General features: G+C 34.6%; 3 protein-coding genes and 2 non-coding genes across 5 annotated transcripts in view; 3 read left to right on the forward strand and 2 right to left on the reverse strand.

Annotated features, from left to right (window-relative positions):
* LOC142611083 (T-complex protein 1 subunit zeta 1) overlaps positions 1-3,821 on the forward strand; it is a 7,997-nt gene extending 4,176 nt beyond the window's left edge. Inside the window, exons 8-15 of the mRNA XM_075783109.1 lie at positions 374-488; positions 594-680; positions 950-1,154; positions 1,343-1,437; positions 2,530-2,598; positions 2,695-2,802; positions 2,920-3,038; positions 3,434-3,821. Coding sequence (XP_075639224.1) covers positions 374-488; positions 594-680; positions 950-1,154; positions 1,343-1,437; positions 2,530-2,598; positions 2,695-2,802; positions 2,920-3,038; positions 3,434-3,509 — 874 coding nt within the window. The 3' untranslated portion in view covers positions 3,510-3,821. The remainder of the gene's footprint in view (positions 1-373; positions 489-593; positions 681-949; positions 1,155-1,342; positions 1,438-2,529; positions 2,599-2,694; positions 2,803-2,919; positions 3,039-3,433) is intronic.
* A 26,314-nt stretch (positions 3,822-30,135) lies between these two features.
* On the forward strand, positions 30,136-30,250 carry LOC142611478 (small nucleolar RNA U19). The gene has a single exon (XR_012840061.1). It is a non-coding gene; the product is annotated as a small nucleolar RNA U19 (small nucleolar RNA).
* Positions 30,251-30,372: 122 nt separating this feature from the next.
* On the forward strand, positions 30,373-30,519 carry LOC142611485 (small nucleolar RNA snoR138). The gene has a single exon (XR_012840067.1). It is a non-coding gene; the product is annotated as a small nucleolar RNA snoR138 (small nucleolar RNA).
* A 7,651-nt stretch (positions 30,520-38,170) lies between these two features.
* Positions 38,171-39,788, reverse strand: LOC142610369 (uncharacterized). The gene is made up of 2 exons (XM_075782173.1): positions 38,753-39,788; positions 38,171-38,515 (listed from the first exon to the last, which is right to left on the reverse strand). Exons 1-2 carry the CDS (start codon positions 39,518-39,520, stop codon positions 38,399-38,401), a joined length of 885 nt encoding a protein of 294 aa, XP_075638288.1. The 5' UTR covers positions 39,521-39,788; the 3' UTR covers positions 38,171-38,398.
* Positions 39,789-41,979: 2,191 nt separating this feature from the next.
* LOC142610220 (5'-adenylylsulfate reductase-like 5) lies at positions 41,980-59,835 on the reverse strand. The gene is made up of 4 exons (XM_075781977.1): positions 59,421-59,835; positions 45,760-45,941; positions 43,063-43,187; positions 41,980-42,728 (listed from the first exon to the last, which is right to left on the reverse strand). Exons 1-4 carry the CDS (start codon positions 59,586-59,588, stop codon positions 42,310-42,312), a joined length of 894 nt encoding a protein of 297 aa, XP_075638092.1. The 5' UTR covers positions 59,589-59,835; the 3' UTR covers positions 41,980-42,309.
* Positions 59,836-60,948: the final 1,113 nt, after the last annotated feature.

A 60,948-nucleotide genomic window follows, 5' to 3' on the forward strand; every position in this document is an offset into this window, starting at 1 on the left:
TGAGTAGAAATGGGAGTCTTGTTTGTTATATTTTTCCTTCATAATAATAGGCAAAAATGCAATTTACAGCTGCTAACTTTGCCCAAAAACCATTTTAGTTTTTTAAGTTTGAAGTTGGTCATTTTACTTTGTACTTTTAAGTTTAAAGTTGGTCGTAGAAAATGTTTTTAGCCCTTTAGTCCTTAAAAGGACTAAAATGATTTATGGGCAAAGTTAGTGGGTGTAAATTGCATTTTTGCCAAAATAATACAACTGTATAGAAGCATTTATCCTGATCATATATATATGCATATGCATTAGATCCAAGGTTAGCATTGTGTGATCTTATCAATATTGTTTGAGAACATAGTTTAATTAATACTTTTCCTCTCAGTGAAGTAAATGCAGGTTTTTTCTACTCAAATGCAGAGCAGAGAGAGGCAATGGTTGCAGCTGAAAGGCGACAGGTGGACGAAAGAGTTAATAAAATCATTGAACTGAAAAATAAGGTAGCTACTTCTAGTTGCGTCCTTGTTTAGATTGTAAGCATATTAGTGTAGATGTGCAGAATTTATGGTTTTTGATATATTGCTAATTCTTATGGTTGCATGCAGGTTTGTTCTGGTAATGACAATAACTTTGTTGTCATTAATCAAAAGGGAATTGATCCCCCATCACTGGATCTTCTTGCGAGGGCAGGGGTAAGCTGTGCACCATTGTTGTCTTGTTTCTCACTTATTGATTTATAAACTTTGTGTTTAGCATTCTGGTCACTTATTTGATGATTACTGTTCAGTATATAATCATGCTGTAAACTTCTGTTTCACATGCCTGGTACAATATTTGTTTATGAGGATTACACGAGCAGCTGTATTGCATTGTAAATTTCTCGTAAGCTTATTAGTTATACTATAATTTGTTGCATTTTGCTTTAACTTGTTTCCAGTTTTCTAATTCACTGCTTTTCTAGATTATTGCCCTTCGGAGAGCAAAGAGGAGAAATATGGAACGATTGGTTTTAGCCTGTGGAGGAGAGGCTGTGAATTCTGTAGATGATTTAACTCCTGATTCCCTTGGTTGGGCTGGACTAGTCTATGAGCATATCCTAGGGGAAGAGAAGTATACCTTTGTTGAAAATGTGAAGAACCCTTATTCTTGTACAATCTTAATCAAAGGTACTTGAACCATTTTCATAGCTTCACCTAACTTTTAAAAAGTAGACATTATTATCATTATTCAACCACTTGACCATAAGGCTATTGCAATAACTTTTTTTGGCAATGCTTTTATGGAATGTGTTATATTATGACCACGGGTAAACTCAGTTGTGATTTAATCCTTATTGCCATCATTGATGCTGCAGGGCCTAATGACCATACAATCGCCCAGATAAAAGATGCTGTTCGTGATGGTTTGAGGGCAGTCAAAAATACTATTGAAGATGAATCTGTTGTCTTAGTGAGTTTCCTCTATAGAAGTTTCTTGGAATTTGCATGAAGATATTGAACCTTCTGTCATACCAATTTAATAAATATTGTCATGTTAATTTCCTCGATAATATTTATAATCCTGGACGCAAATAACTCTTGCATGTGTAAATTACCCAAAAAAAATGGTATCATTCTACAGTTTGCAATGGTCTGATCCCTCTTGAAGTAAATGCTGAACATTTAAAAAAATATGCATGCTGGTATAGTTTACGATTTTTTTTTTAAATAAAAAAAGTGATAGGTGAGAAAAGTTTGAAATTTGACAGATTAGTCTTCCATGATATGGTAGACCCCATTGGTATGATGGATGCTATATTAGTGTGACCCAATTCCACTTCCTGTCTTAACATTATCAAATCTGAAGTTGTTTAGACTAGCTTTCTTACAAAGCTTCTACCGTGAGTTTTATCAGAATGATTGCAACAAGGGGACTGATTTGTTTTTTTTAGATGGGGAAACATACAGTGGGATTATAGGATTTTGTTTACATGACTAAGGTTTGATTAAACACCTGATGGAAGGAATTTTTTCAGTTGTTCAGATGCACTTATCTGCCAATTGAATTCTTACTACAATTTGTTCACTGGGAATATGAGTTGGCCAGGTTACAACAAGATTGAGTCTTTCTTGGTTAGACATACTTAGTAGGAGTCTGTTCCTTCATGTTCTGCCACCCTGCACTGGAAACTTGCTGGTTATTCTTTGGATACTGTATTGGTGTTTCATATTCCCATCCTAGAGATATGAACAAATAAATTGAGAGATCAAATCTTCAACAAAAAGGAAAAATAGAGAGATCAGGGAAAAGAAATAGGATGCATTAGCAACTAATACAATGGCTTTTTTTTATTTTTTTATTGCTGAGTTATACAAAGACCAAATTAGTTGTTCATTAGCTCCTGTATGTACTCTTAACTTAAATTATTGTTTTGAATTTTGAATATGATTGGCTGTTGTAAGACTAAACTTTAGACCACGCTCACATCTTTGCTAGTTGTAATAATGGCTTGCTTTACTGGTGTATATTTTGGATGATGAAGTATGCTTGTCTTGTGTTCAGGGTGCTGGAGCTTTTGAAGTTGCTGCCAGACAATATCTAATTAATGAAGTAAAGAAGACTGTTCAAGGGGTAACAAAATGTCTCCCAAAATTTTCCCTGCACATAATTTTTTTATAAGCATTAGTTATCTCTCTGATCATTTTTGGTGTTTACAAACTTGATCAGCGTGCTCAACTTGGTGTTGAAGCTTTTGCCAATGCTCTTCTTGTGGTGCCCAAGACACTTGCTGAGAACTCTGGGCTTGACACTCAAGATGTGATCATTGCTCTTACGGTATACTTTCTTTAAAACTTATATCCATTTTTTTCTGTATTCTTTCTGTTACTAAAAATGGGGCAAAATGAGAAGAATAAACATGTTTGAACTTTGTTACGCCAACTGGATGATCAGGGAGCGCATGATCAAGGGAATGTTGTGGGATTAAACCAGCACACAGGAGAGCCTATTGACCCCCAAATGGAGGGAATTTTCGATAACTACTCTGTTAAGCGCCAGATCATAAACTCAGGGTAAGTTGGAAGTTGTACTTGAATTATAATACTTTTTAACTCTTTTGCCCGTTCTGTAATATTTTATTTAGTCTGCTTTTGGTATTAAATTTGATCGAGGGAATTATCTAAAAATCCTTCAGTTGGATGAATTTGAATCTCTCTCTCTCTCTCTCTCTACACTTTTTCCCCCCTGAATTAGATAAATTCCGTCATGCTTCTAGTTTCATGTGCCATATTACCTTGTGAATGGTGGCTTTCTCCAGTACCTTCATAAGAGCTCATATTTCCAAGGAAACATATGGAGATTTTCTTTCCCAAGTTTTCTTTAAATTTCATTGTCAATTTCTAACCTTTCTTTTATGTTTTCTGCTTTTACATAAATGAGCAAATGTGATGCGCTATTCTTCTTGCAGGCCTGTAATTGCATCCCAGTTGCTATTGGTGGATGAAGTAATTCGTGCTGGGCGAAATATGCGTAAACCAAATTAGCTCGTGATCTGCTTGAGGATGCATGTTTGTCGTGTGGAGGTTTTCTTCAATGAGTGAAAAATCTTGAACTAACTTCATGTAAAAGGGGTCTCGTGTTTTGAGGATCATTATCTAGGGAATCTTCATATGCATCTGATGGGGAATTTTGTTTAGTGTGTATTTTGTTATAAATCTTTATTTCTCTAGTTTCAGTTTTTAATGAGTGGCCTGTCATGAGGAATGTCTTGTGGCCATTCACATCTTTAGAACTTTTCATCTAACTTGGCACTTTGGGGGAAAAAAGTTAAAACGACATTCATGATTTCAACTTCATTGTGGCTGTTGATGCGAATATGTGAATTCATGAGTAACCCATTAAAAATTGTCTCAATTATTTGATACGGTAGTAATATAATATTCGAAACATTAGTCAAAGGGACGAGAGTATTTTAAAATTTGGGGGATAATACCAATTTGATTTATATGACAAATTCGAACGAGGGTATATCGGGTTTCTGCTGGTGCATGTGCTGAGCGTCATGGTAAAAAATGATCGTGGGAAGGCATTCATGATGAATGGATAGGGAAAGATGAAGCAAAAATAAAATGGAACTCTTCAGTATGTAATATATGGTGATGACCATTTTTCTAAGGTCCGTACAAGGCTAAAGCCCGATCATTTAGGGATTTAGCCTTAAATGATCCAAACTCAGCATAGCTTAATGGGGAAATTGGATGAGTCTGGTATGAACGCCGAAGAGAAGGCCTATTTTATTTTGAGCTTACCCAAGGCTTAGAAAATGTATTTTGCCAAGTGGGTTGGGAACACTAGCAAAATCCATAACCCTATGTGCCACAAACATAGAAGAGAGTATACTGATTGCCTTAAACCTTGAGAAAGCATCTTGACTTCATTAAATGCAAACTAATAAGGTCCCTTAAATTTAGCAGTTTTTTAAGGGGTTGTTTATCCTAAGAGGGCACTAGTAAAGTTGGTTTAATTAAACAGATTGCCCAAAATCAGTACAAAATCCTTTGGTGGGCTTGACAACAGGGCTGAATGTTTCATCATAATTCAAGCCTACTGTTGTAAATACCCCTTTGCCACCAACCTAGCCTTATATCTTGCAATTGAACCATCACTTGTTTCTTCAACTTATACACCTCATTTGCAAGTGACAAGCAATTTTAAATGTGGGAGGTTCTTTGAAAGTGAAATCAATTGTAGCTCGAAGCTTTGGCCTAGAGACCATGGGATGAGCATTAACAGTTGAAGAGGCAAGTTTAATGAGGGATTTGCAGATGAGAGTAACATCTAGAAAGATTGTGAAGAACGAGAGCAAGAGGAAAACCAAGGATCCAAATCAGAAAGGGAGGAATGAGAGGTAGTTTTGACAAGGGTAAATAGGTCTTAATTGAATCTAGCATAATAGGTTATGTAAATTTTCTGATTTGAAGGGTCATAGCATATGTAGCCTTTGTTAAGGGTGGATAGCCTAAGAAAATACATTCTGCAGACCTGGGTTGGAGGGTGTCTGCCTTGAATCCCTTGATAGGCAAAGTTCATCTTGTAGTAACAATCAATGGCAATGTGGCCAATTTTACCACAGATTTGACAGGTGGGTCGTTGGTTTGGGTTTCCAGTTGGCCTCGGTTGATTGGGATTCAAGCTTTGATTTGGATTGAAGCCACTATACTAATTAGAGCTCAAGCTTTGATTCTGATTTGGATTGTAACCACCATATCCACTGAAATTAGTTATACCACCAAGACCTCTATGTGGTCCTCCTCTTCCTTTACCTCGAAGGAAACCTTCAGATTGAGAATTGAAAGCCATAGCCAAGGTGTTTTGACTAAAAAAATCATGATCCAAATTTCTTCTTTATGGCTCTTTCTTCTGTATTCTTCTGTATTTGAGCAAAGTATTCAATTCTTTAATGGAAAGAATGTCACTTCTAGTTATTAGGGCTGAATTGAAGGCATCAAATTCCGAAGACAGACCATCACAAGTGCTATATGAAGCAATTCCTCATCCATCTAAACACTAATTGCACTTAGCTTGTCATGAATCTGCTTAATTCTTTGACAATACACATCAATCCTATTGTTCACTTTCTTGATAGCAATCAATTCATTTTGAAGGTTCATGATGTGAGAGACCTTGAAATGGAAGAGAATCTCTTTCAAAACCTTCCAAACGCTTTTTTCCAAATTTCTTCCCCACAGTAAGAATGAGAATCGAAGGTGATAAAGTGGAATTGATGAGTGTGAAAAGTGCTTGTTCACAACTCTTCCAATTAACAAACTCATGATAAACCTCTATAGTAGGATTACCAGAGGAGTCCTTAAGAAATTGATTAGGTGCAGTAATTGAATCATCAATGTCACCAATCATTGAATAGGTTTTTAGAATTATCTCGAACTGATGTTTCCACACCACGTAGTTGGTGTAGTCCAGTTTCAGTCATCATACTGGACATGCTGGAAGGTAGTAACAGAGACAAATTGATTGATGGATTTGCATCTATGGAAACTGTGGATGAAGAACTCGATGAACTAGAGGTTGAAGAATATTTAGAATTTGTATTGATTAGTGAAAATGAGATTTACAAATCTTGATTAACTGAATAAGAACATTAGCATCAGACGATCTAAAAAAAATGCTATTTTGATATATCAAAAAATTATTTTATTTATTTTAATATACCACTTTACAATACACCAGACATTATATGTTCTATTCTTTTATCATTTTATTTAAATATTCTTTATTTTTTTAATTCTTTTTATGTTTTCTTTTTTGTTGTTCCCAAAGTTCAGTGAAGAGATTAAGGAGATAGTATGTTTGAATATTATTAATTAATCCAAGTCCCCAACGTCAAGAAGAGTGAGAAAATTTTGAATAAAAAAATAACCAAATATTTATATAACATACATTCGTACAACTCTAGCATTGGCATCAGGTGTGCCAAATACTAAAAAATGTTAAACTGCATTTGGCAAAAAAAATACTTATCATATATGCCAAAATCCTTTTTTTTCCTTGCAACATGCTACTTTAAAATTTTACTAAGAGCATTAGCATCAGCTGTTGCAAAAGTATGTCATTTTAACACTTTTAGCACATTATTTTACAACACCCTTTACATCACATGTTTTATATTTATGCTCTATTTATTTATTTATCTTTCTTCCTCTCCGTCAATGGTCTATCTTCTCTGAACATCTTCTGTCCCTCTTCCTCTCCCTCTCTTTGATCCACCATCTCATACCCTTTCACAATCATAATTAAAAAACCCATTTCAAAACCAATCTCATCTCCAGCCAACCAACAAAATCATCCAAGACGTTCAAAAAAAAAATGTTATTTTGATATATCAAAAAATTACTTTATTTATTTTAACACACCACTTTACAATATATCATACATTATATGTTCTAATCTTTTACCATTTTATTTAAATATTCTTTTTTTAATTCTTTTTATGTTTTCTTTTTTGTTGTTCCCAAAGTTTCGGTGAAGAGATTTAGGAGAGAGAATGTTTGAATATTATTAATTAATCCAAGTCCCCAACGGTCAAGAAGAGTGAGAAAATTGTGAATAAAAAAATAACCAAATATTTATACAACATCCATTCGTACAATTCTAGCATTGGCATCAAGTGTGCCAAATACTAAAAAATGCTCAATTGCATTTGGCACAAAAAACACTCATCATATATGCCAAAATCCTTTTCCTTGTTTTTTTTTTTTTTTTCTTGCAACACATTAAAATTTTACTACAAGCATTAGCATCAGTTGTTGCAAAAATATGTCATTTTAACACTTTAGCACATCATTTTACAACACACTGTACATCACATGTTTTATTTTTATGATCTATTTATTTATTTATCTTTCTTCCTCTCCGTCAATGGTCTATCTTCTCTTAACATCTTTCTTCCCTCTTCCTCTCCCTCTCTTTGATCCACCATCTCATACTCATTCACAATCACAATTAGAAACCCATTTCAAAACCAATCTCATCTCCAGCCAACCAACAGAATCATCCAAGAAATCAAATGCAAATGTTGTCATCTTTCTCCTCACTCCTCCACGTTCCCATCACGCTGATCTCATCTCCACCACTAACCACAGGGATCTCAATCTCTACTAGCAGACCACGTCGATCTCCACGGCAAGGTCTGAGATACTCAGGAAAAGATAATGATGAACATGAACTGTGGACGCTCCCAAAAGTTTCCCCTTTTACAGGTTTGGGTCATTGCACATTGGGACCTTGGCGACGTGATTCTTGTGTGCTTGTGTAACTAGAGTGGGATGTGTGAGTGTGAGTCCCTTTTTCTTATTTTATTTTAGGAGTCACCACCAACCCTTGATTTTGTATTAGGTGTGATTGGTCACCTAGGTTTAATTTATTTTAAGTTACCTAATTAATTAAACTAAATTTTAATAGTTTGTTAATTAAGGTAAACCAAAAGTCTTTGAACCAAAGATCTTGGACTTGGAAGTTTGGTTATATGTGGGAAAGGTGTTAGGCATCTATCCGAATATAGTATTTCATTTTAATTTATTTCAATTGTTAATTTTTTATGAAAAAATAGAATACTTGGCATTTTGATTTTTTTAAAAGGTTTTTACGAACAATACACACACACACACACACACACACACACACAAATACATGTGAGTAAATATTTACGTATAGCTAACATGTGAATATTAACTCCAACAAAATATATACAATCAAGGCATGTGAGATATATGTAAGTAGCATGTGAGAGAGAGCATACAAATATACTATACAATAACATGTGAGTATTTATTTATTATATAGTTTGCATGTGAATATACACAACAAAGAAAAAGAGAGGGTTGGAAGAGTAGCACCTTGTTATCATCCCCAATTTTCTCATTTTTAATTATACAAAAACATGATAAAAAGAAACTTATTAGTGCCAATAAATTATAGGAACAATGTAAGCTTATAAGGTGTTCAAAGACTCAACAGAATGAGCCTGGTACACAAATCCACAAACTACAACTATTCTAGGAAAAGGCTAAGAAATAAAAATGTTACAACATTAGCTTATTATTTTGGAAATGCCGATTTTTCTTAGAAAATATTTTATTGTGAGATGTTAAGAATTACATTTTTTTTTACATGGTAAAAGTGTTTTATGAAAACTTTTTTTTTTTTAGAGAGAATTTTATCTTATGGCGTTCACTCCTGTTCTTGAAAACTTGTATTTTTTAAAGGAAGCAACCCTTTTTAAAAAAAAAAAAAACATTTTTGAAAATACTTTGGAGAACATTTTGTAAAAAGCTTTGAAAACTTTTTTTTTTTTAAGTTTTGGATTTCTTCACACAAAAAAAAATAACAAAAAGAGTTTGGTTTATATTTTTTGAGAAAAGAGATTTTTGGGTTTTAAAAACAATTTTCGGGAAAAAAAAAAAAAAGGAAAGATTTTTGGTTTTAAAAAGAAGGTTTTGAAAACATTTTTTATTTTTATAAAGAAAACAGATTTGAAAACCTGTTTTTTTACTTATTAAAAAACAGTTTTGAATTTTTTTTTTTATTAAGAAAACAGATTTTATAAAACAGTTTTTTACATATAAAAAAATTTTGAAAAAAAAAAAAAAACAGATTTTTTTTTTTGGTTTAAAAGAAATTTCGGGTTCCCCCCTAAAAGAGATTTTTCATTTAAGAGCACCTGAAAACATTTTTGAAAAGAAGCGTTTTTGAAAGCACTTTGAAAAAACATTTTTGAAAAACGTAGAAAAGGTTTTGAGAACAAAAGACGTTTTAAAAGGATCCTTTTTTGAAAAAAGGCTTTATCTTTAGAGAAAAGAGGTAGGGAAAGATTTAGAAAAAGCATTTTCTTAGAATAGGATGAAGGGGAAATGTTTTACCCAAGCATGTTCATTTTATGGCACATTATTAATGAGATATGTAAAGGAGCAAAAAATAAATAAATAAAGTGCAAAAATAAATTGCAAGGAAAATAAAGAGCTTGGAATTTAAATGACATAAAAGTAAAGAGCTTGGAATATTGTAAAAATTGATTAAAAACATTTTTTTTTTTTTACTCTCTTAAATAGATTTTAATCTCTTTCAAGTCTTATGGATCCTTCAACATAAAGAAATGAGAGTTCTAAGCCATTGCAATTCTTATGTGACACACCCATATTGTGCTCTAAATGGAGGTTTAAAAACTATTTAATATAGATGGTATAAAATCTTTATTTGTGTTTGTGTGTGTGTGTGTATGAGTGTAATAAATTAAAAGGGGAGAGGGAAGAAATTAAATGGGATGAAATAAAATAAAAGGGGATAGGGATTGCTTGAAAGTAAATGGAATGACATAAAATAAAGGGGATGCAGATTGCTTGAAAATAAATGGGATGACATAAATTCAATGCTTTTTAAGTAAAATCCCTTGATGCCTAGGTGGGATAAGATTTCTTCCCCCTAAAGGTACTTCCGATGCATAGCCTAGGAGATAGTCCAATACTCATCTAGGGATACCAACACAATAATATAAATCAACAACAATAATATGAACATTGAAATAAAGAGATAGATATATACACAACATGTACAAGAGCATAGTAAAAATATAGCAACTAGGAACAATTAAAATAAAAGAAGTGCGTTTATATACATGTTGTAAGGACTCGATTCTTGCCTAGGCCCAACAAGAAGGAGGATATAGGCCTCAAGAGCCCAAAACAATAAATTTATAGAGTGTGGGTCAAAAATCTTGTTTTTAATGAGCCTAAATGGTAACGACAATAGCCTAAGATCACGAAACAACAAGGATGGCCAAGTTTATGAGATGAAACTTATCCTCGGACTCAAGCCGAGGACCCAATGCTTATATTTCTCCTTCCTTAAAGATCAATTACAAGTACCCTCTCTACAGTGCCTGTCTACAGTATTTGTCTACAGTGTTTTTCTTCAATGTCCCTCTTTAGTGTCTTTTTTCCCCCCCTTACTTACAGGACCTTCTTCTTGCTTATAGTTCCTCTTTACAATCATTCTTGCTTTCCACGTGTAGATTCCTACTTCCCTTCTTGATACTTGTCCCATCACAAAATCCTTAAATAATAGCTGTAAGGTTGAGAATTATTGTTCAGATATCACTTTCTCATTAATGCGGCCAGAGACTTAGGTACAAAGCATTTAATGCAGTGGTAGCAGCTTTCGGTGAGATATTTCCCAACCGTCCTTGCTCTCTGTGCCCTCCTAAAACATATCTTTATCTCCACGACCTTCCAAAATACCATTTTAGTCAACACGACGTACCACCTGATCATCACCGCATTTAGCCGAGGATGTACCCCTCCTCGGATTATTTACATGCGCTTTTTCCGCCATATTTGCTTTTGGACTTGTAAGTTGGATATCACTATTACCATCAACCCGTCCTCGGATAAGTAAGCGTCCTCGAATCGAGCTCATGGCCCAAAAACATATCTTAGGCCTTTTGTCCTCACACATGTATATGATGATTACAATATAGTAGAAGGGTTGGGATGGGTTTAGTTATTAAGGAACTAATTCATCCCTATAGCCTTACCCACAAAGATTAAAACAAAGAAAAAGGATGACGCTTTTTGGTGTAGGGTTCCCTAAAGAGGGAGCGGAGAGAGAGTTTTTTTTTTATATAATTTCTAAGGTTATTTTTTTCATAATTTCCTCCCATTTTTTCTGATTTTCCCTCATATTTTTCTCCCTATTTCTCTATTTTTTTTCTCTATCAAAAACTGCTAGTTTTCTGGAAAAATACAGTGAAGATTTTATTAGGGTTTTGATATTTTTGTGATATCTCATCCATTTTAACTTAGATTTTGGCCTGTAAACTATTGTTTCGAAGGGAAAAATATGTCCTACAAGATGGTCCAAATTGCAAAAAAAAAATGGATTTTTCAAATGCTGTGACTTTTGGATTCGCCATTCAAACATGTTGTACTTATTTTTACCTTTTTTGGCTTTGGCCATGATTTTTCTTTTTCTTTTTTTTTTATTTTTATTTTTAATTTTTAATTTTTAATTTTTAATTTTTTTTTTGTCTTTGTTTTGGCGCGTGAATTGGAGCCGGACAAAATATGGTATCGACGTGAGCCTTTTACTTTTATTTCTAATTCTGTGAGCTGCGAAATTGAATTCAAATTGGCTTAAAATAATAGTAAACAAGAAGAAGAAGATGAAAGTACCAATGGTGGGGAAAGATCTTCAATAGAGTTGGAGATGAAGATAACAAGAAGACTACTTTTTCCAAAAGAAAAAGGAGAGGTTTGGGAGAGAAGAAAGAGGGGAGAGGTGAGAGAAATCTGAAACTGACAAAGAGAAGAAAGTGAAACACGATGTGAGGGGAGAGACGAGAAATGAATTGAATAAAAAAGTAATTTACTTTTTAGCATTTGTTGTCTATACCGTTCCAAATTTGGAATGATACTGCTCATTCATGCCAAAATTTTTGTCATTTAGAATATCTGATGTGAAGTGAGATATTTTTTTATGTTTGCTGTGTTAAATGCCAAATATTTGGCATTTGGCATACTTGATGCTAGTGCTCTAATAGAATGGTACCATAGCATGTTGTAAAATCAAATAATATATTTTGTTTTCTCTTTCTCTCTCCTCTCTCCTCACTTCTCACTTCTCCCTTCTCCCCCTCTTATTTTTCTTCTCTCTTTTTGTTAATTTTTTAATATAGCTGACTTTTATTATTATTATTTTAATGTTGTGTAATGTTAAAATAGAATATCTGATGTATAACGTATTGTAAAATGAAGTAAGTTTTGGTGTGCTAAAATGACATTTGGCATAGCACGCCTGATGCCAGTGCTCTAGAAGGTTACTGTAACAAATGCCAAATAAATTTGGCATTTGACACATCTCATGAAGGTGATTTTTTGTGTTTGGTGTGCTAAATGCTAAAAATTAGCACACTTGATGCTAGCACTCTAACAAGTTTGTCTATGTCATATATAGAACCAAAGTTTATTGGATCAAGATCTTCTAGAATTCTTAGGGTACTTTCTCATATAGAGTTCCTTAAACTTTGACCTTTTCTTTTTATATTTAAAGGTCCCAATTATGCCAAGTCAGAATTCGACTAACAAACCCATTTGTAAAATAATAATAATAAACCCACTTTGACATTAACGTTTACTGATGTGCATTGATAATAGCTTAATTTTGCATATTTATATCATTGTTAGAAAGTATTATCATACTTATTTTGAGGTAATTCATGCATTTTATATTTGGTTTTAGAATAATAGTAAATAATCAATTTTGTGCTTAATTGAATCTTATTGCGTGAATTTATCTTTTGTAGGAGAATGAAATTAAATAAGTGGATTTGTGCAAAGAATAAAGCTAATGGACTTTGCTTTTACAAGGGCCATGATGAAATTAAAGAAGACCAATCCAATTAAATTTAAGTCCAATTGGAGCAGGGAATTAAAGGAAATTTGCATAAAATCCAAGTTCAATTCGGATTAGGATTCTAGCCTGCACATCAGTTAGTATTTTTGGCATAACTTTCTGCTCAGATGTCCAATCGAGATGATTCAAGTTGGGCTGAAAATTTAACTTAAAGGGCTAAAACTTTTTATTTTACCAAAAGTCCGAATTCTGACGTTAAATAGGCCAAAATTGTCGGTTAAGTGAAGCCTAAAAATCTGGAATTTTCCCCAAACGGGAATTCAACTTGTAATAGGATTCCTTGACCTATTTAAAGGCTCTTTAGGGCAAAATTCACGTGGGGCTAGTGCCAGGGCTGGAGGCTGAACATAGAGAGTGCGACTACTTCTTTGGCTTTCTTCCATGACAGTTAGTTTTATTTTATTTGTCTAGTTTAATGTTTAATATTTTATTCTTGTGTTTTATTTTAATTACTATGAGTAGCTAAATTTATAATTATGGTTGAGGATGAAACCTTGTTAAAGATTATTAGTAATATTTATGTGATTTGATTTTTCCCACAACAGTTGTTCTTTAATGATTTAAATTGTTCTTACTTCATATCAATTGACTAAGATGAGATTCTAGATATGAGTTCAATCATGTTTTTCTCATGATTTAGGATTTGTCTTAATTAATTGAATGCTTGGTTTATTAATTCTTGATTATAAAATTGGATATCGTTTGTGATTTATCTGTCAATGGATACAATTTATGATTTGATTGTTAGAATTGGATATATCTTGTGATTTGTTTGACTATAGATACAATTGATGATTTGATTTTATACTAAAGAAGCAAAGAAGAACATGCTTTTGATTTTTAAAATAAAGATTTTAATGAGAATATTTTCCATGATAGGAAGATTGATTTCTAGATTATCATGTAGTAGTTGGGAAAAATTAATGATCATAAATATATGCTAATATGACTTACAAGGCGGATTCCAAAACCTTAATTCCTTTCCCTTGATTGTTTACATCTTTTTATTGCTTTATATCTTTTGCTTAGTTTAACTATTCGCTTAGTTTATTTAATTTCAAAACAACCAATTTTTATTAAACTAGATTAGGATTAATTTTGTTAAGATTTGATTAATTTTCCTACGTTCATTCAAGTCCTTGTGAGTTCAACCTCATTCTTGTCAAACTATACTTCGGTACGGTTCGTACACTTGCGAGTATTTTAAAATTTCACAACAAGTTTTTGGCGCCGTTGCTGATTAAGGTGGATGCATTCTATTTTCCTGTTGATTTTGTTGTGTTAGACACTGAGCCTGCTCTAAATGCCAATACACAAATCCATGTCATTTTGAATCGCCCTTTCTTAGCCACATCCAATGCTTTGATCAATTGTCGAAGTGGTGTGATGAAGATTTCTTTTGGAAATATGACTGTTGAGCTTAATATCTTTGACATAAGTAAGCAAGTACCAGATAATGAGAATATATGTGAGGTTAACATGATTGGGAACCTAGTCCATGATAATCTTATACAATCAAGCTGTGAGGATCCCCTAAAGGATTGCTTAACCCTTTTTTATTGCAATTCAGATATTGAAAAATCAATTGAGGAAGTCAATGCATTTTTGGATTCTGTTCCTCTCTTAAGTACTGATAACTGGCAGCCAAAAGTGGTCCATTTTCCACTTTCTTCATCCCCACTCCCATCTATTGTAGAACCGCCAAAGTTGGATAACTTTTGGGAACACCACTTGATAAGTATACCTCAAGAACACAAGGAAGCTATAGGTTGAAAAATTGCTGATATTAAGAGTATTAGTTCTTCTATGGTTATGCAAAGAATTCACTTGGAAGACACTACAAAAGCTTCCCAACATGTTTTTGATCCAAGTAAGTTACAATCTCATTGGACTAGTCCATTCATAATATGCATTATTTATCTCCATGGTGTTGTTGAGGGTTGGATGGTCCTGTTTATCAGGATTGATCTCTAGTTGTGTTGAATTTTATTGCAAAAAAAAAAAACTTTTTCTTGTTTATTTTCTGTTTTTAGATTAGACTTTGTGTTTGTTTTCTTTTTTAGTTTTATTCTCTTTTGTTCTAGCTGATATTTGACAGAAATTAAAATTTACAACAATCAGCTTGATCAAGGTACGTCTCCTCCATCTCCTTACCTTACTTGTTTCTACTTGGTTCTCATGTTGCATATATATATATATTTTTTTTGGCTCTCTTTTCATTCAAGACATATATTTAAGAGTATCATTTTTAACATTGAGGACAATGTTTGGTTTAGGTTTGGGGGGATGTACATGGATTTCTATCTTTTTGTTTTGTTTTGTTGTGTTAAAAAAAAAAAAATCTTTTGCCTAGCTTGAGGTCTATGTTTTGAGTTTGTTATACTACTCTTGCTTAAAGAATTTCATTGCTTTCATGCTCAATTCATTGCACATGCATGTAGCCACTCAAACACAACTTGTTGTTGAAGGATAAAAATGATTAGAAAATCTTGATGATAACAATGTGGAGACTGTAACCCCTGTGAGTTTTAAGCCAATCATTATTTTTGGAGGGTTATTTATTGTTTCTAATCTTAAAGTTCATTTGGAAGTGCATAACATGTTTCCCTTGTTGTAGTCTCATTGTTCTTTCTTTTGGCCAAGAAAAAAAATCTAATTTTATGCCACACTTGAATCTTTTGAAGTCATTGAGCCATATATGTGTTTTTCTTTTTCTTTCTTCATACATTATCGCTAGTCACCCCGTTGAGCCTTTTAATTAATCTTTCTTTCTTAAAGCCCTTATCCATAGTGTTTCAAGATGGAATTTGATCAGTATGTTTCAATGTGGTGGTTTATGCAAGAATTCAAAGAAGAAAGGAAAGAAAAAAGAAGTCAAAGAAAAAAAAAAAGAATTCAAGAAAAAAAATTGGGAAAAAAAAAAAGAGGAAAAGTGTTAAAAAGAAGAAAATAAAAAGGGTCCTCATCAAATTTTGAGAAGTGAGATGTAAGGAAGGAGTACTACTTTGAAGAAGAAGAGTTGAAAAAAAAAAAATGTTGAATGGAAATTCCAAAAAGTGTTGACATTCCAACTATCTTGAAAACACTTCTTATATTTACCTTCACCCATTTTTTTTTCATTCCCTTTGCTTTTACCCTACATTACGTCCTAATAAAGTCCATATTTGATCTTGAAGATTGTGTAGTTCAGATATTGATATGACTGAGAAGAAAAAGGTCTGGTATAAATATTTTTGGCATCCTTTCATGAGACTACTTGTTCTTTCGTGATTAAGCGTTTTTCATGTGATTTATATGTGAGGTATTTGATTTTGCTTACATTATTCCGCTCACATATGTTGTTGACAGTGTTACACCCCATTTCAAAATGATTTCATTTGTTCAGTGATAACACCGGAAAGATTTGAGTTGAAGCATACTTTCAAATAGAGATTCGAGTCAAGTTTATTCTAAAACTAAGAGTATGTTTGGGTTGGCTACCACTTTTCACTCACATTGAGTTTTGATGGCATGAGAAATTTCTTTAGCATTTGTAGTGTTTTTGAACTTGAACTAATCCTCTTTGCAAAAGGCAATTGAAAAAAAAAAGTTTGATTTTCTTTCTTTTGTTTATTTTAGTATTCATTCTCAGAATTTTGTGGGTATATTCCCTGCAAACCCTCACGAGAGTACAACTCGTCCACTAGTGTAAGCTAGGGGTTTAAAAACTTGTTGCATACGCTAAATGCAATCGAAATTTCCAGCGAAAGTGGATTAGTTAGGATTTTCTTTTTCTTTGTTTTTTTTTATTTCTTTGTTTTGTTTTACTCTTTATCTGTTTTGCTCGAGGACTAGCAAAATTTACATATAGTAGGCTGGCTTTTTGAAAGAAAATAGAGAACTCGTAGTGTTCTGTCTTTCTATCTTACTACATAATTACCTCTAATATTGGGCTAATTTTGGTCTTAGTTTATCATCATGTTACTGGATCTGAACTTTTCCCTTTTGAAAAAAAAAATAATAATAAAAAAATAAAAACCACCTCACCCATGGCCGCATCATCCATTTCCAGCCACCTCATCACTGCCTTAACTCATATTCATTTTCTTCTTAAAATCCTGCTGCATTCCCAAATCATTCTTTCTCCTTTGCATGGTTAGTGAAAGATCCAAAATTTGAGCCCAAATTGCTTCATATGGTGATGCAAAGGTTTGACAAGTGTTTTGGATAATTTGAGGAGCAATGGAATCTTGGCCGGAGAGACTTTTGGTATTTTCTCTCTCTAGAGAAACTTTAGCATTAACATCAATGTTAACAATTAATTGGGTTTGTTGTTTTTAAAAACTATTATTTCACCACCGCGTACTCTTGGTGCGGTGGTCACTCCACAAGTATAAATATTTGTGAGGTGTAGGGGATAAGGGTCGGGGTTCAAGTCTCCAAGAGGGAGCTTCACACACATATACACTTAGATTAGGTTAGAGTAGAAATTCTATCTTGTATTAAAAAAAAAAAACTATTATTTCAATAAGTTGTTAGTGAAATGCTGACTTGGCATAATTTGGACGGCTTGGCATAATTTGGATCCTTAGATTAGAAAAGGAAAGTCAGGATTTAAGGAATTTTATATGGTATAGTATCTTAGGAAATTTAAAGGATCTTGAACTCTATGTAGTAGAGTACCTTAGAAATATGTGTATAGTGCGTATGATTGTTTTTAGGTTTCTGTTTCTCAAAAAAAAAAAAAAAAAAAAAAAAGTGTACAATGGCATTACACAGTGTTAAGTTAACAAATTTTGTTATGTGAAACGGCGTGTTTGGCATTAATGAAGAACCACACCGTTTCTTTATCGTATGTTTCACATTGTTAGCTTAACTGATAAAGTCTCTAAAGGTTGAATAAGAGATCTGGGGTTCAATCTCGATTTACACCAAAAATCGATTAGTGTCTTGGCCTGCTAATAAAGAGCTATTATTAGAAGCGGACACCATAGTTGAAACTCTTTAAAAATAAATAAATAAATAAATAAAAAGTGGCAACAACCTCCATTCTGTGCTTGAGGTGTGTTTTTATAAACGACATGATTTCCTCTTTCTTCTTGACCGTTTGGATTGAATAGATCTTAAGGGTTTTTGTGGCTTTAGCTTTACAGCCATTGGTTTTGGGTGATGCATAAATAATATTTTATAAGGGTAAATTTCACAAACCTCCCTTGAGGTTTGGACTAATACCAATAAAGTCCACAACATTTAAAAGTGACCATTTTGGTCCTTATTCCCAAACGGTTTGTAACACCGTTACATACCCTCTATCCTCTCTCTCACCCCTCTCCTGAGTCTTCTCTCTTCCCTTTCTCTAATTTAAAGAAGAATAAAAATTGAAGAAAAGAACCCACAAAAAGCCAGCGACTACCGACCACCGACCACCAGCAAAACTCACAAACCTGGAACCACCAACCACCAGCAAAACCCACAAACCCATTAGCAATACCAACCACCCCACAACAAACCCAGAACCAGGAAACACAAACCAAAACCCACAAAAATCCAACACACCCACAAAAAACCAAATTCTCTATCTCCAATCCAAACCAAAATCAACCCACTACAAAACCCACCACCACAGCGCCACCGCCGCAAAGAGGAAGAGAGAAAAGAAATTGCAAACCCACCACCACGGCGCTAGATTTGAGCAGAGGAGATTGAAACGTCGTCGGACGTCGCCAGATCTAAGCGGAGGAGAGTGAAACGTTACCAGTCTAAGCTTAAACATCGCTGGATCTAAGTAGATCCGAGAAAAATCGTCGTCAGATCTGAGTGAAGGAGGGCTAATTGTCGCCGGATTTGAGCGGGGGATGGTTAATTTGAAGTGGTGGCGGGTCGGGTTGGGTGGCTGGGGTTGCTTGGTTTGGTCAGAGGTTATGGACTCTGAGGAAAAGAGAGAGAGAGAGAGAGAGAGAGAGAGAGAAGAAAAAAAGTAACGGCGTTTTTAAACCGTTTAGGAAAAATTGTCACTTTTTAAATATTCTAAACTTTATTGATATTAGCCCAAACCTCAGGGGAGGTTTGTGGAATTTACCCATTTTATAATTAATGTTGAGAATGAAAAGGAGAATGCAGTTTTTTTTTTTTTTTTTTTTTAAGAACAAAAAAAAATGTATATATATATACACGCACACAACATGTTATCAAAATTTACTGCAAAGTAAAGTTAACAAATAAAACTGAAAAGAATACAGGATCATTTATGCCTCGAAAAAGGAAGAATAAATTACTAGAGGATGCCAAAAACTTAGCATATTTACTACTATAGTATTCTAGGACATTTAACTTCGACCATCTGTTTTAAATTCCTTTCATTTGGTATTGGTAGCATTTGATAAGATAAGATGTAATTGTAAAAATAACTATGCAGGTAAGTTGCAGCCTACAATCCAAACTGAGTACGAGTTTTTGTGGTTGGATGTTATGATTATCAAATTGAAATAAAGGCTGTAAAAAGGAGAAAAAAAAAACACGTTAGAATTGAAAGGAACATGCATTAGAAGTCCAATGCACAATTCAAAATCATCATGTTGTCTGCCCTCAAAAGAAAGCATAGAGAAAGTTTGAGATTGTAACTAGTTTTCAAAATGGGCAACGGCCATAACATAAAGTCATAGTGCATTAGGCTTTTTTTGAAGTGCTATATCAACACTTTTTGAGTTGAAATCTCACCATAAACTTTATGTCTTTTCTTCATCTAGTCGAAGTGTATGATAACAGAAGCGATGTGGCAAAATAACCTATTTCAATAACTTTGGTCCCTGGTCCCAATTATGGAATCTTATTAATTATTGACCCACCATCACATGATAGTTTAGATTAAATTATAGACTACCTTGCAATTTAAGCTAAAGTTTTCTTTTTCTTTTTTATAGTAAATTTATGATCATTCTAACTATGAAACCAGAAACTTTTCAAACGAACATTTATGATAAACATGAACTTTTCAGGCAATTGAAATAAGGAAGAGAAAAAATGCAGTTATTTATAGGCAAGAAACATGTGTTTTACATTATTGTGTTAGACAAAAAAGGGGGGGGGGGGGGAGGAGGGGCGCGCTACCCACCAGAAGAATTTGGCTTGTTGTAAAAATGAGTGACCATATTTATGAAACTGAGGAGGGTTCACAAGGAGTTGCCAATTGGAGGTTCAAATTGCAGAAATCAATTCATTCACTAATTTAAATATCAATGGAGTTTACAAGCTAGTGCCCAATACAGAAAGACAAAGGTCATAAAAAGCTGTTTCTTTTTGTACACCATCCTCTAGGAAAATTCATGTCATTTTCTTTGAACCTGTAATAAAAGTAATCTAATTTTTAATGGGAAACAAAATTATTGAATTAATAATAATCATTACCACTCGGCAATCAGCAGCACTCTTTAACAGCCACAATTTGAGAGAGTGATTTCAGGTAATTAACAGATCACCGTCCCACGTTTCAATCACATGATTCAAATACTACTACCATTTACTGGTACTATTTAGCGTCCGTATGTGATCCGCATATTTTACTGAAACAGAAATTTGTTTTGCTAAAAATATTGTAAATGAAGGTAAAAATTAACAAAAATAATACAGTAAAATTTATAAATAGTAGCAAAAATAAGCTGAATAGTAAAATAAGTTGGCAAAATAATTTTTGCTAAACACACACTTAGTATGATAATGGGGACTAAAATAATGGAGTAATGCAAACCAGAATTGCCTTTACTATTTTTAGAAGTAGAAGCCCACAACATTTTCTGAAATGGGGTTATAGATGTCCTTGCAAACGCTATAATTTTTTTTATAAAAAAAAATTTTAAAAATTTGAGCGGTGCTAAAATTGTATGAGGACCCATACATAAAAAAACAAAGAGGTCCACAAATTGGTTGGTAACAGCTGTATTTGTATCAAAAGGCTTTAGAGACAGCCTGTAGGGGGCAGCCAATAGCTTATGTTGTAGTTGTACAAATCCCAGAAAAAGGAAACCGTGTGCATGTTCAATTTCAGTGGTTGGAAATTGGAACAACGGTCTCTAACTCTACGGGCAGCCGACCTGTAATCCCAACTTTCTCTCTCTCCTCCCACACCTATAAAACCCTTTACTCGGCCCAAGTCCTCCCACACCCACACCAATACCTTTGCACCAACTCTTTTTATTGCTTTGCAACATTTTCTTACCTCCACACATACACATTTTCTCTCTTTCCAAGAAAATTTTAGCCAAGGCAAACTTAGAATATATGGAGGCATTCAGGATGAGGCTTTTCTTTGCCATGGTGATTATGTTGATGGCCACATCTACAATCCAAAATGTGATGGCTGCCGATGCCCCAGCCTCAGCGCCTAGTCCTACCTCCGATGCCACTGCATTTGTTCCTACCATTTTCGCTTCTCTTGTTGCTTTAACTTTCGGAGTTTTGTTCTAAATTGCTCTCTTTCTGTTTTTTTTTTTAATCTTTGTTTTCACCTCTCTTAGATGGGATTGTGTGAAGGCTTCTATCTCAACCTTATTTTCGATCCCAATTGGTATAGGCATGATGCATCATTGGGTTGAATAATGGGATTGAGGAAGAGAAGGGCTTTGCGGCTGTTTTGTGGTTTTTGGTTCTAATGACCATAGGTCAAATACATTCATATTGTATTGTTTATTCTTTTATAATTGTGATATGTACGGTTGTGACTTATATGATTCATTCATTTGATTAATAAATTTTATTCTAATTGTTGAAACTTGTCATGGTGGCTCTCAATTTCAAATATATTAACTGAATTCCTGGATCGCAAAGATTATATGGCTGAAGAGCAAGAGTATAAAATGTCTCTCACGGTTTAGAATTTCACATATCAAGAATCAATTTCAAATCTTAGAATATCATACTCAAAGGGTCCAAATTTCACAATCTAATACCCGCAAGGCCTTTTTATGTTTATATTATATCTACAACGTAAATTTACATTTTAGATATACAAAAAGTGATAAATATATATATATAAATGTGTACAACATTTGCCACTTTTTATATCTTTACCATGTAAATTTTTATTGTACCGTAAAAGAAGAATTCCTCCTTTTCATGATTTATTATAAAGGGGATTCCAAGTTCACATATCCAAATGCTCATGATCCATTATCAAGTGGATCCAAAATACATATATAATTGGCCAGGGTGTCGACCGGAATCCTCACCATCATTTTGGATGAGGCCTTTAGTTCAAATTCACCCTACAACCGAAGCCATAAACCATTCCCAAGATGCTTAGATTACAAAGGTGATGACAAAAAACATAAACCAAGTTGTAAGAGTTTAGAATATTTGAACTTAATACCTACACTGTTACACAAGCAAAACATAGGAGACATGCCAATTTCGAGACAAACAAAAGGGTATTCACTTAACATTCCTTTCATTAAAGTGAAGGGAGACTATACTATTATAGCTTGAAAAGAGAATTCAAAGACTTAGGTGCAAAGCAATTAGCAACGAATACGTGAGATGTGTTGTGAAATTTTAAAATACTTGAAAGTACACAAACCGTCAAACCATACCATAGTTTAGTTTGGTAAGTGTGAGGGTGAACCCACAGACACCAATGTGAATATAGGCACAGACACTAATGTGAATATAGGAAAATCAGCCGAATCTCAACTAAATAAATCCTAATATAGTTAAGTAAAAAGCGGATGTTTTAAAATTAAATAAAACTAAACAAACAATTAACTTAAGCAAAGAGATATTTAAAAAAAAAAAACAATATAGAGATGTAAAAAAAAATCAAGAGAAAGGAATTATGATTTTGAAATTCACTTTATGAATTCATATTAGCAAATATTCATGATCATTAGTTTTTCCCAAATTACTGCATGATAATCTAGAATTCAATATTGTTATCAAGGAAGATATTCTCAGTAAAATTGCTATTTTAAAATCTAAAGCATGCTACTTTCGCTTCCTAAATATAAAATCAAATCATTAATTGTATTCATTGACAAACAAATCACAAAAATCATTCAACTTTAAAATCAAAAAATTGTAAGCCAAGCATTCAATTGATTAAGATGATCCTAAATCATGAAAAAAACATGATTGATCTTATATTTAGAATCCTATCTTTGTCAATTGATATGTAACAAGAACAATTAAATCATTAAAGAATAATCACTATGGGAAAATCAAATCGTATAAATAAATAGTGATAATCATTAACAAGGTTTCATCATCAACCAAAATTAAAAATTTATTCATTCATGGTCATTGAAATAAAACACAATAAGCAAATGATAAAAATTAAACTAAACAAATAAAACAATAACAGACCAAAGGAGAAAAGTCATTGCGTTGTTGTTAGAAGAAAAACCATAGAGTAACTGCACGTGCGAAGACCTTCTCCTCTTTCTCACTATATGATTTTCTTCTATTTGGCCACCTTTTTATGTTCAGTCCTAGCCTCTTTATATCTCTCATCATTGTAGAGAAACTCTAAAAGAATAATGATATTTAGATTGTGAAATTCGTCAAATTTTCAGGTCCATGTTGAAAGGATGATTTTGACCTAATAAAAGTGTGAATTTGGGCAACTACGAAGTTGTAGCCCTTTGAGTTAACTTTCCAGTCTAACTTGAATAATTGCAATCCATTATTTGAGTCGAGAGTTATGCTCGAAATACAAAGACATATGCAGAAAAATCTTGATTCCAAATTTTGACTTTTTTCAATTTTTTTCTCTTTCCAATTGCCTTTTTTTCCTCATTTGATTAGGTTTCACAGCATATTGTAGGCCTTTGAGTATGATTTGGGTTCAACGCACTTGAGTAGAGTCCATAATTATGCTTTACATAAAACCCATTAACATGTTGTGGTGGGCCTTTTTGAGATTGTGGACTAGGCTTCCTCTTGCCACACTATAGCCCAAAGGTTCTGGATAAGAGAGTCAAGACCAGTCTGATTACAACTCACCTTAATCTAGCTTATGCGCAAACTAGAGCCCCTTTGTAAATACCTTGGTCACATGCCCATAGCAGATGAGACTGTTATAAGAAAGTTATGGCAGGCAAGTGTAATATAAGAATAATAAAAGAAATGCGCTTACTGTTAGCCAGGACAAGCAAAGAATTTCCAACCAAAATAAAGAAAAGCGCAATATGACAATAGAGACGCAATAAAATGTCAATAATGCAGATGAGATAACACCAATTTTTAATTGATAAGAAAACAAAGAAGAAAAGGTTAGTCTGGCGCGTTTGGTTGCCTTACGGAAATTACCCACTTTGAGAGAATGGGCCTGAATGGCTTATGTTCAAAAACTTAATCCTCAATAGAGGGTAGGCTTTTAGAGGGAAAGAAGGAATTAACATATTAGTGCATGACTGCCATCTCACTCTTGACTATTCTCTTTGTTTTTCTTTCTAACGCTCTTTCTTTTCTCATTTTTGCTTCTCTGTTTATTAAACCTTTTTTTTTTTTTTCTGAGTTCTTATTCTTTTCGTGGTTCTCTTTGTGTTGTTGTGTCCCCCCTACTGTGCACGACGGAGGCCCCTTTTATATTGCTTGTCGTGACTGGTTTTTACCATTTCACCCCTTAACCACTTTTGTCTTGGTGTGGGTGTCCTTCCAAACCACTCACTAGTTTGTCAGTTGTCCAGCTACCACCACTTACCAGTACTGGCCGTGCCACATCCCATTACTAGACAAAGAGTCTTATTTTCTTTGCTTGTTCACTATGGCATTCCCATCTGGATAAGGGTGGGCATTTTCTCTCACTATCTCTCATGGCATGCACCTAGTGATTTAAACTCATCTTTCCCTCTTTTGGGTAGTATGTCATCCCAGCAAGATATTTTCCCAAAAGATTTTGACCGGGAACCCCAGAATAGGCTTCCCCTTTCTCCCCACCGCTAGACCATACCCTCTCTTATCTCTGGCCCATGGCTCACCACTCCTATATTGGCTGCGTACAAGTTGGTGGTGCCTGAACCTTGTGTGTGCTCCACCTCTATGTATATCCATTGTTTGTCTACTGTTCATGCGTTTGCCATGACCTGAAGGCTCGTCTATGCATTCTAATGCTCATTTTTGGCTTCTTGTGGCATGTATGGATTTCTGAGCCTTTGTTCTATATAACTTGCTTCCTTCCTGGACTGCTCCTTTCTTGATTATGGGTTTTCCTTCTTTTAACTAGTTCTTTGTTCTTTCTGTGGGTCTGCTTGCACTTTTGTCATGCCATCTTGTCATTCCTGCTGTGCTATTGTATGACCCATGCTTGTTGAGCATTTTTTTGGGTTTGCTTTATACTTTCCTTTTGCTTGATTCCAGTGGCTCAATATTATCATTGGGCTAGTATTCATGTTTTTTCGGGCTTCCTTGGCCCATCCCATTGCTTCCGAGCTTCCTTGGCCCATTTCATCCTTTTGGGCATCCTCGACCTATCTCCTTCTCTTGGGCATTCCTAACCCATTCCAATTCTTCACTCTCATGGGCTTTTGCTAAGTCTTTTGGGCTTCCTCGGCCCAAATTTCCATATCCTTTTCCTTTGGGATTTATGGGCTTCCCATCAACCCCTTACTCACTTAATGCATTACTTCAAGTCTCTTTGACCCATTCTTGCTTGCTTTCTATTTCTCATAGTGCCCATGGGTTTATAACTTCTTTCTCTGGGCTCCCTTAGGCCCGCATGCTTTCTTTGAGGCCTATTCGCTATTTTCTAGGCCCTTGATCCATTGTTCCTGCAATTCGGGTTTGATGGTTTTCTAACTCAATTTACTAACTCTTTTCCTCCCATATTGTTGGGCTTCTTCCTGCTATTAGGCCTTCTTGCCAAAATTCAACACATGTAAAGTCTTTATTATTTAAAAATAGAGATAATTCATACTCAATCATGAAATAACATAAAAGTAAGGTTACATATGCAAATATGGAAGTACTTTGTTTTATATATTTGATGCACATCAATGAAAACTAATAGTCGAGAGCGATATTCTTAGATTCTAATTGGCACAAAGGAAGCATACTCAAGTAAATTTATTAATGAGTATAGCTAATATCAATATGATATTGATAACTTTGATCAAAACCCTCGTCTTTTGCCTATTCACCATTCTTGTAACATAAAATTCATTTTAATTGGGTGCAAACATATGTCCATTTATGAATAAATCCCAATATTGCTTGATACCAATGTTTAGGTCAATAATGTTAGTTCTAACATTATACCAAAACAAGAATTTGTGTTTTTCTGTTTTGACATTAGGTCGTGGATGTTGGGGGTAATATATTTGCAAATTTATTCCTTAATTTTAACCTTTATTTTAAAATTATCTTTATACTTAAATGTTTAAAAAAATTTATTAGCATCATCTGATGGATGGAAAATATTAACGTAGTTAATGAAATTCATAAAACAGGTCACTTTGATAACATAGATCATATAACATGCCTAAATTCTGTTTGAAATGTTAGCATTTTTTAAATTCATTGGATGATTGATGATTGTGGGGGCTAGAAATTATCATAAAGGTCCTGAAAACCTTTAAGAGAAACTCCTACTTAGATAAGCGATTAGCACAATTTATTTATCTAATGAACAAGTTGAAAACTCCACAATGGGAAGCTTAAACAACTAAGTTACGGAAGCGAGATTGTATTAATATTACAAGCAACAACCATTACACACTTTTCCCGTGGTACTGGGACTCAAAGATAAAGGAATATCTCATCTCCTATTTTTGTTTTCTCTTGCTTAGTCTATTTTTCTCATGCCCCCCTTTGTTGCCCTCCCCTCCTTTTTTATAGGCCTTCTCCTTTCCTTATCCCTCCAGATAGCTTACCCCTAGTTGGATCTTTTTGGTATATTTTCCCTTCTTCTATTGGTTTTCCCTCCATTCTTATCCTGAAATAGGGCTTTTGGGGGGGTGTTTGCACTGTTCAAGTTGTCCTATATTTATTCAATGTGGTAGAGATTAGCTGGAGAACCACTCATTAATACAATGGTGACGATATTTGTGATCCTTATCCTCTCAAGGAGTTTCCGAGGTATACATAGTGAGAATGACACCTTGGTTTAAGAAAAGGAAATTGGTTCTCCGGGATCACTCCTTTATATTCTCCAAGGTCACCCGTGTTTATTACCTCGGGTGAGAGTTTCAAATGTTGGTGGCATATCCAGAACTCTTCGGGAATTATCTAGGGGGTCACTTCCCTTTATGATTCATAGAGATGGGCCTAGCCTATCCTTTCTAGTATGAGCTTTCAAGCTTTTTGGGCCTCGGCCCAGAATTGAATCCACTCCCCACACAATGATAAAGACTTTTTTTTTTTTTTTGAAGTATTCCATCCATTGATTGGATGATAATAAGACCCTTTTTCGAACATATTTTAAAGTATTGAGACTAAAATATAACATTTTAGCGTATAAGGATGATTTTGAAGCTAAAGTCAAAGATTGGGACCAAATATACAGTTCAACCTTTCTTTCTTTTTTGGGTCCATAGGAGACGTTTATGAATGAAACTACTATGGCAATTGCCAGTGGGAAAGATGACCTAATAAGAGAGAAGAAATAAGTAACAAAATGAAGAAATAAAAAGATAAAAGTCTAATGGATAGTGACTTTTTTTAACCATCTAAGAGTATTTGTATCAACTCATGTAAAAATTTATGTTTATTTAGCATAAGAACTTACTTTTCCTATTTTACACAATCACTTTTTAAAAACACCCAAATCAGATTATCTATTTCACACTCTATTCTATTCAAATAATCACTTCTCTTTTTATTTTTTTATTTTTATTTTCCCTTTTTATTTTGTCCTTATCTCTATTGTCTCTCACATTTCATCTCAAACGTCTCCCTCTCCTCTCAGCTTTATTTCCTCTCAACTCTGTCCTCTCAACTCTATCTCCTTTTCAAAACACCTCTCTATCTTTTTATTTGCCCCTCTCTCATAGTCAGATTCTCTCTCTCTCTTTCTCTCTCAAGCATCGATCTTCGCCACAAGCATCGAGACCCGTTCCCATCAACACATAAGCACCAATCTCTATTCTAGTCAACCACCCACAAATTTGCAACAGTGCTCTCTCTCTCTCTCTCTCTCTCTCTCTCTCTCTCTCTCTCTCTCTTGGTGTGTTCGTATGGATGTGTTTGTGTGTAACAGAGGAAAAAGAAGCATAATCGTGAGATGAGGGAGAAGAAAAGAAAAGAGTTTGGTTTGCATAGAGAAGAGAGAGAAAAAGAAGCAAAATTGTGAATTAGTAAAATAATAGAATACACGGTTACAGTAACCGTGTATATTTACATAGAAATCAACATCTTCTATCCCACTCTCCCTATCCCACTTTGTGTTCCACAAATAAAAACTTGCCATGTGTCCACTTATTTAAGCATATCCTAATTTTCTACTATTTTTTATTTGATTACATAAAATAAATTTATAATCCAATACATCCTTGCTGCCACCACCAACCCTAGCCAACATCACTCCATCGGTGCCACTAGCAATGGTCTATGATGACATCAACACCGCCACTTATGGTTGCCCACCATGCCAAGGTCTTTGAGCAAATTGAGAGAGGTAGAGTTAGAGGAAAGGATGGTGGATCTAACACAATACACCCCCACCAACATCTCCACCAACCTTCGCCAGAGTCAACACCATCAACCAATGATGGCCATCCACTGCCAGCGTCGCCAAGGATGTAAACCCCATCTCAAACCACTGGACTTTTCTTCTAGTTCTAGGGATCCTTTTGGTTTTGATTGCTGTACGTTGGATTTGTTTATGTTGTTTTATTTTCCATTATTTCATTGTTGATTTTGTTTCTTAATACAAAATGAAGAAAGATGAGAAATTTAATTGTTAGGTATTGTTCGATGGGTTCTAATATAAATTCAAAAATGAAGAACGATGTGAAATTCTGCATTCTATTATTGTCCAACGGGATTGAGAAGGGGTAGTGGCTTGGATGTCCGGTGGTGTTTTAGATCAGGCGATGGTGGTTGCCGTGAGTGATCACGTCAAGGGTGAAGGTAGTTGACGCTGGCCAAGGTTGATGGTGGTGGTGTTTGGATTCTTATTATATTTTGGTAATTAAATTAAGAAAAACATAATAGGAGGATTTAATTAAATAAGGAGACATGAGGCAAGTTTTTATTTGTGGAACACAAAGTGGTACAAAAGATGTTGATTCTTTAGACGGTTGCTTGTAGCAAATCTGTAAATAATAAATATACACATTTATAGATAGATTGATGTGAGTAATTTTGGGGCTAAAATGTGTAAATTTCATATCGTTTTGTATTTCATATCGCTTTATATATATATATATATATATATTATTTTGAGAGCTTAACTGGTAAAATTCCTGATAATTGAATAAGAAATATATAGTTCAATCCTTGCCTACATCAAAAACTAATCGGTGTATTGGTCTGATGATAAATAGCTATCTTTAGGAACAGGTCATAGTTTGAAACTATTTTTAAATATTTATTAAATTGGGTAAACTATTTCGGGAAATTTTGTATAGAAGAGTGAAAGAAGATTAACTTTTTATGACAACTTTTTTAATTTTCCATAAAAAGCTTTCTAATATTAGTAATTAATATATGCCCTAAAGGCATATATTAACTGGCCCAAATTGTATTTAAATGACACATGCAATTTATAAACTTAACATAGTATATTCAATGGGGAAAATAAGGTTTTTTTGAGAAACATGAGGTAAGTAAGAATAAGGATGAAATTGAAATCATCCCAAGAAATTTAGGGACTAAAATGAAATGAGATTAACAAAAAAAAAAAAAAAACACACAAACTAACTTTACCCTTTTTTTTTTTTTTTTTTAGGTATATTCAAAAAGGCCTTTTTTTTAATAATAAATATAAATATAATGACCAAAAAAAAAAAAGAATAGCTTTTAGTTTTAATGGTTTTTAGTCCAGGGCTTCCGACCAAGATAATTTCATATTTTAAATGAGGGTATTTTAGTAATTTCAGTTGTCAGCACTATCTTATAAAGCCGAAAGATCTGAAACCCTAATCTCACAGTGTGGCAGCTCAAGTCGGCTAGAAAATCAACTTCATTGTCTCTCTTATTGTGTGGGTGTGGGGTTTGAATTTGGTGTGATGTAACAAAGTGTGATTTGCCTCAAAGAGTAGCCGTATGAACTTTGGATTTCATACCTGGCTTAGTTAGGAGGCAGATATCAAACTTACAAAAAAAGGCCTTTTTGAATTTACGGGGACTCTTTTGTATCTCTCTCATCTGTTTTCCCCCAAACAAGCCTTTCACATTTTTCTCTATTTTTTACTATCACATCTACTACTCTCTCTTTTTTTTTTCTTCTCTTCTTTTATGGGGTTTTTGATACATTAATATATGTATGTTTTTTTTTGTTTTTTTTTATTGAGGGTTTCGATTGCCTCAGAATAACCAGATGGTGCAAATAAAAAAGAAAAAACGCCGTGTGGTTCAGACAGGGGCACACAGTAATCTGAATCTGTTTGAGGGTAAGGAACGCCTCTTCTCTTTTACTGTTCCTTTCCTAGATGGCTTCAAACATTCTTTTTCATTTTTTTATTTAAATTTTGTTCGGTTTTTGTGATTGATATTTTGTCAATGTTGTATTTATAATTTTACTATATTTTGTTGTTATTTGATTTTCGAGGTAATGAAGAATAAAGTTGCGATAACAATAAAAAAAAATTATAGTATTTGAGTGAAATACATTTTCATTATAAAGTGATTGAAAAATCTCTACGTGATACATACATAAATTTGGAATTATGTGTCCATTAGGAGTATGTCGTCTCTCATACACATGCTGTGGGGCCCGCTTCTGCGTAAGAGACACGGCGTATACGCCGGATACAAGATATAATCTTTCGTCCAATTAGAGGAATTGTAGGAGTGTAGTTTTCTACGAAGGGGATGCGTGTTTTTGTTTGTGTAGGTTGGTGTCCACAGTGGTAACACTGGAAGAGTTGGGATGTTGAGAATTAGTAGGAGCCAAACAAAGTGATGTGACCTGAGAAATAATAGGTGCCATTAGTAATTTAGTTTATTTACTACTGTTTTACTAATGATTGAATTGTTATTATCTTTTATTTTTTGTAATGATAGAGTTTGTTTTCAGTTGTTAGTGCATACGCATAAGTAAATGCAAATTTTTTTTTCATTTTGCACGTTTAAAACTTACTTTTTTTTATTTTACACATCTATTTTTACAAAATATCTACATTAGTTTGTCTATTATACACATTTGTTTAACCTGCACATCATTTTTGCAAAGACTGATGTGCGAATTTTTGATATAAGTGTATAAAATTGAGCACTTTTTGTATTTTAGAAGACTATTCACAAGCTGGTGGGTTGCTCCTAGCCTAATAGTCTGGATAGTTGAGTCATTGTAGCTCAATGTTTGTTTAGATTGTAATGTAGTGGAGTCTTTATTTTTCGATTATTAAGTTGTAGCAACTGGTATAATAAGCCTAATTATATTGGATCCTAATTGGTTTCTCTTTTTTTCAATTGTTAAGTTGTAGCAACTGGTATAATAATTTTAATCAAATTGGAACCAAAACATCATGATTTTCTCAATTTAATCCAAAAGGTTCACAGATGTCAGGATTTTCACAAATCGAATCTAAACTTTTATCTCTTGTTATCTTTTGTTATTATTAAATATCAAGTGTTGCATTAAAACAACCAAAATTTTATTTCTTTGCCCTCTAAATATTTATATTTTCTCTCTCCAGAAATTGTTTACATTTTCTCTTTCCAGAAATTGTTTACATATCGCTATGTTGTAGCCGCCTCTCACAAAACAAGGCAAATTAATGGAGATAATTACAATACATCATCAAAGTTTGATAGTCCAAGTTAGACATAAAACAAGGGGGTAAATTCTTTAAGAAAAACAGAAACATGAGTAATGGCAGTGGAAGGGTAAAGTTGCAGCAGTTACAAGGACTTGTTTGGTAATCGGATGTTTTTAGTTTTTAAATAATATTATACTTATTTTTATACATTTATTTATTCACAATTTTTACACATTTATTTATTCAGAAGTATTTTTAAAAAATACAAACATCGTTACTAGAAGCAAGAGTTTTTTTACTCCCAAACTCTTTGCCTGAACTCTGAAGCTCTTATTTTTTAAATTTTATTTTGCTGAGAAACTCTGAAGCCTTCTATGTTTAAAATGGATAATTTTAAATTTTAGAGTCTAAAATGTAAAATGCAAATGTTTGAGATAATTTTGATTTTGATACAAGTTTACAATTTTGAACTTTAAGCCATAATGTTTGATATCATTTATAATGTTTTCAATGGTTTAGAAACTTGGAACCGAATTGCCCGGTGATACATGGGATTAAATACATGTTTTTAATTTTTAAACAGTATTACATATTTTTTTAATTACACGATATTTTTTAAAAATACAAATATAATTATTAAATAAAACATTTTAAATATTGTTAGCAAATCGCACTTGAAGCAGTTAACAATTGAACCAGTCACGATTCCATTGGTTAATTAAACAGTGACGGACATTCCACGTTGATTAGATGCTGCAAGTCTGCTTTCATGTTGATTTCCTTCCTTCTAGCAAGGTGCCCTTTTCCCATTGCAAACGTGTTCCATTCTTCCTCAATCACTGAGGATCATAACATGGTTGAATCCGAACCTTTAATAAGGCCTCCACGAAAAGAAATCCTCCTGGTTGGGGGAGGAGAGAGATATAAAATGGGAACAAAATTACATATATAGCCTTATTTTTAAAATTTTCACAGGGTAGGTTGTAGTTAGTCTTAAAATTTAAATAGTTTGCATATTTCCAACCCATGGGTTCAACTTGATTCTTGTGAGTTAGGTTGAATATTTTTAATTCATATGGTGAATTGGGTTGAAAAACTCCTTAACTCGACAATCCAACTCATACACACCTTAAATATAACTATATAAGATAAAATTCTCAACTCTTTTATTAAAAAATAAAATAAGAATTAATTTTTTTAAAAAAGGGGTTCTATCTTCCCTACCCTCATTTCTCACTCTTCATAAACTTCTCGCTTCTCACTACTCAAGCAATGTTGCATTTCTAATCTATATCATCTCATATTAACTGGGTATGTTTCTTTAGTTGTGCTTACCTCAGCTTTTGTTTAGATGGCTTTTTATATTTCAACAATTTTATAAAATTTTCAATTTTACCAAAATTGAATAAAAGAAAAAAAAAACTTTCGAACTATTTTTTTGGTTATTAGTTATTACACCTCTAATAATAGAATTAAAGGTAAAAAGTTTGAGTACATAAAAACTTAGCTTTGCCAAAGGCCAAAGCAACCAACACCACCAGTGGGTTACCAAACTTAGCTAAAAGAACTTCACATTTATTTGCTTCTTGTTACATGTGATCCACCTAAAACCCAGTGAATCTCTTCAAGAAGCTCTTGTAGCTAATGGACCCAAAAGTAGGCTAATGTTAACCTTTGACATAGAACAAGTGCCCTGGACTTTCTTGAGAATTGGATGTTCAGAATTTAAGCACAATTCTTTGTCTCTAGTGTGTGGTGCAATGACATCAAGAAATTTGCTAACTTGTTCCACAACACTCCCTCCCCGTCTGCCACAAAGATTGAACTTGGAAGGCTCGTAACCCTTTGGGTAAGGTTTGCCAAGGAGTTTAGTGGGGTGTGGAGGCTTCCTGAAGAAAAAGTACTTGGGCTCTCGTTCAAGCAGATTGAGCAGTAACATTTGACAAGGTAAGATACTGTGAATTGGGTCTGCCACCTACTGCGTGACTCCTTCAAGTTGGCCCCCTCTAGAAGCATGTTGTATCTACCATTGTTCGTCCTGGCCTCCTTGAGAAGACAGCTCTTTGCCGATTTCTGATTGGGACTGTTGCATATTTCTCCTTGCTCCCTTTTCTTTTTCCCACTCCCCATGGACTTGGAGTCACCAATAAATATAGGGCTCTTTTATTTTTTTATGCCCAAATCCAATTATGAATATAGAGATGGAAAATTCTTGTATGAGACTGTCTCATAAGACCTATGTCTTAATGACATGTTTGTCTCACACACGTGAGACTTATATGTCATTGAGACATCGGTCTCATGAGACTGTCCCATGAGATACTTTCTCATATAGAGAGTTTGGTTTGGTCCCACCACAACCAAGTAATGCAATTTTGGAGAACCAACCTATCACTATGTACCAGCAACCAATCCAATAACCAATGCAAACACGAAATTATCAATTAGGCTATAAAGTAATTACATAGCAAATATTAATTATTTCAAGCCACAAATTTTCTACAAACGGGCGTAGCCACAAGGCCTTGGGCCCTAACTTTCAGTCTTATATATTAGGCTCAAAGCTCTATAAAAACTTGTGAGATTTGAGACTTTGGAACAACATGGCTTCCCCAAATATCTAAGCTTACACAAGAGGTTTTTTTTTTTTTTTTTTTTTTCAAAAGGGTTGATATCTCCAATGGTTTATCTAGTTTAAGATTACTATTTTGGAGAGTTGTGTTGCTTTTTGCTCGTTTGTTGATGCCTTCTCCCTTAAATAGGTTGTCGGTGGCGAAATTTCCCCTTTGACAAATATAGTAATTGGGTGGCCAAAACCAAGTCTTAACATTAGGTTTAAGATATGGCCCAAAGGCTATTAATGAAATTTAGAAAAATTATCTTTTTATGCTTTACACCTAAGTTAGGCCTAGTAACTAGTAAGAATCTTAATAAGACCCAAATGTTTCCTACAACAAATAATTAAAAATTTTCCTCAAACTTTCTTTTGCATTACATTAGTTTCTAGTTTTTTTATTAATAGGTAAAACTACAATTTGCACACGTTAACTTCACCAAAAAATCATTTTAGTCCTTTCATTTTGAAGTTAATCATTTTAGTTTAATAACTTCACCCAAAATCATTTTAGTCATTTAAATTTGAAAAATGTCATTTTAATCACATAACTTTACCCAAAAATCAATGTGATCTTATAAGTTGGTAGCTTTGAGTAATCTTTGTGTAAACTTACCGGACTAAGTGAGTTATTAATGAACTAAAATAATTTTTGGATAAAATTACTAGACTAAAATGACAAACTTCAAACTTAATGAACTAAAACGATTTTTAGACAAGATTACTAAACTAAAATGATTAACTTCAAACTTACAATTCTCAAACAAAATTGACATGTGTAAAATATATTTTTGTCTTATTAATTCTAGTACAACAATTATATAGGGAGTTACTGGTTGTTTTATTTTATTAATACTAGTAGATTATCAAAAAAAAAATTATTAATACTAGTACACTAGTGCAGCAATTATGGATTACGATTTAATGTTTCGTATAAAACATAAACAGAAATAAAGTAACTTGTCATTTTTCCATTTGGAATTTTGAACACACCAAACAAAAAAGCAAGAGCAATTATCTCATATAGACGACTAATCAAAAAAGATTCCAAGCAATCATAGACACTAAGATTAACAGATGGTCTAGACTCTAGGCCTTTCGCCATATTCTTTTTTTTTTTTTTTTTGAAATGGGAATGATGTCATTAAACCTGAAGAGAGGAACAAACAAAGGTACCAGCAAGTCGCTGGAATAATTACAATGTTTTACTTTGGATTAACAACGACACAACTGGGGGTGTAACCCATTTCCAAGGGCAGGATGGCTCATTTTTATGTGCAAACTGAGCTAGTTCATGTGCTGGAAATGTGCTGAATCTTCAGTTTTTGGGAATGTTTATTGTCACTTCGAAGGTTCCCGCACACAAAGAGTATTCAAAGAGTATTAGGATCGTACATTTGTTTATTCATTTTGAAACAACTTTAAATATATTTTATTTTATTTATCATTAATGTTTCAGTGGTAGTCTGGTAGATAGTATATGTTGAAATCTAATTATACATTGATAAATATAAAAATTAATAAATATAAAAATAATGTCGAAGTATAACTTAACACTCCATGTATAAATTTATGCGTAAATGGCATAGTTTAATTTTTTTTTTTTTTTTTATAAACAATGGCATAGTTTAATTATATTTTAATAAATGTTCAAATTGTATTAAAGTGAGTGAAAATGCAAAAACTGTCCAGCACATGTTAAAGCAACCGATTAAGTTTTTTTTTTTTTTTTTTTACAAAATAGAATTTCTACTCTAGCTAAATCTAAGTGTATATATATGTGAAACTCTCTCTTGGAGACTTGAATTTCGGTCCTTACTTTCCATACCCTACAAACATTTATACTTGTAGAGTGACCACCTCATTAAGAAAAAACAATGGTACCGATTAAGTATTAAGATAGTTCATTTGTTCATCTACTTTAACACAACTTTAAATACTCTATTTTTTATTATTAAAGTTTTACTAGTGGATGGTGAGTGACGTAATCTAATTATGCGTTGAAAAATATAAAAATGATGTGGAAGTGCAACTTTAAACACTCTGCGTGTAAATTTGTGTGTAGAAGCATAATCTAATTATGCTTTAATAAATATGTAAATTGTGTCAAAGTTGGCGGACAAGCACAAAAAATGTCCAACACATGTTAAAGCAACCGATTGAATAGTCAGAAGGTAACACCTGTACATGGCACCAGACACATAATTCCAGTTGGGCACTCACATCAATTATTTTCTAGTGAACCTCACGTCACCATTCTTATAATTGGGTGGTACGTGGTTATTTAAATTTGGTCTAATAAAGAAAAATCGGGGACTCAAGTTCAACAATCTAAAGCGGTGGGTCACAACTCAATAAATCTCATTTGTTTGGATAGACTCATGTTCAATCAGTCACACTCTTTTTCTTTCATTGCCCATACAAAATATCTGCGGTGGATTTGTCTAGCTGCGCAATTAGCTGCCATCTTAAGTTGACCCATCATTAAGTTTTTTCACTTTATTATTTTCGTTGTTGTTAAGGTAGAATATTTTGATCGGTGTAACAAAATGTGTGTATATATATATATATATATATATATATATATATATATATATATATATATATATATATAAATGATGTTATTTTAAACATTATTTACTGTATTGATACTTGTGGAAAAAAAATAAATATGAAAAATTTACGTTTTTAATAGAGACATTATTCTAAGCTGATCCACTTTTTCACTAATATATGCGAAGAAAAACAATTCCTAATAACCAATTCGTTTAAGAAATACGAAGTCTATCTTATAATCGAATAAGAGTTTTTGAATTCAAACTTTACCCACATAATCTAATCTAAGTGTATATGTGCGTGAAACTCCCTTCTAGAGACTTGAACCCCAACCTTTACCCCTCACATCCCACAAGCATTTATACTTGTGGAGTGACCACCGCACCAAAGGTGCACGGTGGTAATAAATTTCTTAATTTTTTTTTTTAAGAGAGAATAGATTTCATAATTTGAAATACTATTTTATCTATAAAAAAAATAAAAATACACCTTAACTAACTAACTAACGTTTATTTCTATAAAATAAAAGGTCTTTTAAGCATCATTAAAAAAGGACATTAAGCCAGCCATTGATGATAGGGCATTCTAACCAAAACCACCCTAAAGAAAAGGATTTTAATCATAGCAATAAGAAATTGATCAAAGCCATTTTTTACCCTAAATAAATAAATTCTTTATTAACACAAAACATCTTATAAAACACAATCCTTCTCAAGAGCTATCGATGGTTATGTAGTTAACTTAGAAGATTCGATAGAGTAATGCACGGTACCATGACTTGCGTAGAGAAGTCATATTGAGATTTGAGTCTTTGCCAGCAAAATTTTCAAACTCTTTAGTTTATTGGTTTACGCACAACTTTAAGATTCATTTGATACAAAATTTCTAGTAGATTGTATTGTAGAAATACGTGAGTAAAAAATTACATGAAAACACATATAATACTACTTAAACACTAAAAATTACTATTTAAACAACAGTAACCCTAAGATTCACAATGAGTCAATGGACCCCTTAGATTCACAACATCCATTGGGCCCCGTCTGCTTTAAATGGAACCACAGGCGTGAGATTCCAATAACCATAGGGCCCCATCACTGGATGATCACGGTTCCTTTTTTTCTTTTTTTTTTGGCTAAATGGATGATCAAGGTCTAGTTAGCTAGTTCTTTGTAAAAAAATAAAAAACATTCGGACCAATTACCACAAAACACGCACTGTGCAATGCTCTGAATTAGATGACATTACTTACCAAAATATAAGTGGATAAATATGAAGGATCATAAGGAATCTACAATACAGAGAAGGATCCAGAAACTATACATATAGCTTATATATAATTTTATTAACAAAAAAAGAAAGACCTTATGCAAATAAAGTAGGATTGACCATTGCATATGCATCCAATTGTTCACTCTTAAAGAAGGGCCAGGGATCTGTTGAAATCAGTGCTTTAAAGACCATCATAGTAACCACCATAGGTAATGTGAGCTCTGGTCATGGGAACTCCTCTGACAGCCGAAATTGCTTCATTCAATTTGGTTGCGTGGTGCACCACTTGCTTAATTCTCTGCAATCAGAGTTGGTGTCAGCTCAGCAAAAGAATTTCCATTAAGAAATTCTTTCAATACATGACGTTTTAATTCAAGTTCTCCTAAAAAAATATGTTCTTGTTGAATTGTCATGTGTAAATCAAACTTTGCTTTTTGTTCCTAAGCCTAACAAAATAGAGAATCAGCTGTGATTTGGTTATTGATGACTAAAAAAATAAATAAACAAAAAGCATAATACTAAGAAACTTGCTGACCTTGTCATCAGTGTAGATCTGGAACCGAAGCTTCTGGTTGTGTTTGTTGGTTTGTTGGGTTCCAAAAAACAGAATACAAATTGTAGCAGCAGCAACACCAAAAGAACAAATAGCTCCAATCCCAGTTAAGCTCCACTTCCATATGTTGAGCCTACCATTGCTCTCATCCCAATTGACCTCCTCTATGTTGGCATCACAATCCATAATACTTTTCTTGCCCAAAACCATATCTTTCTCAACTTTCATTCTTGGAGAGGTCATACTCATACCCTCCAAGGCCTCACCTTTGTCCTCAAACTGAAAGGTATCAATTTGAGGTAAGAACCCCCTAGCACCAGACTTTGGGGAGTCCATTTTCATGTCGACAAATTCATTTTCCTTCATTTTGAAGAAAACTTGTGAAACCGAGTCTTGATCAGCTTCCATATGATTGATTTTTTCAGTGATAGAAGCTGAGGGCAAAACACTGATTTCAATAGGAACCTTAGTGATTTGCTTCACTAGTTGTTGTTCATCATCATCACGGGCCTTTCCACTTGGTGGTTCCAAATGAATTGGAACAGGGACAAGTTGACTAGGCAACCCTGAATTCCTAGGTGGTTCAATGATTTTCCTAGGAGTTGGTGATGGGCATATGAAGTAATTCATGTTGAAAACGGTTTTTGGATCAGAATTACGTTTGCCCAAGAAATTCTTTTTATCACCATCGTCATGGAAATCAAGGAAGCCATCATCATCAGGGAGGAATTCCCACTCATCAAGATCCATTTCCTACTGAGGAATTTGGAAATGGATTATAGATGATGAAAGAGGGAGGGGGGTTCTGGGTGTTGAAGTTTTGAATCAAAGAAGGTGGCTTTCATGGAGTTTAGTGTGGAATTTCTATCACTAGGCCACGCCTTGGTGTCTTGTTGCCCTTGGAGTGAAAGATTGAACCCACGAGAAGGGGGATTATATCACATGACAAGGTTTGAGTGCTTATCCATCCCATAGGAGACAGAGAGAGGTTGGCCTAGTAGGACCCACCTATGAGAATGCCCCTCCTGGATGGCTGGGTATTTCTTTTCTATTGTCTAATTGGTATTAAATTTTAATTTGATTACTGTATTGTTTTTTCCTTTTTCTTTTTCTTTTCTTATACTAGGTTGATTACTATATTGTTACTTGGAACAAAGGTGAACTCAACAATTTGCGTCCAAAAGAAGAATAACTCTACAGATAAAAGATAAAATCAATCATAATTTCACGACTTGTTGATTTGTGCAATTATGAATCGATAAATAATTTTTTCAATTTTGTGCAACCAACTGACTAATTATAATCGCATAAGTAAGTAAATTGCAAAATTGATGTGAGAATGATTGTATCTAGCAGGTTCAAAAATAGTTAAATAGCTGTAGGTTCTTTTGTTGAGTTTTCTACGTGGACACGTCTAAAGAGAGAAAAAAAGAAGCATATTTTACTTTGAAGAGATGCCTTGGTTAGTCTCACACTCAGAAGTCATGCGGAGAGAGAGAGAAGAAGAAGAAGAAGAAGAAGTCGGTTGCTTGTTAGAGTTTGCTTGGAATGACAATGATGGGTTGGGGTTTTTTTAGGAATAAAAGGGGAAAAAGTTAAAGTGAAAGCCCCATACAACTGTCCATGGGCTGGTATCTTTTATACATATTATACTCTTGCAGATTTAATTCACCCCACAAAAGTAAATAATTGATTCAGCAAAAAAAAAAAGTAAATAATTGAATAGATCTCGATCCATAAATGCGTAGAGAAAAAAGACACTTCCTTGAGAAAGAAGCTAATTCTAAGCATTAACCAAAAATCTTAACATAATAAGAGAAAGCTATCATATCAAGAGTCAAGCATGACACAGGCATTTCTGATTATGGTAATGGTGAATAAAAAATAAGCCCAAAATCACCAATAGATTTAGCTGCTTATCCGCATTCACCATTTGTTTCCGTCACAAGACTCGACTGGAATGGTCCTCCAATGACTCAAGTCTTGTGTATGTGTGCTTAGGATAATGTCTATGCAATACATTTCTCCACTTTCCAGATCTGGTTCCTATGAGACCACAAGAATTTGTTCTGCTTGCAAGGATATTAATCTTTCAAAAAAGTCAAATTTTCGACTGTGGCTATAGAACTCATAAAGAGCTTTAAATTGTGGGATTGCAACTTCAAGTGTCAGCCTCTAAACTAAACGTGGATACTATGCTGGAAAGAATTGAAGGATGTATGCACTACTAATTACTATGGCTACTGAATGTAGTAGACTGTACTGTACACAACCTTATAATTATCATCTTGATGAGGAATGTCAACTGGATGAAGTACACCACCATTTACTATGCCGATCTGCTAAACAAAACAAAAGGAACTTGTAATGAATTTACCATTTCGAAACACCCTTGAATTTTATGAAAAATATACTTGAACTACAAGATGCAAGTGCCTGCGAAAGTAGCAAGTACCACACCAAGCCTGCCACTAGAAATGACGATCTTACTAGCAAAGTAATTCTAGAATCACACCATTTTTCACAACTATCTTCTAGACAGTCACTTTTTTTCCCACTACTCATAATTTGCCACATCAAAATTATGGCTTAATTGTTATCCTAAAATTTTTCTTACTGGCATGCCAAAGATCATGTTGCACCAGTATAGGCAAAAAGCTTGACAAGAAACATCTAATTTGGCCAAAATGGTCAAGTGCCCCTGTTTGGGAAAATATGTATGAATTTACCATTATTTGAGAAATACTCAATTTTGTGAAACTTGAGTTTCATGGAAAAATTCCACCAATTTCTGATGCAACTCGAGTTCCAATAACTCAAGTTCTATAAAAAATAGCATAGTAAATTCGAAGGCTATTTTTTTTCAAAGAACTCAAGTTTCAAAATGGTAATAAATTGCTAAATATTTCGCAAAGAATGGTATATTGCTAAATATTTTGCCAAACAGTGGTATAAGGCCATTTAATCTATCGAGAGGATTGGCAATGAAAAGGCATTACCATGAATTATCATTACAGAACAACAACTTTTACACCATTGATTAAAAGGCAATACCAATTGAACTTTAATCTTAAGTTCCATCATAGTCAGACTGTTACTTTGATTCAATTATCAACATATCCATAGAGCATCTTAAAGGAACAAAAGTTGAACAATCATGTGCTTATGTCTCTGACAGAGAGAGAGAGAGAGAGAGAGAGGTGTTAATATGCGTAAATTCCATGGATGTATAGAGAGAGATGTTCCTCCAAGTGACAGTGAGGTGTTAATATGCTTACATTCCACCAATGTGAAGTAGAGATGTTTCTCCAAGTGACATAATTTACACAAAACGAAAGCTGTTCTCAAATTTACATGCTTGTTTTCTTCCTACCAAAAAATCAAAATAAGTACAACAGCTTCAGCTATATCACCGAAGATGAAATTTTGGGGGAGTAAACAACCTGCCCTAGAGCATCACAGCAGTTTACAATATACTATTTGATCAATAAGCTCTGATCTACCCTCAATTTGATTTAAACGAGACTGTAAGTCATAGTTCAAGATGATGATCTGGCTGATGAAGATTCACCCAAAGCAACAGAAGCCAAAGAAGAAGCCCATACTCGAGCATTCTTTGCACCGAAGTTCCTGGTCTTGCTTAGCCTCAGCTTGGTCCAGACCCTCCTCACATCAATCATGTTAAGGATACGTCCCATTACTTGGCTTGTCTCTCCAAATATGTCCAAGTTCAGATGAGGAACATACGAGACACAAAAAGCTTTGAGACAAGATAACACCTCAGGCAATATGCGTACAATTAGCCTGAAGCAGATGAACAATATGGAGAATACCAAGTAGGGTTCCCTCTTTGAGATCTCTTTCAGTAACAAACTATTCAAGGACAGGAAAATGGATTTTTCACCACCCTCCAAGCTGATTGGTTGATTTTCAGAAAAATATTGAACTGGTTCAAGACCTGGAATACAGACAGTCACATGAAGTTTATCTTATAGACCAATCTCAGTCATGAGAAACTGCAAATCTGTTCCATGAGTGCAGGGAATTGATTTTTAAATATTCATTTCTTTACCTCATTATAAATTGTTCCTTTAGGCAATGCTAGCAGTCACAATTTTTTAATTTTCAGGTGTTTGAAGGGAAAAGAAGGAAAAAAAGAGATAGGGGAAGAGGGGGGGGGGGGGGTGGATTTTGTTGTCAAGTCCATGAGATAATTGTTCCTAGATTTGCATTTGGACAAATGCACCAGAAATATATTCATATTATCTTTGTTTTTCCCAAGAGAACCGCACCTGTGGTCTTCTTATAAAATTGTACTAGGGAAATGAGATTTTTTGGACCATGATATCGCACCCTTGATGTCCGGTTCACCATTAATACGGAAGGCAAGCTATGGATTCCATATCTTGAAAATATGCTGCAATACATCACATAAATTCAGACAAATAGCAGACCAAAAATAAAAACTCAGCTGCTGAGAAGTAAACAATAAAAGAAAATAATTAGTGTCTGTCCACATTCAAAGAAGGAAAATCCCTGGAGAAAACCCCATTTGGGGTTCTTGGTCATACTCGAAATTCAATACAGTTTAAATTTTTTTTTTTTTTTTAAAGTTAGATACACACATCAGGTTAGTCTTGAACACACGACCTCAGCCTCCATCTAGCTCTTACAAGGGAAGGAAGCATTATTTGAGAAAGTTGATTGGCAAAACTAGATATCATCCAGGTTTAATTAGAGGAGGTCAATTGCATGTGATAGAACTTGCACAACACAATTCAAATTTATTTTTAAATGCTTGGCAAGGTAAGTTTAGTCGACATCGTAATATAGCTATTTGGAGGCTTGTGCCACATTGCTTGAAGTGTTGTATTTGGCAAGAACAAAATGCTAGAAGTTTTGAGGAATACGAACAATCCATGCTTGAGCTTAAGTCTTTTTTCTTTCAAACTCTTGTAGAATGGAGTTTGGTTCTACCTTTTTTTTTTTTTCCTTCCTGTTTTACTTGATCTTTGTAATTCTAGTGTACTTGGGTTGGCTATGATTTTTAATAAAAATCTTACATTACCTATCCAAAAAAAAAAAAAAAAAATCATTTTAAAACGCTGAGAGAGAGAGAGAGTCTTGAACTTTAAGAACTACCACAGCACCACCTCCAACCTTTTATCGCATAAGCCAAGGCCCAAGGATAAATGTGACAGAAAATTAATATATTGCTCATTATCGCCCCCAAGCAGGGGTGTTAGGAATTTTCATGAAATGCTTCCAAGAAGATATGATCATAATCCCAAAGACACAACTTTATCTAAACCTGATTTTTGTCACTCCATTTATCTAGGTTATTTGACTTACATACAACTCAAGTCTTAATTTTTCTAGGTATGGCTGCACTTTTGCCCAACATATTTTTTAAGCCAAAGAAACCACTGAAAATAATTTCGGTAAATTACGTATTTGATCTCTAACCTTTACATTGTGTCAATTTGGCCCTTAATGTTTCAAATGTGTCATTTTAGTTTCTAACCTTTTGGTATTGTATTAAAATAGCTCCTATTGTTAAGCGGTGGATGGAAAAAGCTAATGTGGCTAACAGTGACATTAAAATATTATTTTTTGTGCCATCTAGACTTCCATGGGGACTGACATGGCCTTAATTTTAAAAAATAAAAAATCACAAACCCGATAGGGCTGACACAATTAGGATTGAAATCCATATCACCAAACATAATTAACCAATCAATTAATCCCAAACTAAACGAAGCATCTAAATCACTCCAACATACCCTATCAAACTAAAAGAACCATCTGAATCACTGATATACCATACTAAAACCCAAACATATTTGAAAACAAAAAATAATTTAATAATATTTTTCCTGTTTTCCACTCCACCACCACGGTCTTTGTCTCCCAAATCAAAATCAAATGATACAAAACCCAACACAGTCGGTTATTCCAAATGCAGAAAAAAGAAAGAAAAAATCACTCCAAAAGTTAATTAATGACTGGGGATTTTGTGAAAGGTGTGGATGATGGGTTGAAGCTCACCAAGCTAGTGTATACCAGAAGTACCAACCCATGGTGGTGACGCCAAAGCTGGCATCTCCGATGGAGAAATCATCAGTGTGTGAGGGTCTGCCACCAGCAGAGATGGTGTGCATGGTGATCAGGGGTCACATTCTTTAAGATTTTGAGTTTATTATTGCACTAGGGTATGACTTATCTTAGCCCATAGCTGGTGGAAATGACAGAAAATTTGTGTTTGTTGGCTATAAAGTCTCTATGACTATCATTCTTCATAGTTCATCCAGTAACATTTGACTAATCTCCAACTAATATCAACTTTGACTACAAACTTTAATACCTTTGCCTTTGATTTCTTGGAGTGTACACTCAATCTATTTAATATTTCCTATTCAAATGCTTCCCTTCTAGCGTGGATCTTTATTTTTTAACTCCAAGTCGGAGACCAGTTGACGGATCAACTAGTCTAACTCCAACAGTCTGAGTTCTCTTAGGCGGAGGCCACAATGAGATTCTGGTTTTAGCTAATTGGAGTTATTTTTAAAAAAATAATAATTATATACACATGGCAGCCTACGTGGCAGCTTAGTGGTATAAAAGTAATATTTTAATGTCACTGTTAGCCACATCAGAATTTTCCATCCATCACTTAACAACAGAGATTTTTTTGACACAATACAAAAAGGTTGGGAATTAAATTGATACATTTGAAACATTAAAGACCAAATTGACACAGTGTAAAGGCTGGGAACCAAATATGTAATTTACCCAAATAATTTATATACCAACCGAGAAACTCATTTACTGCATCTCTGTGGCAATCACAATATTTTGCGTGCAACATTTGCTTCCTGGCTCCAGAGCCAGGAATTTTCAATTGTCCCATGTGAGAAGAGAAAGAAATATTCTCTAAGCACATGGATAGCATATGAAAAAAAATCAGGACATTTTAGTAAGCATCACACCTTGGCATGGCTGAAGATTGCTCAATTGTCATGTGTTCTATTTGGGGAAACTTGGAACTGAGGGTTTCAAATGAAGGAAGCACACTGCGTGAGAATGGACACCAGGAAGCATGGAAGAGTACAACAATATACTCATTTCTCAACTTGGAAGCCAATGCTCTATCAAGGAAGTCTCCATCCACCTAAAGATAGCAAAATAAAGACAAGGAAATGTGAAAGTACAATCTTTATTTCTAGCAATAATATAGATGCCAAACTAAGAACAAGCAGGTCATGCCTTTCTTGATTCCTCATATCCATCAATTGATTTTCTTTATAATAGTAGCAGGAACTTGGATACAAAAATTATCAAAAGGAAGCAAAACTGTAAAAGTCTAATATTCTTGCATTACAAGGAATGATGGAAAAATATACAGTCAAACTTGTAAACTAAGTCTGTAAATTCTGAGCACACATATAGAGACTTCTCTAAACCTCATCTTCTAAGACATAACTAGAAGGCTAATAAAACAGAATAAGAGGCTAACTTAGACTCAGAAAATAAACTTATTTAATTACATAAAATATCCTAAAATTTGCAAGAATTACAGAGGATTATGGATTTTCCCTTCATGACAGAACGAATCATAACTTATAAAATATAAATATAAATTAAGAACTATCTTTTGCTTGGTAAATAGTGGGGGAGGGGGGAGTTGGGATTCAAACCCTAGACATTAGGCACCACATATTGTGTCAATACTACCGGGCTATCACTCAAGCCCCTAAATTAAGAACTATTTTAATTTTTAACACTAGCCTCATAGAGATTTGATCTTCAAAACAATATGAGACTCATGGAAAGGAAGATTTGGTCAACATCAATAGCATGATAGTTGGAAAGCAATTCCCCATTGTCTGATGTGGTGTCTTTAGAGAGAGCACAATTCCAGAGGTTTTGAGGATGTTGAAAGGAACCTGCCGGATCTTAAGCTTCTCTTTTTTTAGACTTTGTTAGACTGGATCTGGATGTCAGCTGTGAGATGTTTTTCTTTTTGCTCAATTTGTGATTTGATAGATCATTGAGATTGAATGTTTTGTCCCCATCTGTATACAACCTGTATTCTTTGGGTGACTCCTTTTTTGGTATCAATGAAGTTACTACTTATCAAAAAACCCTAGTAATTCTTCATTAGTGCCTGCCACAATTTGAGAGGCGACAAGGTACTGTTCATTTGCATCATAAGGTAGTGGACATGTTTGGCACTGGTCTATGGACCCATAAGTAATGGGCAGAAGGTGAGGTTATGGGTTCATTCCCCATCTGTGCATGAGCTTTTTACAGAATAATAAATAAATACAGTAGTAGAGATGTTCCACACTTCTAGTGTTGGAGACTAACAATTAGTGATCACACTAACAGATTTTATCATATAGCAAGTCACTTAGAAAGAATTATTTCAGTCACTTAATTTTAATGTTAGACAATAAAACAACATCTTCAAAAAGATGTAGAACAAATAATTTAGAGCATTCATTTAAATTGACCATTCAGGTGCCAAAGCTGTCATAACAGTGGTAAGAGGAATCTCATGGCATAGGAGAGGATCAAGAGATCAACTCTATTAGTTCACCAAAGGTTTTAAGAGATGGAGACAGAGAGAGTTCAGGCAACATATTAAGAGAATGGGACCATCATATGTGAGCTCCTTTCCAAAAAGAGAAGCCGAAATGCATGCAGGCCTCCTCTCCACTGTCAAGCCAGTGGCTATCAAACTTTCCCAAGGCTCAATCTCTAGATATGCAATTGAGAATTATCAATAATGACCGACTCTTAACACATTTCAAGTATTTTCTTCAAAATAATTTCAAAGTTATGAGCTCTGACATTGCAGATTACCAAATACAATTTAAAAGTCCCTAATCTAGCAAACTATAAATAAGAAAACAATCAAATATTTCAAACACTTCAGTCACTTGTCAAGACATCAAAACAAAGCAACCATGTTCCTTTGTACATATTCATATAGGCTAGCTGGGTTTTTTATGCAATGATGCTGAACACACCTTACATAACACAGACTTTCTTTTTACCACCTGATCCATAAGCTAATAAAGGAACTAAGATTCTGGTTACAACTTCAGGTAACATGCAATTAGAAAGTGTGTGTGCTAACTCTAAACAATAATAAAGTTTATATTTATCATCTTTATTTAACTTAATCTTTCATATGGTAGGTTTGGAGAAAAGATAAACATCAAATAAATAGTCAAACAAGTCCTTTTTGTTTCCAGGTAAACACAGCTTATGCCCTGTAATGAGATTGAACTCTTGACCTCACCCCCTGGCCCCCAACCCCTTGTAAATGGCAAAAAAGTCATTTGATCCAGAGACCATTAGCTTGTCAAAACAAAGTATCATTTTTTTTTTTTTTTTTGAGCATCCAAAACAGAAGGTATCAGATAAACAGATTAACATTATCATTTTAAATAATATTGAGGGAAATAAAAATGACGCTATAATTAGTTTAAAAGTTAAAAAAATCAGAGGTAAAGCGAGTCAAATTAGTCAGAAGTAGACTTAAAACTAATAAATGGTTATTGATGAGCTATCTGGGAACAGCAAAAAGTTTTAAGGTTCATAATATCCATGAAAAACTAGTATTGTTGATGACAAATATGATGAAGAGAAACTGCCAACTTAGATTTATAATTAATTACATTGTGACAAAAAAGAGTTTCATAAGCAGAGCTAAATTGATTCTTCCAAATATAATTCAAGTAAAATCAAGAGAATGATACAGTATAAGATAAAGAGTTATAACCAAAAGGTGTACAAAATTAACCACATGGGTTACCTCTGAACCATCCACAAAAAAACTATCTAAAGCATTAGCTTAAAAAGATTTTAATTTTTAGAAAGATGAAATAATGGGTCTATGCAGATTTTTATACTCCCTCTCCAAATTGAGAGTCCCACTTTGGGAATAACAATAAAGCAAAAATGATAAATGGTCAAAACTATACCTCAAAAGCTAAAAATATACTCAAAGATTTTCTTTTTCTTTTTTTAAATGATTCATTTTTTCCCTCCAAAAAGATTAATTCAAGAAGGTTCTAATTTTTAAACTTTACTTTTCAAAAGGCTACATTTAGGGAAGGCAGGGCGGGGTGAATATTCTTTGTTGGAAAGATTAGGGGCAGGTACATGGTTTACTTTATACCACAGGTTTGCAGTACAGGTGTATCTTTCAAATGCTGAGAGAAAAATGCAATACATGGAAAGCAACTCACATATATTTTGAGTGAAACTTAATCAAGACATTAGTTAACATTTGAGTATGCCTATATAAGTTTGCATGAATGCAAATTTTGTTCACTCTTGCAAATAAAAAATGAGAAATAGAAATTTGGATGCAATGTTTAATTTGTAAGTGTAAGAAAATTAGGGGCAACATAGAACTAAAAGGCAAGAATCCTAATAAACAAAAATATGTCAGGCTTCTTCATGGTTTTACAAGGAAATGGCATCTGATGACACCTTTAAAATAATAGAAGTTTAATGGGTTATTTCTTGGTCAAATTATTGTTACCAAATAAGCATACCAGGTGGCTAAGCTGAATTTTTATACTAAAATATGTCATTTGAGCGTCACTAACAAGCCCTCTAAAGTCTTAAGTTCTTATGGGTGCTATACAATGTAATTCAGTAAGGCGTTTATCTAATGTAGTGATTTCTTTGCACGATGCATGTATTTAAGTTTATTTAAATAGCAGACCATGAAGAAAGAAAATTTTGGTGGCGCTTCTTTTTGGTACCCAATTTCTTGAAGCAGCATGGGGTTTGCAAGAGTAAGGGAAAAAAAACAGAACAATCCTATAGCTTCACCACCTAAGCCTGGAATCACCACCAAACTAGAGAGACAAATCCCAATTCCATATTAGTATTCAACATGTCCCACAATATTTTTCTGAAGCCTTTAAGTGAAGCTTCTAGGGTTACAACAAATAAGGAAAGAAACAATGTAATCAAATTACATAAATTTAGAAATAGAATTAAAAAAAAAAATTCAAATCTCAAATAAAATCCGTCAACATTAATTTTGGCTGTCTCCTTCCATCATTCTCCTCTGGTTGGAGAAAACTCTAACCTCAAGTTCTTGAATTGTTTAAGGAGAAGACCTCTTACACTTGATACTTGCACCAACTCTTGAAACACTTTTGGCATCACTAAGAACAAAGAAGCTTTCTGTTCCACAATATCATTAAATGTGTCTAGATTAATAAAATCAATGGGTCAAATCAGTGTTGCGAACAATATATTATAGCCTTATCTTAATCCACAGAAAGCACCATTGTACAAGTTTTTCCACTTCATGCACCATGGAGTGTTGATCATGAGTAAATGCATCACACTCACTTGTTACAACCAGAGCACCCTCTAATTCTTTGCTCTTTTTTTAACTTTCTCTTCATCAAATTGTGGGCGTTCGTCCTTCTCAGTAATAAGCAACATATCTGACTCTCCAATAAGTGGTATTAAATCACCGACATATGCTTCAAGTACTCCAGCATGTCATTTTGACTCTATGGTATGATCTTCTCACTGCTCTAGCAGTGTAGCAACATTTGTTAGCACTTGTACGTCTCCATTAATAAACAGGTATTCTCAAATCAAACTCAAATCCAAGAAACAAGAAAGAGAGATATGAAATCCCAGCGCCGTCCAAAGAATGATCAAAATCAAACTCAAATCTCACCAATTTTTTCCCGCTTTTGCAGTTGTAGACGTGGTCTATATTAAATGATCAAAATCAAACTCTTTATATCACTATTAATTATAAGTAGGCTATCGGCTCTCGCTCACCTTTTAATGTAGTCACGAATCATGATTAAAAAGGCTATGTCTCTCTCAGTCAATAAATTCCATCAATTTCTCAGATGATATGCCCTCCTCCTACTCTTCCTCTCAACAAGTTTGTTTTACATGTTTGAAAATAATTCCATAACTACGTACCCGAAAAATAACTCTTGTAACGGAACCCAAAAAGAAATTCGAAAGCAAGATACATGGTAACAGATACAGTGAGAATTTTAATCATTCTATGGGTGTCAAGAAAAAGTGAAAAACAGAAAATCAAATTCAAATTTGAGAAACAAGAAAGGGAGAAAAGAAATCCCAACAAGTTTGATTTTGATTTGGGAATACCCATTTGCTTACGGGTCATAAAATGGGTGGGTTGGGTGATTTTCTAACGGGTCATGGTTTTTTTAGTGAGTCAGCAATGGGTTTAATTTTTTAATATTAAAATTGATGTCATGTCATTTAAAATTTGCCATGTCATTATTCTGTTAGCCATGTAGGCACTAAGACTAACAACTGTTAACTAAAGGATCAATTGCACTAATTTTTCAATCTTAAAAAGACCAATAGTGCTCATTTGAAACTTGAGGGACCAATAGTGCTCAATAGGCAAACTTCAGGGACTAAGAGCATTCACATTAGTCTCAACAAACTAGTTTGATGTTAAAAAAATGTAGCTAAAAACTCACAAAATGCCCACACATCATACTCAACAAACTATCCAAAAAAAAAATTTTGATAAGTAACAAACTATCAAAAAAATTTAACATTCAATCTTTAGCTCGCCACAACCAACAAGACATATCCCTCGCTACTACTAAGAAAATTATTTTTTTATTCTCTCTTCTCTCTTTCCTCTCCCCGCTGACTCATTCTCTCCTGTCTTCTCTCTTCTCTATTCTTTTGGACTTGATCAAGGCATCGTTGATCTTGAAGGGTAGTAGGATTATGATTTTATGTTGGGATTTGAGTGGGGTCTTCAAGGGCAGAGGCTGAGGGAATGAGATGGGATTTTTGCAGTGGGCATGGTGGTTTCTAAGGTGGGTGCAGTGGTTGCTGGATTTTTGTTGATTTTTGCAGTGGGTGTGGTGGTTTCTGACAGTGGGGGCGATGGTTGCTGGGCTTGTAATTATTTTTGCAGTGGTGTGGTGGTTGGTTTTGGTTTGGGTTTTCTGTGAAAGGGAATGTGAAAATTTGTTGATTTTGTTGGAAGGCAGGGGTGCTTGGTGGTGTTACTGTAGGAGGTTCTACTGGGTTGTAGAAGGAGGTCTTGTAAAGCCTGGTATGGTTGTGACTTTTGGTCCCACCAGGCTGACCACTGAAGTTAAGTCCGTTGAAATGCACCATGAGGCTTTCCTAGAGGCTCTCCTTGGTGACAATGTTAAGAATGTTGCTGTTAAGGATCTGAAGCGTGAGTTTGTTGCCTCCAACTCCAATGATGATCCTGCCAAGGAGGCAGCCAACTTCACCTCCCAAATTGTTGGGTTGCTGGGAAAGGGTTGGGGTTTGGGGAAGATGAACAGAAAAAAAAAAAAAATATATATATATATATATATATAGATTTGTTTATTTATTTGTAGAGAGAGAAAAAATAATATTTAAATGAAGTGGAGAAAGTGAAGTTTTGCCATTATATTAATTATCCTTTATGCATTGATAATTTTTCCTCGCCAACAACGAATTTCGCTCTGATTCGAAGTTGATGCAGCATGGAGAAAAAGGAAATTATTTATTAAAAAAAAAAGGAAATAAAAATAACTCTAGCTTTCACCACCTAAGGTTGTTTAGAATCACTACCAAGCTAGAGAGAAAAAACTCAATTCCGCACTATTCATCAAATTCAACAATTCAAAATGTCCTACAATGTTTTTCTAAAGTGTTTAAGTAAAGCTTCCAAGTTTACAACAAATAAGAAAAGAAACAAAACAATCACCTCCAATACACAGTATACACTTTGACAAAAGAATCTAAACTAATTCATACCAAATGAAATCCACCAACTTTAATTTTGGTTGCACTCTCTGCATCACTTCCTCTCCAAATCTATGTATATATATATATATAAAGAGAGAGAGAGAGAGAGAGAGAGAGGGCCCAAGTGAACAAGTTCAATATATTTTTTCCTCTTGTTCCACTCTTCTCTCCTTGTTTACAAAACAAACGGTGGAAAACCAAAAATAATTTTCAATTTTATCTTCTTTTGTTTGGGATAAGATCCCCTCCCATTGAATCCTCCAATTCTGTCCAATTTTTATTTAGATGCAAGATATGTGCATTTAAAAATCAAATAAATGCCATGCATTATCGCACATCCGGCTAAAAATGGGAGGGAATTGGAGGGGATCCTTTCCCCTTTTGTTCTCTCAAATTTCACACCCCTCAACCCTTCAGCCTAAACCTACCCACATGTTAATCCCACACAGCCACCAAAACCTAAATCCTCACAGCCCAAGCCTAAATCACAATCAGGGGAGTTAGAGAGGTCTTCAGCATTCTTTCAAATTGATTCAAAGGCTTTTTCTTTAGTTTTTGATGGTGGTAGAATAGATTCTTATGCTAATCATGAACGTCGGGGACAGTTCCATGGCTCAATTAGGGTGGGCCGTTTGGGTTTGGATTGGATTATTGCTTGTTTTGCAGATCTTTATCATTGGAATTTTCGAAAACAACACTTTTTCAAACGTTTATGTGAGAATTCTAAACTTTTGGAGATTACCAATAGATTTAACAAAGGTGGCGTATTTGTGGAAATCACTGAGTACCACAATGGTGCAAGATGGGGGGTTGCCTATGGGTTCCAGAGGGGACCAAGATAGGCAGTTGGGCTTTGTTTGGAACGAGATTTACGTGACCATTTTTTGGGAAAGACCACCTATGGGCTGGAGAAAAAGGTGGTGGCCGGAGGTGGTGAGTTCGAAAAAACAGTTGACAAGAAAAAGTCTCAAGTTTGGAAAAAATTAAAGTCCACGAAAATAAAGGGAGTGATTTACGTTTTGTGAAGCAGTTTCCAATTATAACTGACCAGATTAATAAGTCTAAGTCTTTGGGGGGGATTTGATTCTACCAAAAAGTCAAGCAACGCTAGTGTGTCAACAACTGGCAAACCTGTACGTGCAAGTCACCTGAAATGGACCCAGGCCCATTTTAATTTAAAAATCTCAGTTGATTTGGTGGGTGAGGGTAAGCAGGCTGTTTCTTGGGGTAAAACACAGCCCAACGTAAGTGGGCCTTCTCAAGCTCAAGCCTAACACACAACCACCTGTGAGAAAGGGTCTGGCCAGCCCATGATTGTCCTTCCAAGACAGTCACATGTCAGCGACGGGGATGATAACATGCGATCTTCTGTGTGGGAGACTGGGGAAGGGTCGGGGACACACGAGGATGAGGAAGGAGAGATCCCGAGCTCCGGCAAGGGACCGGGCTGCCCTCCCGCCGCCACCACAAAGCCCGATGACCATGTTTTGGTGGCTGATTCCCTTGATGCAGAACTGGGTACTCACGGTACAATCGTGGAGGTGGGCTTGAGCACCGACGGTGAACTGGTCCACTCCCCTACTGCTGCCGAGCAAACTGGAGACCAAGGGGCTGGGTTTTTGGTTGCTGATCCACCTATTGTTGTCCGTTCGACGCGTTGCAAATTCTAGGTGTCCAAATTTGGTTCAGAGTCAATTTTTGGTGGGTTCAGACTTGTCCTTTTTTGTAACTGATGTGGGTTGTGGTTTGACTAAATTTGAAATTCTTAGACTGGTTTGGGATGACTCTTTTTCTTCGGATAAGGGTGAGGCAGATTCTGTGGACATTACACCTTTGGCTCTATGGGACCCAAATGGTGTTCGTGATCTCATCACTTTGGAAGATGATTCAAATGGGTCTTCTATGGAGGAGGAATTGGAGCCTTCAGAATGGGTGAGAACAATGATCAAAGGGTTTGGTACTTTTATGGGATTCCCCATTGCTTGTTGCGAGAGACAATGTATTGATTTTTTCCAGAAACTTGAGAGGGTTTGGGAGCAGCAAGCAATTGTTGCTACTACTCGCCGGACAAGAAACTTTACCAAAAAGGTATTAGGAAATTAAGGAATTTGTTTTCTTCTATTAATTACGGTAGAAGTACAAGGGGCAGTTTGACATCCTCTGGTTTGGGTTTGTCTGTTGGTCAATGAATTTGAAACTTCTATCTTGGAATGTGAGGGGATTGAATAATCCTCATAAGAGAGATGTTGTGAAGAATCTCTTAAGGGAGTGGAAGTGTGATATTGTATGTCTTCAATAATCTAAACTGGACAGCACCAGCTCTATCTTGGTAAAAAATCTCTGGGGTAGCCCTTTTGTAGACTAAGGGGCTTTAGATGCCTTGCATACAACTGGAGGTGTAATTTTGATTTTTGAGAAAGTTGATTCAGTGGTTGGAAATTTTTTAGTTTCAGTTTTATTAAAGGGAGTGTCAAGTGGCTTTGAATGGATCTATTCAGGGGTGTACGGACTGACTGACGAAACCCTTAGGCATGCAATGTGGGCAGAACTGAACTCTGTGAGGTGACGGTGGGCTGGGCCTTGGTGTTTATTTGGTGATTTCAATGTTATTAGATACCCGGCTGAGAGACTTGGCTATAACTCTTTTAGTCCAGCTATGTTTAAATTTTCGGATTTTATTGCAAACATTTGCCGGTGGATTTACCTTTGGTGGGAGGAGCATTTCTTAGATGTGACTCAAAGGACTCTCCCTGGGGTGATGTCAGATCATTGTCCTTTACTAGTGGAGGCAGATGGCATGCCAAGGGGGAAAAGTCCTTTCAGATTTGAAAATATGTGGCTAAAGGTGGAGGGTTTTGTGGATAAGTTTTGGCTTTGGTGGAATGCTTATCACTTCGCCTCCTAGTTATGTTCTAGCTTGTAAGTTGAAGGCCCTGAAAGGGGATCTGAAGCATTGGAACAAGCATGTTTTTGGAGATGTAGCTTTTAAAAAAAAGAGTCTGCTAATTGAGCTTTTAGACATGGACATGAGAGAAGAGATGTAGGTGTTGACTCATGAGGACAGGGCTAGAAGGTTGGTGATTAAATCTGAAATAGATTATTTGGCTCCTTTGGAAGAGATTTCTTGGAGGCAGAAGTCCAAGGACCTTTTTATTAAAGAAGGTGATAACAACACGCAGTTCTTTCATAGTATTGCCAATTCTCATAGGTGAACCAATCAAATTAGGGAAGTGGAGGTGGATGGCATTCATTACGAGGATAAGTCAGATGTTACGGATTAGGTGGTGGATTTTTATAAGAAATTATATCAGGAACCAGAAGCTTGGAGGCCTACTATTGACGGGTTAGAGTTCACTTGTTTAGACGAAACTGAGAGGTCTATGTTGGAGAAGGAGTTTGAGAAGGAGGAGATCATTGAGGCTCTTAAGGAGGCGAAAGGTGATAAGGCCCCTGGACCAGATGGGTTTACTATGGCTTTCTTTCAGAAGTGTTGTAGTGTTTTAGAAGGGAATGTCATGGCGTTTTTCAAGGATTTTCATAGCCAGTGTGTTTTTGAGAAATCTCTTAATGCTACTTTTCTGTGCTTGATTCCCAAGAAGACTAATGTAGTCAATATTAAAGACTTTCGTCCTATTAGTCTTGTGGGCAGCCTTTACAACCAAAGCTAATTGCTAATGAATGTTTAGATAGCAAGTTGAAGAGTGGCAATCCAGGGTTATAGTTAAATTGGACATTGAGAAGGCTTATGATCATGTGAACTGGAATGCCTTCCTTTACCTTATGGAAAGGATGGGATTTGGGACGAGGTGGAGTAGATGGATTAAGGCATGTATCTCTACAGTTAAATTCTCAGTTTTGGTTAATGGGTCTCCTGCTGGTTTTTTTTGGTAGTTCTCATGGCCTTCACCAAGGGAATCCTTTGTCTCCTCTATTATTCCTATTAGTTATGGAAGTGCTAAGTAGACTGCTGAAGAGAATGGAAAATGGTGGTTTTCTTTGTGGTTTTCAAGCGGGATCGCATAGACAAGGGGTGTGCATATCTCCCGTCTTCTTTTTGCTGACGATACTATTTTCTTCTGTGATGCTTCTAGGGAATAGTTATTATACATTCGGATGGTGCTAATCTTCTTTGAAGCCATTACGGGCCTGGAAGTTAACGTAGGTAAGAGTGAGATTGTTCCTGTTGATGATGTTGGGAATTTGAATGCTTTGGCCCGTACCCTATGTTGCAAGGTGGGCACATTGCCTATGAGATATTTGAGCATACCTCTCGAGGCCCATTATGCATCGATATAAAATCCTATTATGGAAAAGATGGAGAAAAGGCTATCTGGTTGGAAAAGACTTTATTTGTGGCAGGCTTACTTTGTTAAAAAGTACTCTCTCAAGCCTTCCCACCTACTTTTTATCTTTGTTTACTATCCCTCAGGCTGTGGCAGCTAGAATAGGGATTCAGAGGAATTTCCTTTAAGGGGCCTCAGAGGATGTTTTTAAATATCCTTTAGTTGCTTCAAATAAGGCATGTTTGCCTGTTAAGAGTGGTGGTTTGGGGATCCAAAGGATTGGGTTGTTTAACAAGGCCTTACTTGGGAAGCGATTGTGGCGTTTTGGGAAAGAAAGTAACAAATTATGGCATCAAGTTATCACAACCAAATATGGTGAGGGGAGAGGAGGCTAGTGCACTAGAGGGGAAGAGGTTCTCATGGGTGTGGGATGTGGAGGAATATTAAGGAAGGAACAAAGAAGTTCTTTAGTCAAATTCTGTATAATGTGGGGGAGGGTTGCCGTGTTAGTTTTTGGTATAATCCTTGGTGTGGGCCTATTCCTTTGAAGGAACTCTTTCCTGCTATGTTTGCTTGCTCTCTTTCTAAAGAAGCATGGGTCTCTAACTTGGTAATATCTACTTCTGAAGGAGGAAGAAGGAGCTGGAATTTACTTTTCCGTCATGGTCCTCAAGATTGGGAGGCAGACACTGTTCATTCCTTTTTTGAGCTTATTTATTCCTCTATGCCGAGGGGTGAGGGGGATGATCACCTGATTTGGAGATTGAATATGTTTGGGGTATTTGATGTGCGCTCTTTTTATAAGTTGTTATCTAGTCTAACACCGATGAATTTCCTTGGGAGTGCATTTGGTGTGCAAAGGTGCCTAAACGGGTATCTTTCTTCTTATGGACAGCAGCTTATGATAGGATACTCACCATTGACAATCTTGTCAAGAGAGGTCGGCTTTCTGGTTAATAGGTGTTATTTATGCTATTGTGATGGGGAATCAGTAGATCACCTTCTTCTTTACTATAAGTTCTCTCACGCCTTATGGTGCAAAGCATTTGCAGCATTTGGGATCCAATGGGTAATGCCAAGGTCAGTTAACTCTTTTTTCTTTATGTGGAGAAACTGGTTTGGAAAGCATCGTTCAACCATTTAGAATATGGTCCCAGCATGTTTAATGTGGTTAGTTTGACAGGAACGCAATACCCGCACTTTTGAAAACAAGGAGAGAACATTAGGGTCATCTAAAATCTCTCCTCTTTGATACTCTATTTCTTTGGGCTCGTATTTGGGGGTGTACGAATTGTATTTCTTTATCTGATTTTTTAGTATCTATTTTCTTTAGTTCTTGATTATATTATATTTGTTTCTTGTTCAGAGTGTTCGCCATTGTGAACATGATGTTCAAATTTTTCAATAAAAGTCTTATTACCAATTAAAGAAAAAGCATTTACCACTAAAGCATAAAAGAATGAACTCTAGTACATAATTCCCCAGAGAGGCCAAGAATTGAAACTGAAGAAAGTTCAACTCAATGACCTAGAACAACACATGAAACTTGTATGGGTTTATTTTATAAAGAGACATCTACATTGTTATCAACACTAATATTGCATGGAAATATTCCATAAAGAGATAAGCAATAACTATATCATTTCCCGTTATCAATCAGCTTACATTATCATATATTCTAGTCTTCAAGAAATATCGTATATTATGTAGCTTAGTTACACCCTCAAATCATGCTGGAAACATAACCGCTATAGTGCATATTTTTTTCCACCATGGATTTAGTAATACTTCCTAGTGCTAGAATGCATAGAATGGACACCAAAACTGTCTTATTTTTCCAGGAAGCTAACACCCTGATGTAATCACCAACCCTTGCACCTTAAATAAAAATCTTCCTGTCCCTCTAGTCGATACTAGGTACGCAGACCAAAGCTGATGCAGTTATGCTCCACTTAACACCTCGAAAATATGGCAAACTATATCAAGTATACACTTCTGCCGACCTATATTCATGGTTTTGCTCCTCCACAAGACAAATTCAAACCTTCTAGAATATGAATATTTCTCATAGTCTTAATTCTTCTTAACAGTGATTTAAAAGGACTAAGTTGAATTGGCTACAAAAGAAAACCCAAAAAAAAAAATTCACATAAAAAAGCATTTAGCAACAATGTTTTATTTTGATTTCTTTTTTCTTTTTTTTGGGTTAATACTAGGTTATTAATTATTAGTCAAAATCAGGGAATTTGAATAATGCCCAACTTCATTTCATTTTCTTCTCTAGTCAGATTTTTTATCAGAGAAAGATACTTAAATTCAAAAGTCAACTAAATACAACGGAATACGATTCTCCAATTATTCAAAAAATAAAATAAAAACTAGATAGCCTCAACAACAAAATACCACTAACCCTTTGCAGCAATTTACATATAAAAGTAAAAGTAAAGGAAAAAAGGAAATACCCAGAAACAAAAATCAGCAAAGATCAAGCACAAAATCCCCAAAAATCTACAATCAAGGAAATGTGAAATTGAAAAGAAAGAAAAAAAGAGAAAGCGTACCTGGAGAGGTGGGTTGGGGGAGATCGAAATCGGGCATTGAGAATGAAGAGCATAGAGAAACAAATTGGAGTCCTTTGGGCACAAAGATGAAGAAGAACAAGACCCCAACCGCAGAGAAGAGAACACTGTGATGATGCAAACCAAGAGAAAACAAACACCAACAGCCATAGAACAACAACAACAACAACAACAAAGGGTATGCAATTGCAGACACAATACACAATAACAGAGAGAGGAATAATATTTAACAAAATGAAAAAGAAAAAGAAAGAAGTTTCTGAATAAATATATGTATATAAATAGATAGATAGATATGTGTTGTGTGCGTGTGTCTAATTCTATAGGGTAAAGAGCTTTTTTTGGGGTTGGTGATGTTTGTGTTTAAATGGTTTGTATTTAGGTATTTATTTTGCCTATTAAATCAAATCAAATGGTATATTTTATTTGGAAGTGGACTGGTGGCGCTGGTGCTGGTGCTGGTTCGTCGAAATGATCTGGGTCCGGGTCCAACTAAAGACCAGTCATATGATATATGGTACTAGAGACCCACCTTTCCAGCTCCAACACCCAACAAACCTCCTTTTATATCTCTCCATTCTATTCTATTTTACCTGCTCAACCGTCAACACCCTAGCTTCTTCTTTTTTTTGGGTATTCTATTCTATTTATATACACCACATATGGTATGGTACTAGAGCATTCCACAATAAGCTAAACATAGCTCTCAATAGCATTATAGTTAAATTGGTACCTTTCTATGTATAAAGTATGGATTTTGTTAACGCATGCCGAGAGTACACAATAATTAATCATTTTTAGAAATATTTTTTCAGTTAATGTGTGCTTTTAGGGCACATATTAAGCAAACCCATAAAGTATTTGGGGTCTAAATTTACAGCATATTGTAATTATTTCTCTAAAAAAAATCAACATAGCTATAACAAAATTCTTGTTTTAAAAAGCCATTTATCTATTTTATCTACCAATATTTTTTAATACAACCTTCAACAAAGTCTCTAATTTTTTTTCCTCTATCTTATCAAACTTTTTTTTCATTGTTTTTTTTTTTTTAATTTATCTCAAACAACCATATTTATCACACAACGCACCAAATCCATAAGCAAACCATCGACCTGAGAACGAACCCAACAAACTCTACACCCAAGTCTGCACAGACCCAACCACAGCTCAAATCAACAAGCCCACAACCCAAATCAGCATAAACCCAACCAACCCATAACCCAAACTGGCACAATCACAACCCAACCCATTGTTGCCACAATCAGCCACTCATTGTGGCTTCGCGATGTCACTTCCCAGTCATCAAGGAGAGAGAGACTCCGAGCTATTGGGACAAATAAAATACTTCTAGATATTATTTGATGTTGCTGTGGTAGCTCACCAAGCAAATATCTATCATTGATCGTAGCTTAAACGATTGAAGTCAAGGCTCTTAATTTAAGAGATTCTAGATATAATATCACTCAAATATCAAGGGTACATTTGTTACACTTAATGGAAATTACGA

This window comes from Castanea sativa, chromosome 9 (assembly GCF_040712315.1).
Source record: "Castanea sativa cultivar Marrone di Chiusa Pesio chromosome 9, ASM4071231v1".
In the NCBI taxonomy this organism is placed as follows: domain Eukaryota; kingdom Viridiplantae; phylum Streptophyta; class Magnoliopsida; order Fagales; family Fagaceae; genus Castanea; species Castanea sativa.

Coding starts and splice junctions, on each gene's coding strand:
- LOC142610220 (XM_075781977.1), bottom strand. CDS start 59,588: ATGGCTGTTGGTGTTTGTTTTCTCTTGGTTTGCATCATCACAGTGTTC. Junction 45,942..59,420: donor CCCCCAACCCACCTCTCCAG/GTACGCTTTCTC, acceptor TGCTATCTTTAG/GTGGATGGAGACTTCCTTGA. Junction 42,729..43,062: donor ATTTTATAAGAAGACCACAG/GTGCGGTTCTCT, acceptor TCTGTATTCCAG/GTCTTGAACCAGTTCAATAT.
- LOC142610369 (XM_075782173.1), bottom strand. CDS start 39,520: ATGGATCTTGATGAGTGGGAATTCCTCCCTGATGATGATGGCTTCCTT. Junction 38,516..38,752: donor AGATCTACACTGATGACAAG/GTCAGCAAGTTT, acceptor CTCTGATTGCAG/AGAATTAAGCAAGTGGTGCA.